This window comes from Magnolia sinica, chromosome 8, assembly GCF_029962835.1.
Source record: "Magnolia sinica isolate HGM2019 chromosome 8, MsV1, whole genome shotgun sequence".
NCBI lineage: Eukaryota > Viridiplantae > Streptophyta > Magnoliopsida > Magnoliales > Magnoliaceae > Magnolia > Magnolia sinica.
This window is the reverse complement of record NC_080580.1, coordinates 2,402,411-2,474,499: the sequence shown is the minus strand read 5'-3', so window position 1 is coordinate 2,474,499 and position 72,089 is coordinate 2,402,411. Positions and strand designations below refer to the sequence as shown.

At 41.5% G+C, this 72,089-nt stretch overlaps 1 protein-coding gene and 2 non-coding genes across 3 annotated transcripts; 2 read left to right on the top strand and 1 right to left on the bottom strand.

The window, feature by feature from the left end:
• The first annotated feature begins 8,496 nt into the window (after positions 1-8,496).
• Positions 8,497-8,603, top strand: LOC131254392 (small nucleolar RNA R71). Its single transcript, XR_009175508.1, has one exon. It is a non-coding gene; the product is annotated as a small nucleolar RNA R71 (small nucleolar RNA).
• Positions 8,604-39,055: 30,452 nt separating this feature from the next.
• Positions 39,056-41,535, top strand: LOC131253829 (uncharacterized). The gene is made up of 5 exons (XM_058254966.1): positions 39,056-39,499; positions 39,580-39,677; positions 39,824-39,895; positions 40,497-40,556; positions 41,216-41,535. The coding sequence occupies exons 2-5, from the start codon at positions 39,649-39,651 to the stop codon at positions 41,481-41,483; spliced, it is 429 nt and encodes a 142-aa protein (XP_058110949.1). The 5' UTR covers positions 39,056-39,499; positions 39,580-39,648; the 3' UTR covers positions 41,484-41,535.
• A 6,835-nt stretch (positions 41,536-48,370) lies between these two features.
• LOC131254475 (small nucleolar RNA R71) lies at positions 48,371-48,477 on the bottom strand. Its single transcript, XR_009175589.1, has one exon. It is a non-coding gene; the product is annotated as a small nucleolar RNA R71 (small nucleolar RNA).
• Between the last annotated feature and the right edge of the window lie 23,612 nt (positions 48,478-72,089).

Here is a 72,089-nt window from a genome sequence, read left to right as displayed (position 1 = left end):
TCCTTTAATAATTAAACCACAATCAAGTTTAATTCACAATTAAATAATTAAATCAACAAATAAAGTCTCCCATCTCAATACAAGCTTCACCTCTTAGCCCTAGCTAGGAGGATTAGCCCGTCATGATGTGGCTACAAAAATAAAGAGAAAAGAACCTTTTCCTTTCTATCTCTTTCCCTGCTCTACGTCCAGCCCAAAGCCTTTCTGCTCCCTATCTTCTCTGTTTCTCTTTCTCTCTCCCTGACGTCCAGCCAAAAGCCCCCCTCCTTCCTTCAATTACTGGGCCCTGTTCACTCCCCAAGTATAGGGTTGTGATGTAGTAATAAACTCGGTAAGACCGAGGTCGAATCCACAGGGACTGAAACTTGTACGTTTCCTGAAACTAGGTAGAAATAGAACTAGACTAAGAAGTGATCTAAACCAAATATAATTTAGGAAATAATTGTGGAATAATTATCTAAGACTTTAAGGAATTCAGAGGAAGGGAACTAGGGATTCAGAGGATCCACTTGTAGAGATCAGGGAGAACTTATAGTCCCATCTTCATGAAAATCAAGACTGAACTTCCTTTGATATAGTTTTTAAGAGATGAAAGGTGTATGAATTAGAATGGATTCCATCACCAAACCATGCCCAGGAGACAAAGTAAACAATAGAATTAAACTAATTTCCAACCAATCAACAATGTATGAAGATCAGGAAGGTACTGTCATCCTACCATGCCCATGGGACAATGATGAACAACAGGGCTTCCTGACTTCATAAATATAAAAAGAGAAAAGAAATATTCAAAGCCATTGCAAACCCATTGTAATTTCAGTCACAACGGACTATTAAAGACTAATAAAAATCCCTTAATTATACTCAAATCAATCTTAATTCAGTCTAAACAAAAGGCACAAACAGTAAAATCTCCCATCTCACTACAGGCTTCACCTCTTAGCCCTAGCTAAGAGGTTTAGCCACACATGAATGGGCTAAGTCTTATAAAATAAAAGAAATATCAAGGAAGAGAAGAAGAAGAAGAAGAAGAAGAAGAAGAAGAGGAAGAACCAAGAACGAGCACCTATCTTCACGTCCCTTCCAGCCTTCCCACGTTCAAAACCTTCCGCCAATCAAGCTCCAATCCCCGCTAAAAAAACAAGCTCGCCACCAGCCACGTCCCTGCTACTCTTCCACGTACAGCAGCAGCAGAACCTCACCGTTTCCACGTACAGCAGCAGCAGAACACTCTCCCAGAACGTGCTTCTCTCTCTCCCTTTTTCTCCCCTTTCTTCCGTCTTCTTATACAGGACTGTCGTCCGGGAGTCCTACCCGGAATAGGGTGCGAAGACACTCCTCTTTACGCAGCCAGGCGCGGCAGCAGCGTGCGCAGCAGCAGAAACGCAAAAGCATCTTGTGTTCGGACAGAGATTTCGAACGACTGATTGTCCAAAAGCAGAATTGGACTTCTTGGAGGTGGTCACGGCTCCCTGTTGATGAGAATGAACGATTCGGATTGCTGATCCGATCACCGTCCTGATCACGGAACGGCCCGGAAGTTCCGGCTGTGCGCAACAGGGCTTGCGGAAGTGGTCGGCGCTGATGCTTGGTGGGGTCCACTTTGACTAATCCTATGGAGAATCAAATCCATTATACTAGCTTCTGTATTCATGCCTGATCACGATTCCAAATTCGAAGTGAATCCGTGTGTCGGATGGGCCACACCATTAATCAATGTATCAGGAAAAATTTCTGCTACCGTCTTGATTGTCTGCATGGGAATCCTGGAATCTATTGGGTTTTGGTAGGCGCCCTCCCCTGGACAATCTGGTCGGTTTGGATCAGCCGTCCAATGAATGCAAGTGGGTCACTCACCCTCCCAGCGGACGGGCTGCGTAAGTGCACGAAGAAGGAAATTTCCTTCTTTCGAATTTCTACAGTCAAAGGCGGTTCGACCATCTTTGGTGTTGCCGTACACGGCTAGTGCACTTGTGCACTATGCACACACCACTCAAGGTGGGGTCCGATGTGATGTATATGAGAAATCCAATCCTTCCATCCGATCTGTTGTATCATTTTAACAGTTGGAACCAAAATCGAGGCATATCCAGCTTGCAGGTGGATATGAAAAATGAATTGTTGGCTGATTTGTCCGTTGGGCCACTTCCACAGAGATCTAGGAGCTGGGATTCGACGTGTACGGTTCATTTATGGTCCTCAGGCCATGTATAAAGTTTTGAGCCGAACAGATGGTGAAAACCCTGTGATCTTTCATTCTGACCGACTTTCAGGCCACTTGAGCTTCAGTTTCTTGGTTTTCTTGGATTTCTGGCGTCGATCTTGGTCCCCTGGAGTCCGTCCCTTGCCTTGGTGCTCCTGGAGCGTCAAATCCTTGCATTTACCACCCTTTTTCAGTCCATTCTCGCAAATACACTCTGCATCACAAACACAATTAAATCAGGCCATTAAGCGGTATCATGCGTGTAAATCTATGCAGCAACTGGGTCTGATATGCAATATTTGACCCTCAACACAACCCCCAACCAGCATTTTGCTAGTCCCGAGCAAAATATGCGAAAAGTAAGTTGAGAATTACAAAACAATTTATAAACTCGAGTGATTTTTACAGAGTAATCCAGATATGAGAATTTTTAGATTCATGACTGTTTGATATTACTTTCTCCTAGACTCAAGCGCACGGTAAACTTCATAATCAAGTTCAAAGTATTATTCCATTAATTAGAAAAAATTCTAACCATTGAGATCTATGAGCATACAGTATAATCTCAGCTTGTCAACATTAAGATTCTCCTCGATATTTAAGGATATCATTGGTTACAATTAAGAGAATTCACGATAACTCAACTTGGCTTACACATTATCTTTTTATTCTTTTAAATTTTTTTTTTTTTTTCCTTAGAAGTAACACCACGAAGAGAGATCAGATCCGCACCTATAGGGAGCAAACCTATGGTAAAGACTGTTTGTCCAATCCATTCAATTTTTCAAGTTGGTTCTTTTCATGTTTTAGTGATTACCAAGTTAATCCTGAAAAAAATATCGAACTGAAACCTTAATATGTAAACGAGATGTGTCCTGCGAATTCATGACTCTATCACTGTTTACAATTTCTAGTAATGGATTAACGATTCAAACTTAGCTGTGAAATTTAATAGATAACTGAATCCAAGAGTCATGAAGTACCAACATCACGCATCTTGAAATTCTAAGTGCCCTAGATGGCCGTCAAAATCACTTCGAATTTTTTTTTTAAATTTCCACAATTTTCACAACTTTTGCTCAAGACCAAGAAATACTGATTAGGAAACCTAATCTCCCACCCCCAACCAAAAATCTACATTGTCCTCAATGTAAAAGAAATAAACATGCAATGCACATAGGACAAAATAAGTAAATGAGAAGTGATAAGAAGATAATACCTGAAAAAATTAAGAGGCTTTCCATAGCTATTTACGTAAAAGGGGGTCAGTACAAGAGAGAAACCAACAACAGTAAAGACAGGATCCTACCTATACCACTTTCGCAGGTGCTCTCGATTGCATTTAGCATATGCAACAAGCCTTTAAACCCCTAGGTTACCCCTAGTGGACGAGTTATAGTCTCGTGAGGGTTTGCAGAAATGTTACCCACAAACATTGAACTAACTGATGATAAAAACAAAATGAAATGACGAGCTGGGTTGCCTCCCAGGAGCGCTAAGTTTACCGTCTTCAGCCAGACAAATAAGACAACTACCCTAGTCCTATGAAAACAGGAAACCTACCTATACCTCCATCAAACTAGGAGATTAATCCTGGTAAACAGGATCAGTCAGAGGCATGGACATGTCCTCTGAATCAAATTTTTCGACAAATGGTTTCAATCGATGTCCATTGACTTTGAACTCCTTGCCATTGTCGGGATCTCTTATCTCAACGGCCCCATGAGGAAAAACAGTAACAACAATGTAAGGGCCGGTCCAACGAGATCGAAGCTTACCCGGGAAGAGATGTAATCGAGAATTGTACAAAAGGACCTTCTGACCAGGCGTGAATGATTTTCGCAAAATGTGTTGGTCATGAAATGCTTTCATCTTGTCCTTGTAAATTCTCGAATTATCGTACGCATCATTCCGGATTTCTTCAAGTTCATTCAATTGAAGTTTGCGTAGCGAGCCAGCGTTGTCCAGATTGAAATTAAGATTTTTGATCGCCCAGTACGCTTTATGTTCCAGCTCCACAGGCAAGTGACAAGCCTTCCCATAGACAAGTCTAAAAGGAGACATTCCAATAGGGGTTTTAAAGGCAGTACGGTATGCCCATAAGGCATCGGTCAGTCGAATTGACCAATCCTTACGATCAGGGTTAACCGTTTTCTCCAAAATGTGTTTAATCTCCCTATTGGAAATCTCAGCTTGTCCACTTGTCTGTGGATGGTATGGGGTGCTCACCTTATGAGAGATACCGTATTTCTTCATTAAGCTCTCGAATGGTCTATTACAAAAGTGTGAGCCCCCATCACTAATGATGGCTCGAGGCGTTCCGAATCGAGAAAGGATGTTTTCTTTTAGGAATTTAATGACCGTGCGATGGTCATTCTTTCGACACGGAATCGCTTCGACCCATTTAGTGACATAATCCACGGCGAGCAAAACATATAAATTCCCAAACGATTGGGGGAATGGTACCATGAAATCGATGCCCCAGAATCAAATGCTTGATGATAAGGATGGGATTCAAAGGCATCATATTTCGACGGGACAATGCTCCCAATTTCGACAACGCTCACAAGCTTTGCAAAACTCATGAGTGTCCCTAAACATAGTGGGCCAAGATAAAAGCCACACTGCAGAATCTTGGCCGTGGTCTTTTTAGCGAGAAAAGTGACCACCACGAGGCCTCGAGTGAGAAGGAGATGAACGCTCGATGCTCATCGTCAGTACACATCTCCTTAGAATTTGGTCCGGGCAATATTTAAATAAATAAGGATCATCCCGAGAAAAGTTGCGCACCTCGGTGAAAAATTTCTTCTTATCTTGCGAGTCCACTGTGCCGGTATAGCACCCGTAGCAAGATAATTAGCAATATCGGCGAACCAAGGTGAATGGGAGACTCAAAAAGTTGTTCATCGGGGAACATGTCATTGATATGGGTCGCCTTAAGAGAAACAGAGGTATTAAGGCGAGAAAGGTGATCGGCCACTACGTTCTCTACTCCCTTTTTATCTTTAATTTCCAAATCAAATTCTTGGAGTAGAAGGATCCATCGTATCAAGTGGGGCTTAGAATCATTCTTAGAAAGAAGATACTTCAGTGCCGCATGATCTGTATAGACAATGATCTTGGATCCGATCAGGTAGGACCTAAATTTATCCAAGGCGAACACTACGGCTAAGAGTTCCTTTTCCGTAGTCGAGTAGTTCACTTGGGCAGGATTTAGAGTCCTACTCACGTAATGAATGACGTAGGGCTTCTTATCTTTTCTCTGGCCTAGGACCGCCCCAAGAGCATAATCAGAAGCGTCGCACATAAGCTCAAAAGGAAGGCTCCAGTCGGGTGGCTGCATGATAGGTGCAGTGGTTAACGTGCCCTTAAGCTTGGTGAAAGCTTCCTGACATTGCTCAGTCCACTCGTACGGAGCATCCTTTTGAAGAAGATTACATAAAGGACGAGAGAGAAGACTAAAGTCCTTTATGAATCGCCTGTAAAATCCTGCGTGTCCTAAGAAGGATCGCACGTCTCTGATGTTCTTGGGTGGAGGTAGGTTAGAGATAAGATCGATTTTTGCCTTATCTACCTCGATTCCTTTGGACGAGATGATATGCCCAAGGACAATTCCCTTCTGAACCATGAAATGACACTTCTCCCAATTAAGTACCAAGTTCTTTTCTTCACATCTTTTCAGCACACATTTAAGACTTTCCAAGCACTTGCTGAAAGATGGACCGTAAACAAAGAAATCGTCCATGAAGACCTCTAGATATTGCCCCACCATATCAGAAAAGATACTAAGCATACATCGCTGAAAGGTGGCAGGGGCATTACATAGTCCGAATGGCATCCTTCGATAGGCAAAGGTGCCGTAGGGACATGTAAATGTAGTCTTTTCCTGGTCTTCAGGGGCTATCTCTATCTGGTTGTAGCCTGAATACCCGTCAAGGAAACTGTAATAGGAATGACCAGCTAACCTTTCCAGGATCTGATCAATGAATGGTAAAGGAAAGTGGTCTTTCCTCGTGACGGTATTCAACTTCCTGTAGTCAATGCACATTCTCCAACCAGTAGTGACTCTAGTTGGTACGAGTTCATTATTAGCATTGGCTACGATGGTGATTCCGGACTTCTTAGGAACCACTTGAGTTGGACTCACCCATTGACTGTCAGATATAGGGTATATAATACCCACATCCAATAGTTTAAGAACCTCGGCCTTAACCACTTCCTTCATGTTTGGATTTAGTCTACGTTGTGGTTGCCGAGCGGTTTTTGCATTATCCTCAAGATATATGCGGTGAGTACAAATCGAGGGATCGATTCCCTTGAGGTCCGCTATCGTCCATCCTAGGGCTCCTTTATGCTCAATGAGAGTAGATATAAGCATACTCTCCTGTTCTTTCTCCAGGTGGGCAGAGATCACCACCGGGTATGTCTCATCTTGACCCAAATATGCATATTTCAAATCAGAGGGCAAAGGTTTTAGGTCAAGCTTCGGCGGCTTGAGGTTAGACGGTAGAGGCACTACATCAGTTTGTGGTAATTCTTCAAATTGTGGCCTCCATCGGTTAACTTCAAGTACCGGTGCAGTATCAAGCAAGGCGCACGTCTCCCTAATCATGTCATCATCAAAATCATGGGAGTGGGCCAGGCACGTCTCTAGATGGTCGGAGGATAAGGTCAGAGGTGTCGTATCTTCCACGAAAGAGTCAATCATGTTAATATCGTGGAAATCGTCATCATCCTCTGAGTTGCTGCCGTTATTGAAAAAGATGTTTGACTCCAATGTCAAATTTCCAAAAGACATAGTCATGATACCATTCCTGCAATTGATAATTGCATTTGACGTGGCAAGGAATGGGCGACCAAGAATGACGGGAATCTGAGTGCTCATGTTATTGATGGGTTCGGTGTCTAGGATGATAAAGTCTACAGGGTAGTAAAATCTATCAACTTGGACCAACACATCCTCAATTATCCCTCTTGGTACACGAACAGAGCGATCAGCAAGTTGTAGTGTGGTTAGGGTGGGTTTTAATTCACCCAAACCTAACTGTTTGTATACCGAGTAGGGAATCGATTGACGCCGCTCCTAAGTCAAGAAGTGCGTGATCAATTCGATGGTTCCCGATTACACATGATATGGTTGGGCTACCGGGATCCTTGAATTTCTGCGGCACGTCTTGCTTCAGGATGGCACTCACTTTCTCAGTCAAGAAGATTTTCTTTTGAATAATTTTCCGTCGCTTGGTCGTGCATAAGTCTTTTAGGAATTTGGCATATGAAGGTATCTGTTTAATGACATCAAGTAGAGGAATGTTGACTTTCACTTGTTTCAACACCTCTAGGATATCCTGAGAGTTAGAGAGAGGTTTTGGTGAAACCAACCGTTGGGGGAATGGAGCAACTGGCTTCTCTAGAAGTTCCGGTTCTACTTTTTGTGGGGCATCACTGGATCCATCATTGTTGTCCTCTTTTGGTTCTTGAGGCTTTTCGGGCCTAACCTAAGAGTTTTATCAATGATCTTCCCACTCCTAAGAGTGGTGATGGATTTAGCATGCCCCATCTGATTTGAAGAGCTGGGATCATTATTCTCGTACTGCGGTTTAGGATTGGGGAGAGGTTGTGCAGGAAGCATCCCCTTTTCTATAATCGTCATACGAGAATCTATCTTTTGCATAAAATCTGTGATTCCTCGCATTGCCTGAGCCAGCTCTTGTATGGGATTTTGAACCGGTTCCTCTTGAGGTTTCACTTGATTTGGATTTTGATTGAAGAAACCTGGAGGAGTCGCCGTTTGTCCATTTCTCCAACTAAAGTTTGGATGATTTTTCCAGCCAGGATTGTATGTGTTGGAGTTAGGTCCAGTAAAAGGTCTTTGATAATTATTTACGGCATTGGCTTGTTCATTCAACACTCCTCGAAAGGCAGGTATTGTAGGACAGTTTTCAGTTGTGTGAATGTTGCAATCACAGATACCGCAAACAATTTCATTGACCTTATCCTTCTTTCCTTCCATGGCCTCAACTTTCCTTATGAGCGTAGTCACTTTACACTTGAGATCATCCTCTTCTTTCAAGAGATATAATCCACCTTTCTCCTTTAATTGAGTCGGCCTAGACGTGGTGTTCGCCATTGGGTAATAGTCCCATGATTGTGTTTTTTCAGCGAGACTATCGAGGTAATCCCATACCTCGTCAACATCTTTGTTGATGAACTCTCCATTACACATTGTCTCGACCATTTGGCGCATGGAAGATGTCAGTCCATCATAGAAAAAATTTGTAATGCGCCACGTTTCAAATCCGTGTTGTGGGCATGAACTGACTAAATCTTTAAACCTTTCCCAACATTGGAAGAATGTTTCATCTTCCTTTTGGGCAAAGTTCATGATCGCTTTTCTGAGGGTAATCCTTTTATGATGTCGGAAGAATTTTTTTATGAATTCACTCTTCATGTCGTTCCATGTGCCAATTGATCTAGGACGCAGAGAAAGAAACCACGTATTAGCTTTCTCTTTAAACGAAAAAGGAAAGAGTTTCAGACTAAAAGTATCCTCGGATACATTAGGAAAACATAATGTAGCTATAATCTCATCGAACTCTTTCAAATGTAAATATGGACTTTCTGATTCAAGTCCATGGAATTTGGGAAGGAGTTGGATAACTCCTGGCTTGATGTCCATTTGTCCTGTATTTTCAGGAAAAATCATGCATGAGGGCATACTCACTCCCGCCGGTTGTAGATAATCTCGTAAAGTACGAGGCGGGGGTGCCTGTTGCACCTCATTCTCATCTTGGGTATCCTCCACCCTGGGTGGAAGTGGAGGAGGTTGGTCTTCAGCCATAACCTCAGTTAACTCAGGGGATTTCGAGCGGTGTCTAGTCCTGCGATGGATAGTCAACCCCTCAACCAATCCTCCTTCAGTCAAGAGACGTCGAGTGTCGTCACGGGCCCACTTGGGCATGAAAACACTCGCAGCCCTCAATTAAAAACTTAACCCTAAGAAAGGAAAAGAAAATCTAGCAAGAAAGAGAGAGTTGGAAAGGAATTACCAAATTGGAGTCCTAAGTTAAAAACCTGCAAAATAAAACAAAAATAAGTTAGATTCTAAAAAGAGAAGAATGATCCTTTAAAAGAAAAATAACAGTGAATTAATTTCTAAAAGAAGGTGGAAATTTCTAAAATAAATTAGGAAAGATCTAAACTAGAAAGTAAATTATTAAAAGAGAACTGCAAAATAGAAAGTAGGGAAGGAGCTTACCGAATTAGAAATTTCTATCTTAAAGGCCTACAAAATAGGAAGGTTAGTTTCTAAAGATTTCTAAAAATAAATTAAGAAACAAAATTAGATTCTAAAAGTGTCAGAATTAGAAAGTTACTAAAATAAAACAAAAATAGAAAGTTAATTTCTAAGAAGGGAAAGAAATAACCTAAATTCTAAAAATAAACTATTTCCTACAGAAGGGAGGATACTAGAATTAGAAAATTTCTAAAATTTAAACCCTAATTCTAAAAATATGAAAAAGTAGAGAGATTAGGAAGGAATTACCAATTTAGAAACTTATGTCCAGATCCTATAAAACAGGAAACAAGTTAAGTTCTAAAAATAAAATAAAATAAAATAAAAACTTCTATCCTAAAGTAAGTAAAATCCTAATCCTAACTTAGTTCTAAAACTAATTAATTTCAGAAAAACGTAACCGTCAGTCCCCGGCAACGGCGCCAAAAACTTGTTCACTCCCCAAGTATAGGGTTATGATGTAGTAATAAACTCGGTAAGACCGAGGTCGAATCCACAGGGACTGAAACTTGTACGTTTCCTGAAACTAGGTAGAAATAGAACTAGACTAAGAAGTGATCTAAACCAAATATAATTTAGGAAATAATTGTGAAATAATTATCTAAGACTTTAAGGAATTCAGAGGAAGGGAACTAGGGATTCAGAGGATCCACTTGTAGAGATCAGGGAGATCTTATGCCTGCATCAAGGATTATGGAAATCAAACTGAACTTACTTGATTTGGTTTTCAAGAGATGAAAGGTGTATGAATTAGAATGGATTCCATCACCAAACCATGCCCAGGAGACAAAGTAAACAATAGAATTAAACTAATTTCCAACCAATCAACAATGTATGAAGATCAGGAAGGTACTGTCATCCTACCATGCCCATGGGACAATGATGAACAACAGGGCTTCCTGACTTCATAAATATAAAAAGAGGAAAGAAATATTCAAAGCCATTGCAAACCCATTGTAATTTCAGTCACAACGGACTATTAAAGACTAATAAAAATCCCTTAATTATACTCAAATCAATCTTAATTCAGTCTAAACAAAAGGCACAAACAGTAAAATCTCCCATCTAACTACAGGCTTCACCTCTTAGCCCTAGCTAAGAGGTTTAGCCACACATGAATGGGCTAAGTCTTATAAAATAAAAGAAATATCAAGGAAGAGAAGAAGAAGAAGAAGAAGAAGAAGAAGAAGAAGAGGAAGAACCAAGAACGAGCACCTGTCTTCACGTCCCTTCCAGCCTTCCCACGTTCAAAACCTTCCGCCAATCAAGCTCCAATCCCCGCTAAAAAAATAAGCTCGCCACCAGCCACGTCCCTGCTACTCTTCCACGTACAGCAGCAGCAGAACCTCACCGTTTCCACGTACAGCAGCAGCAGAACCTCCTCCAGCCTCCTTTCTTCCGTCCTCTTATACAGGACTGTCGTCCGGGAGTCCTAACCGGAATAGGGTGCGAAGACACTCCTCTTTACGCAGCCAGGCGCGGCAGCAGCGTGCGCAGCAGCAGAAACGCAAAAGCATCTTGTGTTCGGACAGAGATTTCGAACGACTGATTGTCCAAAAGCAGAATTGGACTTCTTGGAGGTGGTCACGGCTCCCTGTTGATGAGAATGAACGATTCGGATTGCTGATCCGATCACCGTCCTGATCACGGAACGGCCCGGAAGTTCCGGCTGTGCGCAACAGGGCTTGCGGAAGTGGTCGGCGCTGATGCTTGGTGGGGTCCACTTTGACTAATCCTATGGAGAATCAAATCCATTATACTAGCTTCTGTATTCATGCCTGATCACGATTCCAAATTCGAAGTGAATCCGTGTGTCGGATGGGCCACACCATTAATCAATGTATCAGGAAAAATTTCTACTACCGTCTTGATTGTCTGCATGGGAATCCTGGAATCTATTGGGTTTTGGTAGGCGCCCTCCCCTGGACAATCTGGTCGGTTTGGATCAGCCGTCCAATGAATGCAAGTGGGTCACTCACCCTCCCAGCGGACGGGCTGCGTAAGTGCACGAAGAAGGAAATTTCCTTCTTTCGAATTTCTACAGTCAAAGGCGGTTCGACCATCTTTGGTGTTGCCGTACACGGCTAGTGCACTTGTGCACTATGCACACACCACTCAAGGTGGGGTCCGATGTGATGTATATGAGAAATCCAATCCTTCCATCCGATCTGTTGTATCATTTTAACAGTTGGAACCAAAATCGAGGCATATCCAGCTTGCAGGTGGATATGAAAAATGAATTGTTGGCTGATTTGTCCGTTGGGCCACTTCCACAGAGATCCAGGAGCTGGGATTCGACGTGTACGGTTCATTTATGGTCCTCAGGCCATGTATAAAGTTTTGAGCCGAACAGATGGTGAAACCCTGTGATCTTTCATTCTGACCGACTTTCAGGCAACTTGAGCTTCAGTTTCTTGGTTTTCTTGGATTTCTGGCGTCAATCTTGGTCCCCTGGAGTCCGTCCCTTGCCTTGGTGCTCCTGGAGCGTCAAATCCTTGCATTTACCACCCTTTTTCAGTCCATTCTCGCAAATACACTCTGCATCACAAACACAATTAAATCAGGCCATTAAGCGGTATCATGCGTGTAAACCTGTGCTCATATTACAGCAGTAAAACCACCTTCCTCTCCCACGGCCTCCAAACTGTTACAGCAGCAAAAACACCTCCCGTTACACCAGAAAAATCCCTTCAATCGTCCCAAAACGAGAGCTGCCCGGTTCCTCTTTCTGTTTTCCCTTATATCCTGGTCCCCTGCGAATCAAAGACTTCATGCCCAAGTCTGAGTTGTTGCGTAGGGAGAGAAGGATAGCTATTTACGCAGCCGCGTTCGCGTTCGCAGTGAAAACGCAAAATATCTTGCGTTTGGGTTGTATTTATGGCGCGATATCAAACTATCCGTCATTTCTGAGATCTTGGCTAGAATATTGGCCTTCCTGTGGACACATTGGACGGTATGGATCACTCAAATTATTGATGACCGTGGCCCACTATCCCCCGCAAATCCCGGACTCAACCGGACGCGGAAACAGGGCCTGCGCACGCTGGCTCGCTGTCGAAGTTGGTGGGGCCCACATAGATTTTGTTTTGGGAAATCCACTCCGTCCACTGTATTCTGCTCGAAAAACCAGCCGGAAATCACTGTTTTTGGATCCAAATCGGTGTGGTTCATGGAAGAAATCAGCTGCAATAGTTGTAGGGCAGTCCATTTGTGACCATTGAAACCAACACGTGTGCGTGCATGAGTGCATAAAGTCAACATGGGTTTGGCTAAATCGAGCCCCTCTGCATGATGGACGGCTCGGATTGAGCATTTGGACCATGATGATGGCCCACTGAGATCATCCGCAGTCTCTGTTTCATGACAGAAACAGAGTTCTGTGTTGCCGTGCACTCTTAGTGCAAAAAGTGTATTATGTACACTGTATGATTATTATGAGAAATCCACACCATCTATCTTGTTCCCCATTTCATTTGAGCCGCGGGGGCCGAAGTTAAAGCGTATCTGGACAGCGGGTGGGCCCCAAATCAGGATTTTATAGACTAATCTGTTAGTTCAGCCACTTTCACGAGGATCCAATGGCTGAAATTTGACGTGTACGGTTAGTTTTTGGTCCTCGAGCCATGTATAAAGTTTCGAGTCAAACGGATGATGAAAACCCAGTGATCTTGCATTCTGGCTGACTTTCAGGCCGCTTGAGTTTCAGTTTCTCAATTTTCGCGGATCCCTGGCGTGTAATTCCGTCGATCTTGGTCCCTTGGAGTCCGTCCCTTGCCTTGGTGCATTCTGAACGTTAAATCTGTGCTTTTAGCATCCTTTTTCAGTTCATGCTCGTAAATATACCTTGCATCACAAACACGATTAAACTGGTGCATTAAATAGTATTATGTCCATAAATTCAGGTAATAATTGGGTCTGATATGCAATATTTGACCCTCAACACACGACTTGGTCCAAGCAGGCCTCTACAGTGGCCACTGTAATATAAGGGTTTTTTTTTTTTTTTTTTCCATGTTGTCTATCCATTTGTTTTTTCAAATCAATTTAGAGTATGAGCCTAAAAATGAGGCATATCCAAGGTTTAAGTAGATCACACAGTGAGAACATTAAATACTTTTTGGGAGTCACAGAAGTTTTGATAGAGTTGATTTTGTTTTTTCCCTTCATCATGCTTATGTGATCCCTTGAACATGCTGGATGGCAGATAAGCATCACGATGGGCCCTAAGAAGGTTTCAATGGTGTGCATCATTATTACTACTGCTTACCATGGTGTTGTTCTATAGACATCTCACCCCAGTAAACTGTACATGCGCCTATCTTAAAGTTGAATATAAGACTCGAGAGCTTAGAACCCTTAAAAGGCCTATCCAATCAACATAAAACCCAAATATGTAATAAGGCCCAGGTCCCACAAAGCCACTGAATTCCATGTAAAAAAATTAGGAGGTAAATCCCACCTGGTGGTATAAAGATATTGCCACCCATGGCTATTTGACAACTTGAGGACACTACATATGATCACGAGATTGATGTAAGTCGCTACATAGGCAAAAGTACATATTGGTGGCAATGATATTGCCGCCCGAAGCCATTTCAACAAGCCTAAGTGTACACCGGGTCACTTAAGAGTTATTGAGCTCAAAAATGTAAAAATTGTGTTAAGGAAACAATAATATTACCACCCAAATATTTGCAAATATGAGAAGATCCCAGGATCTCTCCCAAGATCTCCCAGTATGGTTGGAAAGAGAAGTCAGTGGTGTAATAATATTGTTATCCAAGGGTAAAACGACTATTTACCTCCTTAAAAGGTGAAATTAATTGTTTTACCACTTATGAAAGCAAAATCATGATGACATGTGTCCCCCAGCATATCATTTCACATGGCGTATTTGCTCTCCAAATTACGACTAATTATCAGAAAATCAAGCAAACTTCTATAAATAGAGTCTCACCTTTCTCAGAAAGAGATACAACAACAACAACATGAGAAGAATCACAACAAGACATAAGAGAGTTAGAGTTAAAGTGAGGGTAGAGTAAGAGTATAGCAAAGAAAAGAGTGAAAGTGAGCAACATCCATCCAAACCCTCCAACCTAGTCCATTCTAGCGTCCAAGCCATCTTTACAGTTTGGGATCGATGAAGTAGGGTTAGAAATTGGTATCTTTGATCATCTCCTTTTATGAGGAGTGTCTTAGCTATTCTTTTCTCCACGTACATGGGCAGCAACCCGACCGTCTATTTCCTTTGTCCTGGTCCACTTAAGCCTTAGATCTGCCTCCTTTTTAGTTCATGCCCTAAAATGATTTATTAAAATAGATAAATGGCATGGATAAAATATATATGTCAAGGTGGGCTCCACAAAGCCTTGCTAGAGCCGGGCATCGAGTCGAGTCGGACCGGATTGGGTCCAAATTGACTCGGTTCGAAATTTCCATGGACTAGCCCGAACTCGATCCAATCCGGGACCGAGTCCGGGTCATCTGACTCGATCTGATCCGGTGCACTACTGGTCTGATCCGAATCGAGTTCGACTTGGTCTGGGAAACCAAGTTGGATCGGATTGGATACGGTTCGGATCGGTCCTTCTGTTTTTTTTTTTTTTAATGGAACCTACGGACTACGGTATCTACCTAATCGAGGTGAACAGTGATGATGGCCAATGGGTGTCGAGCTGCTAGTGGTCAGATCGAGATGGGTGGGTCCATGTGGCGCTGCTCATTCAGGTAGAGAAAGAGAGGGATCGGGGCTTCAAGGAGCGAGAGATGTGGGGAGTGAAAGGGACGCGAATTTCCTGCAAAAGCCTTTTGCAGGAAGTTCTTACGCTTGAAACTTAGGTGGGGCCCACCATGATGTTTTTCAGGAATCCACCACGTCCATCCATTTCTTGAGCTAATTTTAGGAGATGATACTAAAAGTGAGCAGGATCCAAGACTCAAGTGGGCTAGTGCTAAAGGAATAGGCATTCAGGGAAATTCTAACCATTGAAACCTCCTTGGGTTCGACAGTGGTGTTTACATGCCATCCATACCGTTAATAATGTCATTAGGACTACGATGAACCAAAAAAATATATATATATATATATATATTAGCATGATTCAAAACTTTTATGGCCCCACGAACATTTCAACTGTGGAAGTTCAATTACAACGTTTTCAGCCCACTTGAGCATTGGATATGGTCAATTTTTGGCCTCATATCTTAAAATGAACTCACAAAAAGAATGAACATGGAAGATTTCTCACAAACATCATAGTGGGCCCCACATGGGTTCCTAGCGCATGAACTTCCTGCGAAGGAAATCCACATCCGAGGTGGTTTTGCTTTTCAAGTATTTCGTGCCTATGGCGCGCGGTATATGAAAATATTTAAAACGAGAGCACAGGGAGTTATTTGATGCTCTGGCAGAGTATGTACCTTAATACACAGGCACTCAATGCTGGATCGAGATGGGTGGGGCCATGTGGCGCTGCTCATTCAGGTAGAGAAAGAGAGGGATCGGGGCTTCGAGGAGCGAGAGATGTGGGGAGTGAAAGGGACGCGAATTTCCTGTAAAAGCCTTTTACAGGAAGTTCTTACGCTCGAAACTTAGGTGGGGCCCACCGTGATGTTTTTCAGGAATCCACCACGTCCATCCATTTCTTGAGCTAATTTTAGGAGATGATACTAAAAGTGAGCAGGATCCAAGACTCAAGTGGGCTAGTGCTAAAGGAATAGGCATTCAGGGAAATTCTAACCATTAAAACCTCCTTGGGTTCGACAGTGATGTTTACATGCCATCCATACCGTTAATAATGTCGTTAGGACTAGGATGAACTGAAAAAAAAAAAAAATATTAGCATGATTCAAAACTTTTATGGCCCCACGAACATTTCAACTGTGGACGTTCAATTACAACGTTTTCAGCCCACTTGAGCATTGGATATGGTCAATTTTTGGCCTCATATCTTAAAATGAACTCACAAAAAGAATGAACATGGAAGATTTCTCACAAACATCATAGTGGGCCCCACATGGGTTCCTAGCGCATGAACTTCCTGCGAAGGAAATCCACATCCGAGGTGGTTTTGCTTTTCAAGTATTTCGTGCCTATGGCGCGCGGTATATGAAAATATTTAAAACGAGAGCACAGGGAATTATTTGATGCTCTGGTAGAGTATGTACCTTAATACACAGGCACTCAGTGCTGGATAGGGTAAAAATAAAAAGTTAAAAACTATATATACTTAGAGTAAAAATATTTAAAAAATATTTAAACAATGATAGATCCGGATCAGATCGGATCTATTCGGTTCAGATTTCGGTTTGAATCGGTCCGGATTGACCACGATCCGAACTCGATCCGATGAACGTTCGGATCTGACTGATCCTACTCAATTCGCACTGATCCAAGCCTTCGATTCAGTTTGGATTGGGTCGGTTTGTGCCCAGCTCTAGCCTTTACCAAGACTGCCCTACTTTAGCTAGGTGCTAGTGGGGGTAGCACCCAATCTGCATCCTTGACCTTAATGACGTCAAGTCATGACTGTGGGTCCCAACTTTTTGTATATGTTGTATATCCACACCGTCTATTCATTTTAAGAACTCGTTTTAGTACATGGTCCCAAAAATGAAGTACATCCAGATCCTAGGTGAATCACATCATATGAAATAGTGATAATTGACCATTAAAAACTTCTTGTGGGCTGCAAAAGTTATGGATCAAGTTGTTATTTATATTTTCCCTTCATCTAAATCTGTTTGACTTTGTCAAAAGTTTAGATGTCAAATAAGCATTACAATGAGAGTTAAAAAGTTTTAATGGTGTGTGTTTAATGACTATTGTTTTCTATGGTGTGGCCTACTTAGATTGGATTCCGCTTCATTTTTGAGACCATTCCCTATACTCAGCTAGAAGAACTGATGGACACGTGAATATACAATACTGTGAATACCCCACCCCAACAATGGTGTGCCTTATATTAAATTATGTGAGATGATTTGTGAGCTTAGGAACCTCTCAGGAATACAGCTAAACTAATCGAAATTATAATAAGGCCCATGGGCTCTACTGGGCCTATAGGATTTATAAGTAAGCAGTATAAACCATTGACTAGGACGGCCTATGTCACCCCTAGGCCATCTACAATAGATAATCGCCCATCGGGGATTTACAACAGGTGTGGGTGCCAATAGGGCCATCAACCGGGCCCATTTCAGCAAAAAACATTCAATTAACAGGGCCCTAAAAGTCATTATGACCAAAAGTGTAAAACCTATGAATGGGCAACGATGTAATTGAAGTTGCCAACCCCAAGGCAAAATGACTATTTGAAACTTTCAATGGTGAAATTACTTGTTTTATCAATTTTCAAAGTGAATCTATGATGTGACATGGCCTCCAATCATTCATATAACACCATGCGGCAATGTTTGCCCTCCAAGTTAGTACAATTTACTGAATTATCAAGGCCAACCTCTGTAAATAGAGGCCCACCCCTTTCATTTGAGATAACTAGGAACACTTGAGAGCATATAGGGTATACTTGAACCTGCTATGCTTTAGAAGTAGAGAGTGATTAATGAGTGTAGAGAGTGATTAAAGCAATTGTGTGAGTAAGTGATGCAGAACGTGTCACAGATACATTCCTAGCATGGTTGGACCAAAAGAAGGTGGAGCGTAAATTGATCGTAACTTTTGATTCGGCTATCATTACGGCTCACTAGACTGAGTATCAAGAACCAAAGCAACACGGGAACTCAAGGACGAGTTCTTTTGAAGTGGAGGGGACTGATGTAGAGTGGGTTGAGGAAATTTTCATATCCAAGATGGATCAGAGAAGGCCCGATCAGAGGAAGAAGTCATCAAGAACGTCAGAACATTAAAACAAGCATATCTCGCAAACTGGAATGAGTTACTCGACATACCATATATGATTTTGGGGTGGGACGAGCTACTTTAGCCAACCAACCCAACTTTGCCAAGTTTCTCATGCCAAATTTGCAAGATTCCATCATATATGTCGGCCGTCGAATTCCATGTTTAGTTCTGTTTTTACTATAAATAATAAGTTTTAGTTTAAGTATAACTCTTTATCTATTGGGCTTTAGGAGTTGCGGTACATGAAAAGCGTTTAGAAAAATTAGGAGAATAACCTGGTTAAGCCACATAGGAAACTTACTATAAATAAAAAATTTACTATTTATAGTATGTTACGAATCTTAGGGAGTTTTAGTTATAGTTTAATTCTTAAATTTCTTCTTAGTCTTGGTATCCCTATTTAAAGGGTTGTAAACTCGTTTATTTCAGCTATCAATCAATTATTCAACAAGTTTCTTTCATATATCTTAGAATTATTTCTATTTTTCCTCGTGGATTCGAGAGGTCTCTGTGAGGAGTCTAGAGAAGCTCCATGGATTCGGAGTAGTTATCCTTGAGGAAGACGGTGATCGACCTTATCACGTTTAGCCCTACATTAGTAAGAGTGTAGCTTAGAGAGGTCCACTACCATCCCATCCATCGATCTAAAGCCAAACTTACATCCAAGCCATCTCAACCATCTAAGGCTAGTGGAGTAAGTTCAAGAGCTAAGATCAATGGTCATCTCTTCTAGGAGGAGTGCTTTATCTCTCTTTTCCTTTTTCTCACATCTCTATGTGCATCGGTGGCAATCTAGTTATCCCCTCTAATTTTTATTTTTTTATTTTTATTTATTTTTTATATTTTGTATATTACTTCACTCATACCCCTCTCTCATAGTTTGGATGATCTTTGGTTGTATGCTCTACACCTTGTTGAGTTTTTAGATCATGGTGCATTAGAAGCCAAGTTTACTTGAACTATCTTTTTTTTCCTTTGATCATCCACATATCGCATTTGCTTATCCTTGCTAGTAATAATCATCTCCTTAAGTTCACCTCAGGCTTAGACATTGTGATCTCCCTAGTAACAATCATCGTAAATTGTTGTGATTAATGAAATCAGTGGAATCTTTCCACTTTCTTAATACACACACACACACACACACACACACACACATATATATATATAGCATCATCTATGCATTGTTGACGTAGGGGAGGACGTGTAAAGGTCGAGCACCGTCTTCCTCAAGGATAACTACTTCGAATCCACGAAGCTTCTCTGGACTCCTCACAGACTTCTCGAATCCATGAGGAAAAACAAGAGAAATAGGAATAATTCTAAAGAAATTCGTAATTTGATTGATAGATGAAATAAACGAGTTTACACCTCTTTAAATAAGGATGCTAAGCTATGGAAGAAGTTTTAGAATCAAACTACAACTAAAACTCCTAGAAATCGAGACTTACTATAAATAGTAAACTTACTATTTATAAAAGGTCGTGATGTCTACTGGTTTTTAGCCAAAAATAGTAAGTGTCCGATTTGGCCGCCCCATGAAGTTCCCCAAACTTTTCTAAGCACTTTTCGTGTTGGACACAACTCATGAAGCCCAACTCACGAAGAGTTACAGTTAGACTAAAACTTACTATTTATAGTAAAAATGAACATAAAACAGGGAAATGACCGTTGATCTGATGGTATTTCATAAATTCGGCTTGTACAACCCCACATAGTGGGGTTGGGTGGGTAAAGTAGCTCGTCCTACCCAAAATCATATATTTTATGTCTGATAACTCATTCCAATTTGTGAGATACGTCTGTTTTAAGTTCTAACAGTCCGGATCATCTCTGTCTCCGATCGGGCTTCTTCTAGTCCATCTTTGCCATGAAACTATCCGCGACCCGATCTACATCAATTGTATTTGCATTTCTTTTCCTTCTTCATACCTACTATTCATTCCATATATACCTTAGGTTGAGACAATGTGATATCCTTGGTAGTGATTTGAAAGAGTTATAGCTCATTAGCTTATTTGTAACTACGTCAATAATTTGACTAGTCTATTAATGTAAGACTTTCTAAAATCTCAAAAATTCCTAGAAAAAATCTAGATATTATAAAGTAGAGATTATGTGCAAGAGTGGATGGTTGAGGGTGCCTAACCCCTTCCCTCATGGTTATGGCTATCGGCATTGTTGACGGCTTTAAACCGTTAATAAGTAACGCCATTGCCCCCTTTTATGATGGCCATTTTGACGGCTAAAAGCTATTGGGAAAAATCCATCGGCGTTGCCTTATTATTTAGTAGTGTGGAGAAAAAAAGAAGAAGAAGAATTGTTGGGTTAAGATATGACATGTTCTCCCAACCCCCCTGTTTTTTTTTTTCCTATAGACTTCTTTCCATATTAGATGAAGATGGAATGACTAAATTGATGTGGAGATAGAGGAAGAAGAGATTTGAGGCGTAGTCCACTGTGTGCAACTGGATTGATAAAGGTATGATTGGCCACCAACTTTGCCAACTAATCTGAGATGGAAGAGGCTCATCCTCTTGAGTGTGTGGTTGTAAGCACGCCATCTATTTCCTTGTTTCAACTTTTTGATCCAGTCTATTGTGTCTCACTGTAAAGATAATGATCTGGCCATCCATGATGCAGGGATGAACGTGATGAGGTCGATCACCATATTCCTCAAGGATAACTACTACAAATCCACGGAGTTTTTCTGTACTCCTCACAGAGACTTCTCGAATCCACGAGGAAAAATAGAAATAATTCTAAAATATATAAAAGAAACTTGTTGAGTGATTGATAAATAAGTCTACAACCCTTTAAATAGGAATACCAAGATATGGAAGAAGTTTAGGAATTAAACTATATATAACTAAAACTCTCTAAAATTCGTAACTTACTATAAATAGTAAATTTCTATTTATAGTTAAGGCACATTATTTTCGTAATTTTTCTAAACACTTTTCATGTTAGACACAACTCCTAAAGCCCAATGGATGATGAGTTATAATCAAACTTAAACTTATTAAAAATAGTAAAAACGGAAATAAACATGGAAATCGACCATCGATATGATGGAATCTCACAAATTCGGCATGGGCAACCCGGCTTAGCCGGGTTGGTTGGCTAAAGTAGCTCGTCCTACCCCAAAATCATATATGGTACATCAAGTTCATAACTCATTCCAATTTACGAGATATGCTTGTTTTAAGGTTTTGACGATCTTGATGACTTCCGCCTCCAATCGGCTCTTCTCTATCCATCTTGAACATTAAAATGTCTATGGGCTGCTCTACATCAATCTAATTGTACAATTTGTGGCCCAACAATTTGTTGAAATAAATTAGTTGAATATTTTAATTAGTAAAATGTAAATATTGGTGTTGAATCTATGAAGTGATTAAGGCTGGCAATGGGCCAAACCTGGCCCAAGCAAAATCAATATTTTGTATAGGCCTGAGCCAACCCCAAGCTTGCTCATTGTGGATCCATTGTCAGCTATTTAAACTATTGATTGGATTGAAACTCGGTGCGGTGACAAGTGACCTGAAGTTTAATTTTGGTTCTGCAATATTCCCTATGATGCATGGCAGGTTGTTGCCCAATCGAGACTGCTTGTGATGTTAAAGGCCGGTTCCTAGCTTATGCACGCTTTGTATTGGTGTGACTCTTGCTGTCGGTAAATGGATCACTTGATGACAATATCCATAGTGGCAGGTGCTGTGGGGTCCATCATGATTTATGTGTTTTATTTCTATGCTGTTCATCTATTTTGCCATCCCATGTTAGGGCATGAGCCCAAAAATGAAGCAAATTCAAAGCTCAGGGAATGAAACCACGTGAAACAATGGGGATTAAACTCCCAACTTCTTAGGGTCCACAAAAGTTTTAGATCAAGCTGATATTGTGTTTTCCCCTCGTTCAGATATGTGGCCTTATGGGGAGGTTGGATATCAAATAAGCATTACAATGGACCTTAGTAAGGTTTCAACAGTAAGCATAACTGCTTCCTTTGATGTGGTCCACTTGAAGATCTGCTTGATTTTGGAATCATGCCCTAAAATGATCTGGCAAAACGGATGGACTGATTGAACATAAAAATACAAATCAACGTAAGGCCCCACAGTGCTCTGAATCCGCTTCCCTGATGGTAATGAACTGTCAGATTGGCCTTCCAAGTGGCACGCAATCCGAAACAATAGGTGGATCCAGAAGTTCTCTCAGGACTTAATTTTTCAGTGGCAGGAGGAGACAAGGCATCGGTTTTAACATTGGATGAAAACGGGGAGAAACTAAGAAACAGAAGGCTAGCCATTTAGCCAACATCCAATGAGAAAATTCTTCTCTAATAGGGCTGTCAGTTGAAGAAAATTGTGGATCCATTCATATGTGCCATGTGCATGGTGGTATGGCTCATCAGCTTTCTCAGTATACTCGCATGCCGCCTTTTGCGTTGGATGGAGATGGAATTGACTTTTCGACGCGAGTCTTTTGCGTTGGATGGAGATGGGAGTGACTTTTGGATGCCGATTGCGTCCTACCCCCGTCTCTAGCCACGAACGAATAAATCTGTGTGTCGGATCACCGCCATGTTTCTGTTTATCCATGCAGTCCATCCCATTTTTCAGATCATTTTAAGGTATGAGTACAATAATGAGGCAGATCCAACACTCAAGTGGACCACACCATAGATGACTCTTGCATTTAATGCAACTTGTGCATTTGATGCAACCCAGGCTTATTATTTGCTGTGGTCTACTTGAGCGTTGGATCTACCTCATTTTTGTGCACATACCTTAAAATGATATAGGAGAAGGGATGGACGGCATGGATAAACAGATACCTCGTGGTGGGCCCACCCAGAGAGCTGCATGCCCATTCATGGCTAGTGATGTCGGTTTCATGACCTAAAATGAGCGGGCATAATCAATAGCGTATGATAAAAACACATACATCATGGTGGGGCCACAGTGCTTTAACACCAACCAGATGGTTGGCGTTGGGTCAGTAGCCAAACCACTTCCCTGGACAGCGTCCCATGGGTAGTGCGGTACTCTGGACTTTTCTGCATGGACGTGACTTCTTCCTGCTAACTGGTTAACTGTACACGTGCTATATATATATATATATATATATATGGCAAAAGGTACTATGCGCTCGACCTCACGATAAGCTCCCGTGAGGTCGAGCTGTGTGGGCCCCACCGTGATGCGTGTCGACCATCAACACTGTGCATTTGATGGGTCCCCTCTAAATTATGGGATATCCCAAAAATCATCCGTATACGGAACTCAGGTGGGCCATACCATCTAAAATCATGTGAAGGCACCATTAAAACATATAAAACCACTTGGTGGGGTCCACCTGAGTTTTGAATGCTGTTGAAACTTGGTCTGAACCCTCATACAAGTGGGACACACATAATGGATGGGCTGGATTTGCAAACCACATCTCGGTGGGCCCAAAAAATGATTATGAATGTTTTAATGGTGCACGGCCCCTCCCCACTTCTGTATGTGGTGTGGCCCACAAAAGTCACGGATTGACTTGATTTTTGAGACCTAGGCCCACGATGGAATGGTGCATCTAATTGATGGGGTAGATGTTTGAAACGCATCACAATGGGGCCCACACAGCTCGACCTCACGGGACATTAAAATTAGCTGGAGCGCATAGTACCTTTTCCATATATATATATATATATATATATATATATATATATATATATGTATATATATATATATATATATATATATATATATATATATGTGCCTGTGTGAGTTTTTTCGCCTGTAAATACCACCTTCTACCCACCATCTTTTCTTAACGCCCCCAAACATACTTTCCAAAACTAAACCATCTCACAAGGATACACTATTTGCAGAGAAAAATACCCTTGCATTTACAGTGGCACCGTGGAACTTTGTCTTGTCCACAGTGGCACTATACAATACCAGAAAAAGGGCCAAATGCCGTAGCTAAAGACGTATGGCTACGGATTATAATATCCTTTATTTAAAGGGTTGTAATATCGTTTATTTGCATCTACCAATTAATTTATGAATTTTCTAGAATTTATTTCTATCTTCTTTATTTTTTCTCGCGGATTCGAAAAGTCTCTATGGATTTGGAGTAGTTATGTGGAAGACGAGGTTTTCGACCTCATCATGTTCAGGCTTGCATCACCTACCCTAGTATGGATGGTTAACGTATCAAAAATCATGTCTGCTAGACAATCACATGTGTTTGATCTATGGCCTCTATACAGACTGGAAACAATAGTGCATGGTCAAATATAGAGTGGGATGCACTCTACAGAAAAAAAAATAAAATAATAGATAGGATTGTCTTATGAATTTTATATTTAAAATCTGAGCCATCCGATTCTGTTGCCAGAATAGATGGATCCATTTAATTCATCACCCTGACATGCGTCTTCCATATAATAATAAGAATCAAACTTTTAATAGTATATTAATGGGTGGATTGTTAATGGTAGTGGTTGGATTGCGAAGTTTCACAGAAAGAAATATATCGGTGCCACGTCCTACATCATCCACCCTATGCAACCATTTTCTCTAATCATTTTAAGATACAAGCCCAAAAATGAAGCAGATTCGACACCGGGTTCAGACACAATCTAGAGGAGCCACAAGATTATGTTTCTGTTATTAGTAGCCTTTCCCAACTCATCATAGGTTGAGAAATGGACCCTTGTTTGTAAATATAGAGGATCCACTCAATATTTCTAATGGAACTCCCACCTACAAGCCTAATAGCATTTTGGTCACTTCTTGTCCACCATTATTTTCTCTTCCATGAACTTTCTAATATGGTTGGGTGAGGAGACGGAGAATCTAGCTACGTTCTTCAAACAACACGAATTCCATCTTGAAGAGCTTACATGGAAAGCTATGGTTGGAAAATGAGAATGCCGACTCCACATGAAGGTCCCCACACGCCAACCACTTCAATGCCACCCATTTCTTTTCGGTTTTGGTTGGCTAGTTGGTTCAGGAAATTTCCTTAGACAGTACTGCAGTCATTATAAATTACCATATTGCCGTTTTGATCGTGTTCTCTATCGGAGAAAAAAATCTACGCGACAAATCAAAGGGAGGTGACATCTTTGATCAAAAGCGCGTTGGTGATAGGACTTGAAAATAGAAATTATGAGATCCTTGACTGACTGACGATAAGATTTCGGGCAAAAGTCTTTCGGAAGAAGTTTCTGTGCTGGGAAGCTAGTTAGGCCCCTCTCCGGTGTTTGTGAGAAATGTACTCCGTACATCCATTTTAACGGCTCATTTTTTAACATGTGACAAAAAAATCAAGTAAATCCAAGACTCAATTGGCCACACAAGAGGAAACAGTGAGGATTGAATAACTACCATTGACCCATTCGTACGGCCACAGTGGCTTTGTACCAGGCTAAGGTTTTCAGCTCATCCCAGTGAGAATGACCTCATAAACGGTTTGGATGGCATGTAACATTAACCTGGACCGCCTAAAGGTTTCACAAGTAGGCATTTGATTCCCATTTTTCCTTCTCGTGTGACTTCTTTGAGTTTTGGGTGTGATTCCCATTTAATTCATCACCGTGACATGCGTCTTCCATATAATAATAAGAATCACACTTTTAATAGTATATTAATGGGTGGATCGTTATGGACAGATCATAGCTGGGGAATTGTAGCCACTCATTCAACGGGACTTGGAAAACATATACTAGACGTGGAATTGTAGCTATCTAACAAGACTTCCATAAAGTTCATTGACCACAAGGCTAATCCGCGTCCTCTCTTTAACGATGCAGATTAGCTACTGATAGGTTGACCAGCGAGACTCGCTACTGAGGTGACGTCACTGAGTTATATGGGCCCCACCATTATATATGTGTTGCTTGTATCCATTCTATCTTCCATTTGAAAAGATCATTTTAGGACATGAGCCAAAGAATGAGGAAGCTTGAGTGGACCCCGCCAAAGAAAACAGTGGAGAGAGTGACGCCCACTGTTAAAACCTTCCCGGGTCCACCATGATGTTTATTTGAGATCCAACCTGTTCATGAGTTGGAAACACACCCACAGGCTAAAGTAGCTGGTTTCAAAATCACCGTATTTGTATATGATAGGTGTTGGGGACAAAAAATACAAGTCCGCAGACTCGGACTTAATGCCTCGGGTCACCAAAAGATGTGTCAAATCCGAGGCATGATTCGCTAAACCGAGACAAAAGTTGAGTCGATTCGGACGAGTCGTCAGCATCTCGGGCATGCGTCGGGCGGACCTCCTTATCGGATCGACCTTCACAAGATCAAGTCACATTCCGGATGTCTTGGGATAAGATCCCCGACCCCGAAGCTCACGGGATCAGATGAAGGCTTGAGATGGGCACGATCCTGTCTCCGCGATACCAGGAGAAGATCCCGCACACAATATCAGGAAGAGAATCCTCGTGCGGTTAAATGCTCCAGCAGCTATAAAAGAGGGACCCCCTCACCTTGAGAGGTACGGAAAAATTTCTTTCTCAAAACCCTTCAATACACTTAGACCCAGAATCCAGGCCTGACTTTGGCATCGGAGGGTCCCCTGCTCAAGCCAGGGTCTCCTTTGTCCTCTTTCTGTGCAGGCACACGAAGATCTCGGAGGACGAATCAAACACTTGCATCAACAGCTTGGCGCCGTCTGTGGGAAGGACACAAGAAAGCAATCTCGTATCACTATATTGATTTCAATGGTAATGACTAGAAGGACGGTCCCAGAGGAAGATTTGAATGAGATTGAAGGACCGGTGGGTCCATGTAACGCCCCGCGGCCCAGAACCCACCTAACAACCGCCAACGAGGAGCGACCCGGACAAGCAACAATCAGCGGGATCGCGACGATGGACGGTTGGATAAGGAGGTTCAAGAAATCCGGTCTGATATGAATATGATGAAGCAGATGCTGGAACGAATGTATCAGCAACAAATGCAGCCGCTCCCGCATCCTCAAGGGGAGACGGCACGTGCGCCAACTACGGCGGTTGATCCTCAACCTTCCGCGCCGCAGTCTGTCCGCCCAAGCCAACCCCAAGGCGGATCAGAACCATCTCCAGCGCAGTCAGCCAACGCTTCCCTGCCCCCGACTGATCTTCGGCACGAAATAGAGCGAAGAAGGCGCAATCGCCCTTCCATGGAAGGCACGGCAGAAAGCCGCGAACCTTGGAAAGCCGACATTCAAAATTTCAAAAAAGAAGTGCGGGAAGAGATGGCAAAAGAGATGGCGGACATAAAGCACGGCCGGAATGTATATTCAACCGGGTCCGAAGCGAAAGCGTCCCCCTTTGTGGACTCGGTACTAAAGGCCCGATTGCCCGAGAGGTTTCGATTACCTCAAATCACTCCTTTCACCGGCAAGACCGACCCGACCGAGCATATCGAGTGCTTCAGAACCTATATGGAACTTCACGATGCCTCGGATGCAGTAATGTGTCGGGCCTTTTCTCTTACATTGACTGATGTAGCTCGACTGTGGTTCAAACAGCTGAAACCAAAGTCCATCAGTTCATTCGTTGAGTTGAGCGACGCCTTCCTCACCAACTTCATCGGCGGAAAGAAGAAATTGAAGCCCCCTTCACATCTGAATAGCGTAGTTCAGAAGCAGGGAGAGCTATTGAAAGATTACATCAAGCGTTTTAATTTCGAATCCCTTCAAGTTCGAAAACATTCGGAAGAAACGGCCCTCAATGCGCTCATGCAAGGAGTTAGGGATAAGCCATTCCTGGCATCTCTAGACAAAACTCCGCCCGATACTCTGGCAGAGTTTATGGCACGATCCGATAAATATGCCAACGCCGAGGAAGCGCGAATCCTGCGTGAAACTAAAACCTTGGCCAAAGAGTCGGCCAAAAAAGAAGCCGACTCGGCCAGAGGGAGGAAACGCAAAGAGGATCAAGCGCGTGACGAGCGAAGGTCAGGAAAACGGTCGGATCGAAGATTTTCCACATATACTCCCCTGAATAAGACTCGGGAAGAGGTACTGATGGAAATAAAAAACGAAGGCTTTGTTAGCTGGCCCAGTAAGCTCAGGAGTAATCCTAATCGGCGGGACAAGGATAAGTACTGCCATTATCACCGCGATCACGGGCATAACACAAGTGATTGCCGTCACTTAAAAGAAGAGATCGAACGACTCATAAAAGACGGCCGACTCAGAGAACATATGGTCAAAGCGGGGGCATCCGTGGCGGCCCGACCGAGAGTCAGCCTATGGAAGAAATCCGGACGATTATCGGCGGTCCACAATGTGGGGGCGACTCAAACAACGCGCGAAGGAATCATGCACGAAAACTTAGTCAGCCTCAGTCCGAGCTCATGATTATAGATCGGCCATCAAAGGAAAAGAAAAGAGAAAGATATTGCATATCGTTCACTGAGGAAGACGCCCGAGGTATCCATCACCCCCACGATGATGCGTTGATCGTCTCCTTGGCGATCGCTAACCGAAAGGTGTTCCGAATACTCGTCGATACAGGATCATCTGCAGACGTATTGTTTACTGGGGCGTTCGACAAAATGGGGATCGAACGATCCGCGTTACGCCCGGTTCGGACCCCATTGATCGGTTTTTCCGGAGGACAAGTACTGCCCGAGGGGACTGTCTCATTACCACTCACTGCTGGCAATGCCCCACATCAGACGACGATGATGGTTGACTTCCTGGTCGTCGATCAACCCTCGGTATACAACGCGATACTCGGCCGACCTTCATTGAGTCTCCTCCAGGCTGTGGTATCCACATACCATCTTACAATGAAATTCCCGACCGAGTCAGGAGTCGGAATTGTCAAAGGAGACCAGCAAGACGCGAGGCGATGTTATATGATAGCTGTAAAAGGAGCCGCCGACAAGAATCCGACCAACATTTTAACGATCGAATCATTGGACCCTCGGGGCGAGAATTATGAACGAGGACAGCCGGTCGAAGATCTTGTCTCGATCCCCTTAGTCGAAACAGATGGATCCAAGACAGTACGAATTGGCTCATCTCTGCAGTCCCCTTTGAGAGAAAAGCTGATAGCCCTGCTCCGAAGGTACGCCGACGTATTTGCCTGGAGTCATGAAGATATGCGAGGGATCGACCCCTCCGTAGTGACTCACCGACTTAACGTCGATCCGTCATATCGACCGATCCGACAGAAGCGACGACCGCTCGGCCCTGAACGATACGCCATCATTGAAAAAGAGGTCAACAAACTACTCCAGGCTAATTTCATAGAAGAAATACACTATCCAGAGTGGGTCGCGAATGTCGTGCTTGTAAAGAAATCCAACGGGAAGTGGCGAGTCTGTATTGACTATACCGACTTAAATAAAGCCTGCCCCAAGGATAGCTTTCCGCTTCCGAGGATAGACCAGCTAGTAGATAGTACAGCCGGACATGAGCTCCTTAGCTTCATGGATGCATATTCAGGATATAATCAAATTGTAATGCATCAAACAGATAAATCAAAAACTACCTTTGTCACCGACAAAGGCCTTTATTGTTACCGAGTGATGCCATTTGGTCTGAAGAATGCCGGCGCAACTTATCAAAGGTTAGTTAACAAAATCTTTGCTCGGCTTATAGGCCGAACCATGGAAGTATACATCGACGACATGCTCGTCAAAAGCATACACGCGGCAGATCATGTGAATAATTTGGAAGAAATGTTTCTAATCCTACGGAAGTTCCGGATGAAGCTAAATCCAAGTAAATGTGCTTTTGGAGTAGGCTCCGGAAAATTTCTCGGTTTCTTGGTCAGTCAGCGAGGAATAGAGGCAAACCCTGAGAAGATAAAGGCTCTGATTGATATGGAATCCCCCAAAACCATTAAGGACGTCCAAAGGTTGACCGGACGAGTCGCAGCACTTAATCGGTTCCTGTCCAGAGCAACGGATAAATGTCTCCCTTTCTTCAAACAATTGAAAGGAAGACAAGCGATGGGTTGGACGGAAGAGTGTGAAGCAGCATTCCAGCAATTAAAATCATATCTCGGTTCTGCACCTCTCTTATCAAAACCCGAACCGGGGGAGTCGTTGCTCCTCTACCTAGCAGTATCCGAGGCAGCAGTTAGTTCGGCTTTGATACGAGAATCCGAGGGAAAGCAACTGCTTGGAAAGCGTTATTGCCAGCAGAAACGAGATACCCAAGCTTGGAAAAAGTGGCCTTGGCTTTAATAACTTCCTCTCGGCGACTTAGGCCGTATTTCCATGCCCACACCATCATTGTAATGACCGACCTTCCGCTTCGCCAGAAACCAGAAGCTTCCGGCCGACTCACCAAATGGGCTATCGAGCTGAGTGAGTTTGATATTCAATACCGACCAAAGGCAGCAATCAAAGGGCAAGCCGTAGCTGATTTTATCGCCGAGGGAACGTCTTCAACCGAACTTTCAGTAAATGATACACCGAAGGACGGTGCAGTTCCGACCTCAACCGCTCCCCCTTGCCCTATTCCGTGGAATCTGTATGTCGACGGTTCTTCCAACTCGAAGGCCAGTGGGGCTGGGGTTGTGCTGGAAACCCCCGATCATACCTATATACAGTATGCCTTACGACTTGGATTCCAAGCGTCGAACAATACGGCGGAATATGAAGCGTTGTTACTCGGCCTCCGACTCGCCGCTAGCATGGAGGTCACGCACCTAAGTGTTTTCAGCGACTCTCAGTTGGTTGTTAACCAAGTTACCGGTGTATACCAGACACGGAAAGACCGGCTAAGGGCTTACATGGAGAAAGCGAAAGAACTTATCAACGGATTTCAATTCTGTCGTGTGACTCGGATCCCTCGCACGGAAAACAGCAAAGCCGATTTGCTAGCGAAGCTCGCCTCGGACAAAGAAGACGAAATACCCAGGTCCGTCCCTGTCGAATACGTTGACAAGCCAAGCATAGATGAACCAATTAGCGAGGCCGTCAATACAATCGACTCGGAACCTTCCTGGATTGATCCAATCCGCCAATACCTTGACGAAGGAAAGTTGCCCGAGGATCGTGCCGAGGCTCGACGAATTAAGATTCGAGCCTCCCGTTATACCATATTCAACGGAACCCTCTACAAGAAAGGTTACTACGCCCCGTTGCTGCGGTGCCTCAAACCCAGCGAGGCAAACTATGTGTTACGGGAAATTCATGAAGGAATCTGCGGAAACCACTCTGGAGGGCGATCCCTCGCCTACAAGGTCCTACGACAGGGATACTACTGGCCCACTATCCAACACGACGCTCGCGAGCTCGTTCAAAAATGCGACAGATGCCAACGGTTCGCGGCAATTCCGAGGCAAGCACCCGAAGCACTAACGCCGATGACTGGTCCCTGGCCTTTCGCACAGTGGGGCGTCGACATCATAGGACCGCTCCCTATGGGAAAAGGTCAGACCAAGTTTGCTGTGGTAGCGGTTGACTATTTCACGAAGTGGGCCGAGGCAGAACCATTAGCTAAAATAACCGAGCAGAAGATCACCGAATTTGTATGGAAAAACATTATCTGCCGATTCGGGGTACCCCGTACCATCGTTACAGACAATGGAAGGCAATTTGATAATAGAAGCTTTCGCGGGATGTGCGACAACCTCGGAATCAGAAACGTTTACTCTTCGCCTCATCATCCTCAAACCAACGGACAAGTTGAAGCGGTTAATAAGATTATCAAGCAACATCTTCGGACCAAGCTTGGCCGGGCCAAAGGAGCATGGGCCGAAGAGCTCCCGAAAATTCTTTGGGCCTACCGAACCACCGCTCGAACAGCCACAGGGGAGACTCCGTTTTCACTAGCTTATGGCTCGGAAGCCGTCACTCCCGTTGAAATCGGATTACCTTCGGCTCGAATCACCACATTCAATGCAGAAGCAAACGAAGAACTCCTTGCACTCGGACTCGACCTTCTGGACGAACAAAGAGAAGTGGCACGGCTGCGCACGGAGGCGCGGCAATGACAAGTGGCTCGGTTCTACAATACCCGAGTTAGGATTAGAAGATTTCGAATGAGAGATATGGTTCTTCGGAAAGTGTTTTCTAACACCAAGGAATTTGGGTCGGGTACACTGGGACCCAATTGGGAAGGACCCTACATCGTCTCGGGCACCATTAGACCGGGAACGTATCAGCTGGAAGACCTAAACGGACAGCCGTTGCCTCACCCTTGGAACGCTGAACACCTCAAAGTCTACTATCCCTAGTTCTATATTCAACGATTAAAGACTCTGAACTAAGAAAGGATAAAGCCAAGTCAAATAAGTAAAGATAGGCATTTCTCTTTCATTCATCAAAACATATGTAAGTACAAAGCAAGCGAATACATCAAAGCAAATATATATATATATGTCCAAGGGCCCCGGTAACGGTCCTCATGCACCGGCCTCGTCCCCAACAGTATCTTCAGCAGTGGCGTCCGGGTTCTCGGATCCCGAGGCTGCTCCACCCTCGATTTCTGAAAGGTCAAGGTCAGGGAAGGATTTCTTTATGTCCTTGACGCATTCCAGATATCCGCTTTGGAACAAGCGGTCCCTTTCATCCTCGAACTCCGCCGACTCGAGGAATGCTTGGACGGCTTGGTCCCTAGCCTTCTCGGCCTCCCGAGTCTTCTCGACGGCCTGCTGAATGTGCTCCGCCGCCTCAAGCTTAGCCCGAGCTAAGTCATCCGCGCACGAAGCATGGACTGCCAGAACTCGCTGATTCTCTTCTTCAGCTTTGGAGAGTAAAGCCAGTGCCTGAGCGACCTCTGCCTTCGCTTCGTCCAGGGCTCTTCTGGTGCTAGCCGCCTCTGCCCTCGCATCTTCGGCAGCTTTCCGGGCAAGGGCCGCCTCGCCTGTCAGGACGCCGACCCGGATCTCGGCCTCCTCGCGTCGACCTACGGCCTCAGACAGAAGAGCCTGCAGCCGATGAGTTGAGGATAGCTCCTTGCTGGCCTTGATTAAGCAAGGAGCGAGTTCAAAAAGCATCCTGGCAGCGTGGCTGACGGTCTGCGACGACGGGGCGTTGTAGAGTTTCACGAACTCTCTTTCACACCCGTGGGCCAGGGCCCAAGGAACCATCCCCGACACCACTTGCTGCAGGACTGACGGCCCCTCCTGGTTCGTCTCCTCCCCTCGGGAGGACGCGGTCCTCGTCTCTCCCTCCCCCCTGGAGGACGCGGCCCCGGTCTCTTCCTCCCGACTCGGAACATCCGTCTCAACGCGTGCCGAGTCAGGTGCCGCCTGAGGCTCCGAAGCAGCAATCGCCGTCTCTTCCGCCCTTTCGTCCGGGTCGGGAATCACGACGACGGAAGGGGCAGAAGAGCTCGCTGGCTCTTTCTCCTTCCGCAGCACCCTTTGCCTCTTCGGCGGCCGAGGCTCCGAAAGAAGAACTGACCGCGGAGGAGCCTTCAACTTCGTGACTGGCCTAAGGGCAGGACGAGCTCCAGTCATCTCCGGTTCGAGGACAATCCTGAGGTTGGGACGAGCTTCAGCAGATCTGTAATAAAAACAGAGAATAAGTTATGGCGAAGTAAGTCGGGGAAATTCGGAATACTCAGAAGATACGTTTTCAATTACCTGTGACTTCCGAGTCCAGACCTGCAAGATGAAGGCGTTCTGGCTGTAGAAGCACCTTCCAAGACTTGTCCCTCGGATCCAACGACCTCAACTCTTTGATCCGAGCCGAGGCACGGTGCCGAGCTTCGGCCGCTTCTTCGGAATATCTCCCAGACACAAGCTCGTCAGACTCAGAATATTACAAAAACAAAAAAGGGGGCGAGAGGGAGAGAAGACCCAAGTCACTGCTCTTTGGAACGCCCGAGGGACACGAGCCTCGCAGGACCCGGACTCTCCGTCTCCCACCGACCACATGCCCAAAACCAACGCTCTCTCCAGTGTTTGTTGGAAGTGGGAGGGTCGGTTATCATGGAACCGCCTCCGCCTCGCCAAGCAGCGAAGACGTAGAAGCCGGGATAGTTCGGATTTACTCGCACTTGATACAGGTGGAGAAATTCATCGACTGTAAGCGGTGGTGCTCCATCTCAGCCCACAACACCGCACATCCGAGTAAGTTCCTCCACCCATTCGGGACTATCTGCCCGGCAATCTGTATGCGAGACAAAACTCCCTGGACGATGGCCTGAAGGGGCAGATGCAAGCCGCATTGCATCGACACTTGGTAAATCGCGATCGCCGGCAGGAGGGTGATCCGGCAAGTCATTCGGACGGGGAGATAGGTGATGACCGACTCGGGAATATGATACCCGACTCGGATTCTGTCTAAGTCCGTCTCGCCAAGATCGAGGGAACCGGACCGCTTAAATCTTCCCCCGATCCTTCTTCTTCAGACTCGGCCTGCGCCGATTCACCAACAGGAGCAGGATCAGGGGTTCCTTCGGCGATTAAAATTTCATCTTCTTCCTCCTCATCTTCCTCCACGTCCCTTGGCAAGTTAGGCCTTCCCGGGCGGGTTAATAGAGACGACCCGCCCCGAGAAGGAACGACGGAAGCAGGGCGCTCCGCCGGAGCTTCGGTGACTCTCTCCGGTAGACAAGCAGCGTTGGCGTCCACTGCTATCTCCGTCAGTAAGGAAGGCGATTCCGCAACGTTCCAAAAACGTTGCGCTTCGCCTTCGTCTCCGGAAGCTCCCCCCTGGGGACTTTGAGAACTCCTATCCGCCATTATTACCTAATAAAGAGGAAGGAGAAACTCACCGGAGGGAGAAAGGAAAACAGAAATGGCGGAAAGAGGCACCAACGGTTAAGAGAGAGGAAAGGAAGGAGATGAAAGGCTATGCAAACCCCAAAGAAAATGCGAAGCGGGAATGGCAAGAGCAGTAAAAGTTTAAAGTGCGGGACCCCTGACGTTATATAAGATCGCCATACGGCGGAGACAATTAATAGGGAAATGATTCGACGCCTGCATCGATTCCCTCACTCGACACGTGGCGCACGACGACTGGCCACAATGATGTCTTTGCTACGTGTCCGACCCTCATTGGCGGGGTGTGCGATTTGACGGCTGACGGCGCATGCGATGTCAGAAGCTGAACCGTCCCCCATCAAAGGCCTCACGGAATGCATTTAATGACTACGACTCATCTCGGACTAAGTTATGAACCGACTCAAAACTCGCTACTCCTCAGTGTCACATGAAACACACGGAGTAAGGGGATTTACTGTTGGGGACAAAAAATACAAGTCCGCAGACTCGGACTTAATGCCTCGGATCACCAAAGGATGTGTCAAATCCGAGGCATGGTTCGCTAAACCGAGACAAAGGTTGAGTCGGTTCGGACGAGTCGTCAGCATCTCGGGCATGCGTCGGGCGGACCTCCTTATCGGATCGACCTTCACAAGATCAAGCCACATTCCGGATGTCTTGGGATAAGATCCCTGACCCCGAAGCTCACGGGATCAGATGAAGGCTTGAGATGGGCACGATCCTGTCTCCGTGATACCAGGAGAAGATCCCGCGCACAATATCAGGAAGAGAATCCTCGTGCGGTTAAATGCCCCAGCAGCTATAAAAGAGGGACCCCCTCACCTTGAGAGGTACGAAAAAATTCCTTCTAAAAACCTTTCAATACATTCAGACCCCGAGTCCAGGCCTGACTTTGGCATCGGAGGGTCCCCTGCTCGAGCCAGGGTCTCCTTTGTCCTCTTTCTGTGCAGGCATATAAGGGTCTGGAGGACGAACCAGACATCTGCATCAATAGACATTCAATTTTCACTGTTTGTTGTGGTGGAGTCCACTCAAACTTTGGATCCTTCGGCTCATGCCCTAAAATGATCTCTCTAAAATGGATGGACAGTGTGGTTACTCTCTTCAAGGGCTTTCATGGATAGGCCCACCATATTAACTTCATCAGTAAATTCAGCAAGATGCGGGTAAGGAGGCCAACGGCAAGGATCAGAACCGCATCTTAACAATTAACTGTCTCTTTCATGGAATAAAAGCTTAGCATCTTTCATCCAATGGCCTTCCGTTGAAATCAATTGACGATAGGGTTAGCATCATCCGGATGGGATCCCTGTCGTAAAAAGGGGTTTTCATGGGCTCACCAGATTGGCTACATCAATTATTTAAGATGTACGTTAGGTGGCCAATCACATCCACACAACTAGCACGTGTGGCTTCCATGAGATAGATATTAAAGAGAAAAACTTTCATTGCTGACAGAGTGTGAAGGATGACTCTTTGGGACTTCTAAATTACTTAGATATTTGATGGTTAACGTATAAGTAATACAAATTAATTACCCAAATTGGGTATTAGAGTTTGGATGTATCATGAACCAAGAAAATTAAAAATTAAAAATAAAAAAGAACACGATCAAAAAATCACTTATTTAATTATCTAAATGTCAGATTTATAGTTTGGATGTATCATGAACTCAAAAAGAAAAAATAAAATGCTTAAGAAAGTAGGCCTTTAGCCTCAATTTTTTAGCCTCGGTTGAAAAAATGGAGGCTAAATGTGTTTTTTAGCCTCAATTGGTAAGGAACTGAGGCTAAAAGTTCATTTTTTGCCTTAGTTGCTTTGGAACTGAGGCTAAAAGTCTACTTTTTAGCCTCAGTTACATAGTAATCGAGGCGAAAAGTCTACTTTTTAGCCTCAATTGCATAGGAACCGAGGCGAAAGGTCTACTTTTTAGCCTCAGTTGCATAGGAACCGAGGCGAAAGGTCTACTTTTTAGCCTCAGTTGCATAGGAACCGAGGCGAAAGGTCTAATTTTTAGCCTCAGTTGCATAGGAACCGAGGCGAAAAGTGTAATTTGTAGCCTCAGTTGCATAGGAACCGAGGTGAAAAATCTACTTTTTAGCCTCAGTTGCATAGGAACCGAGGCGAAAAGTCTACTTTTTAGCCACAGTTGCATGGGAACCGAGGTGAAAGGTCTACTTTTTCGCCTCAATTGCATAGGAACCGAGGCGAAAGGTCTACTTTTTAACCTCAGTTGCATAGGAACCGAGGCGAAAGGTCTAATTTTTAGCCTCAGTTGCATAGGAACCGAGGCGAAAAATCTACTTTTTAGCCTCAGTTGCATAGGAACCGAGGTGAAAAGTCTACCTTTTAGCCTCAGTTGCATAGGAACCGAGGCGAAAAGTCTACATTTTAGCCTCATTTGCATAGGAACCAAGGTGAAAAGTCTACTTTTTAGCCTTAATTACATGGGAACCGAGGCCAAAAGTCTACTTTATAGCCTAGAACCAATGCCAAAAGTCTACATTTAAGAATATTAAAAAAAAATTTGAGAATATTGAAAGAATTAATAATTTTTAAATTTTTTGACAATTGTGAAAAAATTGAGAATTTTGGAAAAAAATTGAGAATTTTGAAAAAAAATATATTGAGAGTTTTGAAAAAGATTTGAATTTTGAATTTTTTAAGAATTAAGAATTTTTTAAAATTTTGAGAACTTTTAAAAAATTAAGAAATTTTTTTTTTTAAATTAAGAATAAAAAAAATGATAATTATGAAAAAGTATGATTTTTTTAAATTGAGAATTTTAAAAAATTAAGAATTTAAAAAAAAAAATAAGAATTTTGAATTTGAGAATCTTGAAAAAAAAAATTGGAAATCTCTTTAAAATTGAGAAATTTCAAATAATTGAAAATTCTGAAAAAAAAAAAAATGATAAAATTGGACTTTTTAGCCCCGGTTGCATAGGAACCGAGGCCAAATTTCTGGCTTTTAGCCTCGGTTGCCTAAGGAACTGAGGCTAAAATTCTATTTCTGAAATATAAATTCGACAGGCAGGCATGGATGGACGGTGTAGATTTCCCACAATCATGGTGATGGGCCCCACCCAGCATCCTTACGTAGGAACCCAATCCGCGCCCCTTAAACAGTCCTCTCACACCATTCCTTTCCAACCGAAACCCAACCCTACCCTAGCTCCTCTCTCTCCCTCTCTCTCTCTCTCTCTCTCTCTCTCTCTCTCTCTCCCTCTCTCTCTTCTCCGAGATTTCCGTCTCCAAAGAAGGAGAAAAGCTCCTCCTCCATCTTCGGTTCTTGTCTTCATCGGATCTCTCTCCATCTCTCTCTCCGATTGTTAGATCCTTGAAATACAGTGAGCTTTTTTCCAAATATTCTCCACTTAGGGTTTATTTTTTCAAATTTTTTTCTCAATTTTTGGTGCTTAATCTATTTTAATCTGAATCCAGCTTATATCTCTTGATTCTGAGAGATTTCGTTGGATTTTGATCCGGTTCTTGCGGATAGATCTGTTTTCCTTTCGGATCCCATTGTTTGGAGCTTTACTTTTTTATTTTTGTTTTTGAAATGACTGTGTGTTTTTTTATATTTGATTCTAGGTCATGATTTGGATTCTTTGTTTTAGAGTCTGAAATATGTGGAATTTTTTATCTGGTGGTGGCCTTTGTGTGATTTCATATCTTAGTTCTTTATTCTCGTCATTCTCTACCATTTCATACCATAGTTGTTTATTCTCTTCATTCTCTGTTATTGATTATGTATCTAAAAACATTGTAATTAATTGTAGTCGATCCAGAATTTAGCTTCATCTGTTAGCTTTACTAGAATATGTTGTTAAGATCTGCCTTTTTATATACTGTTGCCAAGAGACTGTTTGACTGGAAAATTTCAGCTGCAAACTGTCACTCTTTAAGAATCTGGAGCAAACTTACGGGAATTAGGCATTTTTTACTGATGGATTTTATAAGGGTGATTGGATATTATTAGTGCTTTACATACTCACCTGATTTTGCACAATGCTGCATATGGAGGTGCTTTTTGGCCAGGGTGCATGTGGTGCTAGCTAATCTCTAGCCATCCAAAAACTACATTGCGGTCCACTGGATGGACTGGGAAATTGCTAGGTTTGGCCGAGTATGGATTGAGGGGTCTCTCTTGCAGGTATGTTGTGGTTTCTTTAAAGCTTCTCTATGTTTTCACAATGCAAAATTCTGCTTATGATTGTATGAGATGGGAGCTTGTTCTATAGATTTATAATAGATGCTGTATTATCTTTCAAAAGAATGTGGTCCCGACCCAATTGAGGAAGTTATGCCCAAAGTGTAGTTAGCATAGTGTCCCAGTGGGAATCAGAAGTTTAACTGGCAATGGTATCATCTCTCCTTGATAGGGGCAATAGTAATGGATAGATGATTGAAAGGAGAAATAAAGTCAACCATATAGGGTACATTCAATTTATTTGGGTGCATTTTCAGTTAAATTGATACCTTTTTTTTTAAAAAAATTATTTTTCCTTTTCTTCAGATACTGAATCTGCTAAGGCATCTAGAAGACAGCTGAAAGAGACAATCTACTCAGTGCTGTTTGATATGAATGTTCTTGCTGTTTGTGCCATCAATCCGGTAGGAGCAGTATCTGAAGAATTGTGCAGAGTGTATAAGCACTTTATTTGTCTGTGTGTCTGTAAGATCAGGTTGCTTGTTTTGAAAACCAGTTACTTCCATTTTCTGTTTTTTTAAGACTGAGAATTTATTCCTCATTGTGGCAGGCATACACAAACAAGCTGTAGAACAAGTTTTCACGTTTGGAAGAAGAGAATGAAAGGCTCAAGATGTAGAAGGTCGGCATTTCATCTCTCCTTGGGAATTTTTATTTTTATTTTTTTCTAAATGGGATTGCAGGACCATGCAGGGTTGGTTGTATCTAAGTTTTGGTCGGATATTGCCTGAGAATTAGATCGTGTTTGTTTTCCTTTCGGTTACATATTAAGGCATCTTATGTTAAAAAAGCTAGGATTCAGTGGCCTTATTGTTGTTTTTTGTTTGTTTTTCATTAGTTTCTCATAGCAAGTTGTGATTTTGGTTCGTTTCCTTTTGCTCTTGAAATGCTAGGAATTTACTTAGCATTTAGAAACTGCGGGCTGCTGCTTGTTTATTTTTCTTTGTTAGATAGACTTGGATAGACTTGGTAGAAGAGAAGTATCTTGTCCCAGCTTCTTAGGGTCTGCTTTAAGGATCTTTTTTTTCTTGGTTGCAAAAATTCCTATCTAGGACCCTATCTTGTGTGAGTGAAAATGCCATCTTGTCCATTATCACCACCTCTATCATGGTCCTGTTAGAGTATCTAAGGTAAATTAATGGAATCTTGTGAATATGAATGAATTGAATGAATCATATTTATCATCTACATTATGACTGTTGAGTTTTTTTTTATTTCTTCAGGTTTTGGATGCTTCCTGGTACATGCCTGACGAGCAGCAAAATCCACTTCAAGAATATCAGGTGATGACTTTTGGTTGCTTTTTCTTTCTAAACTTTTTCATACTTGGGTGTGTTTTTCTTACTGGTTTTCTTTTATAAGGCCAATTTTTGTTTCCTCTGTTGCTTATGATTTGCAATACCTGCCAGCAAGCAATTGAGTAGGGGTTGTATTGTGGTGCTTGTAAGCCTTGTAGCACCATATAGTTTGATACAATGACAATTTATTAATGTGATTGAAGTTCCAATTGAAGGCAATTCATTAAGAAAAAAGGAAATGAAAAAAGAAGGAAAAGAGAAGAAAAGTTCCAACTGCAAGCTTGCCAAGTTTTTTTTTTTTTTGATAATGTCGGTATAATGATATTTGATTAGCAAGTATATTTTACAATATTTACTGGACATGTCTATAGTAACCACCATATATTATCCTGCTGCATATTGAAGCATGTGTTACAGATAGCTAGCTATGTTTACACATAGCTATGTTTACACATAAAAAACTGAGCCGTCTACTTTTGTATTTGAGCATGCGGTGTACGTGTTAGCAATCAATCAAATTCCATCTGCAAGCAGTTTTTTTATTTTTTTATTTACTGTGACACTTTCCCAACTATAGAGGTGACTTGTGAAGCTGATTGTCCTTTTATTTTCTTGTTTATCATGGGCCTTGATTGTTTATAAAGGTTCAAGTCTTCAACAAATAGAGGGCCTGGTTCTGCAACACTCTACGGCTCCAAGCAGTATAATCTCAATGCTGTGCGACTTACCGAATCAGCTATGCTTCTCAGCCCATTGCAGGGAAACTTCCCAGGGAGGAATTTGGGCTCATTGCAAGAAAAGAAAAGGGCCTACATCACACATAGTGGACACGTGATCGTGGCCAGTGAGGTTGGTGTTGTAGACATCTGCCAGAAGATGTGGCTAGGAAAGGAAGACATGATCGGTCCATAAGGGGACCTTACTGAAACAGTTCACGTGGAAGGCTAGGAAAGGAAGACATTTATAGTTTAAATAGACCATTAATTGTTTTGTTGATATTGTGCTAATTGTTGTCTTGATGAATGTTAAATGGGTGAAATATGCACAAGCTCAATCATTTGTTGTCATTTGTTGATTATGATATTGTTAGCTTTGGTTGATAGAGAAATGAGGTCAAAAACCGAATTTAGCCTCAGTTGATGCCAAAAGAGGCTAAATCCATCTTTAGTCTCGGTTTTGCCTCAATTACCTAAACCGAGATTACAGCTCTCATGGCTAAAGGCTTTAGCCTCGGTTGTTGAGAACCGAGGTTAAAAATAGTTTTAGCTTCGGTTAGAGGCAATTGAGGCTAAATTTGGATTTAGTCTCAGTTGGAAACAATGGAGGCTAAAATTTTGCTTTAGCCTCATTTCGAGAAAATTGAGGCTATAAAAGTCATTTTAGCCTCGGTTGCTAAAACTGAGGCTAAAGCTTTTAGCCACGGGGGTTTCAACCTCGGTTTGGATAACTGAGGCATGATTATCTAAATATCAGATTTATAGTTTGGATGTATCATGAACTCAAAAAGAAAAAAAAAAATGCTTATTTGATTATCTAAATAAAGGAGCAATCTAAGGGAGCAACAAAATTATGTTTATGTTATTAGTAGATACACTCCACAGAAAAAATAAAATAATAGATAGGATTGTCTTTTGAATTTTATATATAAAATCTGAGCCATCCGATTCTGTTGCCAGAATATATGGATCCATATAATTCATCACCCTGACGTGCGTCTTCCATATAATAATAAGAATCACACTTTTAATAGTATATTAATGGGTAGATCGTTAATGGTAGTGGTTGGATTGCGAAGTTTCATGGAAAGAAATATATCGGTGCCACGTTCTACATCATCCACCCTATGCATCCATTTTCTCTAATCATTTTAAGATACAAGCCCAAAAATGAAGCAGATCCAACACCGGGTTCAGACACAATCTAGAGGAGCTACAAGATTATGTTTATGTTATTAGTAGCCTTTCCCAACTCATCATAGAGAAATGGACCCTTGTCTGTAAATATAGAGGATCCACTTAATATTTCTAATGGAACTCCCACCTAAGAGCCTAATAGCATTTTGGTCACTTCTTGTCCACCATTATTAATTCTTACTTCCATGAACTTTCTAATATGGTTGGGCAAGGAGACGGAGAATCTACGTTCTTCAAGCAACACGAATTCCATCTTGAAGAGCTTACATGGCAAGCTATGGTTGGAAATTGAGAACGTGGACTTCACCTGAAGGTCCCACAATTTCTTTTGGGTTTTGGTTGGCTCGTTGGTTCAGGAAATTTCTTTAGATAGTATTGCAGACATTAAATTACCATATTGCCCTTTTGATTGTGTTCTCTCGGAGCAAAGATCTGAGCGACAAATCAAAGGGAGGTGACATCTTTGTTCAAAAGCGCGTTGGTGATAGGACTTGAAAATAGGAATTATGAGATCCGTTACTTGAATGAGGATATCCACAGTATGCTCGGATTTCCGGCCAAAGTTTTTCGTATGAAGTTTCTGTTCTGGGAGCTAGTTAGGGCCCTCTCCGGTATTTGTGAGAAATCTACCCCGTACATCCATTTTAACGGCTCGTTTTTGAACACGTGACAAAAAATTAGGTGGATCCAAAACTCAATTGGGCCACATTATAAGAGGAAGTAGTGAGGATTGAACGACTACCATTGACCCATTGAAATGGCCACAGTGGTTGTGTATCAGGCTAAGTTTTTAGGTTTTCAGTTCATCCCAGTGAGAATGACCTCATGAACGGTTTGGATGGCATATAACATTAATGTGGACCTCATAATGGTTTCAACAACAGGCATTTGATTCCCACTTTTACTTCTCGTGTGGCCTCTTTGAGTTTTGGGTTCATCTCAATTTTTTTGTATGATGACTTAAAATGAGATGGAAAAATGGATGGACTGGGTGAATTTATCAAAAACATCACAGTAGGCCCCACCTAGCTTCCCAACACATGAACTTACTGTGAAAGGTTTTTGGCACCTCCCATTATCATCTATACTGTTTGAACAGTCTTACACTATTATTAGTCAGTGAGAAATTTCAGACCAGAATAAAATAGCTGTGGATAGACTTTTATCATTTTATTTTCTCGGTAAGAATAGCCCACACCAATTTTTTTTTTCCCTCTGTTTCTGTGTGTATGTCCGCAGTCGGAGAGTTAGGATCCCCATCCCAAAAACATCCGAAACAATAGGTGGATCCAGAATCTCTCTGGACATAATTTTTCAGTGGCCGGAGGAGATAAGGCATGGTTTTCACATTGGATGAAAACGGGGAGCAACTAAGAAACGGAAGTCTAGCCATTTAGTCAACATCCAATGAGAAAATTGCGAGGCCCTCGGTTGAAGAAAATTGTGGATCCATTCATGTGTGTCATGTGCATGAATGGAGATGTGAGTGACTTTTGGATGCGAGTCTTTTGCGTCCTACCTGTCCATAGCCACAAACGGGTAATTCTGCGGGCAGGCTTACCTTGATGTATCTGTTTATCCATGTCGTCCATCTCTTTTTTCAGTTCATTTTAACATGTGAGGACAAAAATGAGGCAGATTCAATGCTCAGTTAGACCACACCATAGATGACTCTTGCATTTAATGTAACTTGTGCATTTGCCGCAACCAGGCTTATTATTTGTTGTGGTCTACTTTAGTCATATCCAAAGCTAAAGTGGATCATACCGTAGAAAACAGTGGGAATAATGAATTCCATAGTTGAAACCATTGTGGCCCCAAAGTGAAGTTTATTTGTCATCCAATCTGTTTATAAGATTATAAAGATATGAACCTGAAGGGAAAACACAAATATAAACTTGATCTAAAACTTCTTTGGCCCCCAAGAATTTTTCTACTGTAGACGCTCAATTCACATTGTTTCATGTAGTGTGGTCCATTTAAGCTTTGGATATGCTTCATATTTAGATCAAGTACTAAAATTATCTGGTAAAATGGACAAACGGAAGGGATAAAATACATAAATCATGGAGAACCTTATAGAGTTTACTCAGTACACAATCCGCTTCCACGAGTTGTATGGTAAGGGTTAGAGAGCAACCTGTTATTAACCCTTTATATTGTAAGCCGTGAACTGACAGAGGTCATAATATGTTTTCCAAAGCACTCAAATCCTCTGTATATGTAGGACATGCATCGGTCACATTCATAACACACATGGACCGAATATTGCATATCAGACCCTAATTAGTGCATGATTTTACGTACATGATAATGCTTAATGGAATATTTTAATTATATTTTTGTTACAGGATGAAATCAGGAGCGTTGATGGAAAAAGAGTACTACAAGCATGGATTTGATGTTCCAAAGTCACCAGAGCAAGGGACGCACTCCAGAGAACTAAGACTGAAGAATTCACATGCCAGGGACCCGAGGAAATCAAGCCGTTCACGTTAAAAAGGCCCGAAAATGGTCCAGAATGCAAGATCACATGGTTCCCGCCATCCGATTGACTCGAAACTTCATGCATAGCCTGGAGGCCATAAATAAACCGTACATATTAAATTTCAACCATTGGATATCTCGAGAAGTGGGCCAACGGACACATCAGCCCATTAATCTCCAATTTTAGGCCCACCTACAATCTGGATATACTTCAAAGTTGACTTAGACGGTTTAAATAAGATGAGCAATAGGATGGACGGATTGGATTTCTCGAAAGCATCACAGTGGACCCCACCTTGTGTGACATGTGCATGGTGCACATGTGCACTGCCCGTGCACCGAACGAGCCTGCGTCGGTCAGCAGCGCTGACCCGAAACTACCGTTCCCGGCTTCGCAGAAACAGAAACAGGGACTTGCGGTCCCCTGTTGTGGGCCACCATCACGGCTCGTAGGTCCAATCTGGACCATCTATTAGATCATAAAGGCCCATATTACCATCGCCTAGGAGGCGTTATTTCAGATGGCAGTAGAGATCGGTTTTTAACCGTTTAAGAACAGAATAGATGGCAAGAAGTAAAATCACGTGGGCCGCATCAGCAGACAGTGAAAATAGTTCATTCTCGATTGAAATTCCGTCCTGCATCCAATGGACGGATTGGATTTACCAAAATAACGGGAGAATGGGTCCGACCAGCATCACAGCGGACCGGATTCGCATACCCTGTTTACGCACGCCGGACGCTGTCCGACTTTTGCAGCAGTTGTGGCCCACCTCTACGGTTCGTATGAACAATCCAAGCCGTCCATCATGTAGACAACTTGAAACCGTCCTAAGGGACGATGTTTATATGGTATCTGAGCAAGGAAAGATGTGTGGGTTTTGCATCTGAACTCGGCTGCGAAAAGGGATCCGCACGTGGCTGTTGCTGCGACAGCATTTCTACCGTCATTCCAGCAAGTCTCTCCACCGCCTACACTGCTATAAGAAAGAGGAAAGAAGGCTCGTTTAAGGGGAGAAGAGGGAGAAAAGGATCGAGGTTTTGAGGGGAATCTAAGGAAGAAGTTTGTTTTGGAGATAAGAGAGAAAGAGAGAAGATAGGAGTGTGTGGCTGGACGTGGATCTGAGAACAGAGAGAGAGAGAGAGGGTGGCTGACAGATCCAGGGCAGATCCAGGGAGAGCTTGAAGAAAGTAAAAGAGAGAAAGCAAGAGGGAAGAGAGGATGGAGTTTTTCTTTTATAAATATTATTTTTCCGTCTTCCTACTTGATTCCATGAGTTGCTAATCTTTTAGCTAGGGCTGAGATGAAGCCCCTAATTTGAATGACTCTTGTAAGTGTTGATTTCATCTGAATTTGATTGGTTTGTTTCTTTCTCTACTGTGCTTAACTGAAATATCTGTACTCCTCCATTCTAAGAGCTCAACCAAAGTCTAGTTATGGACGTTGTTTGGATTACTATTCTAGGTGCTTGTGTCTGACCATGAACAGGTTCCTATAGAGGAAGAAACAGGAATCTACATCTCTTCATGCCTGACCATGGATGGAAAGATGTGATCCATATGCTTTAAGGAATTATACATTCTGTGTGCCCGACCAAGGACATAGAGTGCGCTTTGTTTATTTTTTTGATATCAATCTGAATTAGGGTAAATCAACAGGTAAAACAAGGTTTATGATAGTTAGGGGTGGATTCGAAAGTCCTAGTCTTCTCCTTGATTGAATTTTCCTCATTATTCTCGGTTATTTTTCCATTGATTTTTATTTAGTTTACTTAATTACTATCGCAAATATTTGTTGGATTAGTTAAGAAGAGTCTTTAATTTTGAATTGTGACGACCAGTCCTCGTGGGAACGATCTCGTAATACGTACCATATCTACATCTGATTCGTATACTTGCGAGTTTAAAATCATTTAAATCAGGTTGATTTAAATAAAACATGCGAAAAATAATTTTAGAAATAAAAGACAATTCCTGAGAACCCGAGTGACTTGTGAATAGAACGTCGAGGCGCGAGAATCTTAAGATTCATGAACGGTGCACAGAAATTTTTTTCTTTCTGGAATCAAGCTCACGATAAACTTCATAATCAATTTCAAAATATTAATCCATTAATTAGAATATTCTAAACATTGAGTTCTACGAGCGTATAGTGTAATCTCGGCTTACTATCATTAAGAGATCCAATTGTCAATTTCATGATATCATTAGTATTTAAATCAGGTTGGTTTAAAAAAAACATTAAGTTTTTGGCGCCGTTGCCGGGGATTGTTTCGGTCCAATTGGATTTAGGATTCTCTCTTATCATAATTCATAGTCTTAGGTTTTTACTAACTTAAGCTAAATTTTTTTTTAGAAACTAACCTATTTCCTATTTTGTAGGGTCCTGACATAAACTGCTAATTTGGTAATCTCTTTCTAAATTCTCTACTTTTTCTAATTTCTATTTTTAGAATTAGGGTTTTATTTTTTTTTTAAAATTTTCTATTTTTAGGCTTTCTTTTTTAGAAATTTTCTATTTTTAGATTTTGATTCTTCTTTCAAGTAACTTTCTATTTTCTAGTTTTAGAAATTTTTTTCCCTTTTTAGAAACTAACTTAGCTTTTATTTCTAAGATTAGAAACTTTCGTTTTTAGAAATTAACCATTGCTTAGGATTTTTCTAGCATTATTTTAGGAAATTCAATTTATTTTTTTGTTATGTCTACAGGAATTGAGGAAGGAAGCTGCTAAATAAGATTGTCTTCAAAAGGAGGAGCTCTCAAATCTTCAGACATTCATCATCGCCTTTTTCGGGTTCTTCCTTCCAATTCTCGTTTACATAGCTTTCTCTTATTTTTATGAATTCATAACTTTTATTTTTAGTTCTATTCATCTTAGGTTGCATCTTAGTTTAGTTTTCTTTCTTATATTGATAACATAGTTTATGCTAGGACGTAGATCTCTGAACATAGAACTAGTACCTTTCGATCCTGAAATAGAAAGAACCTTTCGTAGAAGATTTAGAAACATCCTATTTGAAATGGCGGAAGAGAATGGAACTAAAGCTCTTAGAGATTATTCAGCTCCTGTCCAATTCAATGCGCCTTCATGTATAGTGTTGCCTGCCACCACGGCAGCACACTTTGAACTTAAACCTGGGGTCATACAATTGTTGCCCTCCTTTTATGGTTCAGATAAGGAGGATCCATATCATCATGTGAAAGAATTCTTAGACATTTGCTCCACCTTTAAGTTCCAAAACTTTTCAGACGATTCGATCCGTTTGCGCCTTTTTCCTTTTTCTTTGAAGGATAAGGCAAAAGCATGGTTGAATTCTCTAGGAGTTAGATCTATCACTACATGGGACCAACTGTCTAAGAAGTTCTTAAACAAGTTCTTCCCGGTTCACAAAACTAATGCTCTCCGTAGAGAAATTACGAATTTCACACAAAAAGAGGGTGAGCACTTTCATGAATGTTGGGAAAGATGGAAGGACTTACTTCTTAAATGTCTACACCATGGTTTTGAAAAGTGGCAATAGGTTCAATACTTTTATGACGGTCTGACACCCCAAAACCGTCGTATGGTTGATGTGGACAAAAATTAGCATAGTTCAACTGATCGACAGATCTAATCAACATGTTGAAATTCCACCAGAAATTCCTGATTGGTTGTTGGATAATTTCTGCTAGTTTCAACAGGTCGAAAGATCATGTTGACATGTCGAAATTCACAAAAAAATAAAAAAATAAAAAAATAAAAAAAAATTAGTCTTTAGACATTTTTGAGCTTGTTCGACCGATCTACTCAACCGGTTAACAACTTGTCGACATTTGACGGAAATTTACATGTTTTTTAAAATTTGTTTCCTTATTTGATTATGCTTTTTTTTTTTTTTTTTGACATTATGTTTTAGAGTTTGTTTATGATTATTTAAGCATGTTAAATTGATGTAGAGCGGGTCGTGGATAGTTTCATGGCTAAGATGGATCAGAAAAGGCCCGGTCGATGACAGAAGTGATCCGGACCGTCAGACCTTAAATTGGGCGTATCTCGCAATCCGGAATGAGTTACCTGACGTAAAATATATGATTTTGGGGTAGAACGAGCTACTTTAGCCAACCAACCCGCTACACCGGGTTGCGCAGCCCTGGAATTGTGAAAAACCACTGGATCGATGGTCGTTTCCCTATTTTAATTTTATTTTTACTATAAAATGTAAGTCTGAGTTTGATTATAACTCTTCATCCGTCGGGCTTTAGGAGTTGCGCCCAACGTGAAAAGAGCTTAGAATAATTAGGAGAATGGTTTGGTGAGGCCAAATAGGACACTTACTATTTTTGGCCGAAAACCTTACGCACTAATAGACATCACGACCGTCTATAAATAGTAAGTTTACTATTTACAGTAAGTCGCGGATTCTAGGAGTTTTAGTTGTAGTTTGATTCTGATTTCTTTCCCATTGCTTGGTACCCTTATTTAAAGGGTTGTGAACTCGTTTTTATGGATCAATTAATCAATTTCGAATTTATTAGAATTTATTTCTATTTTCTGCTTTCTTTCCTCGTGGATTCGAGAAGTCTCTGTGAGGAGTCCAGAGAAGCTCCGTGGATTCGAAGTAGTTATCCTCATTATGTTTATCTCTGCGTCAATTGGTATCAAAGTGAGGATTCCCCTCGGGCTGATGGCAAACAATGAAGGTATGAATCAAAATCCTGTGGACGGTGATCCAGGGATTCGTTATCTTTCGGAAAGAATGAAAGCTTTCCACAGGGAGAGTCAGTTGACTATGTAAGGACTGCAGGCAACTCTCGACCATCTTGTGGATGGGCTACTTCCGCCCCGAGCCCTAGCGGTGCTCCACCACCTTTGGTTGCTCCACTACCTTTGGTTGCTCCACCACCCATGGTTACCCATACGACGCAACCCCGATTTTCGTAGAGCACTACCAGGTAAACCGTAGGGCTATGCCACATGATTCAAGTTCTAGTGACAAAGACCTTAATGAGGGTTTTGCTGACGACCAATCCATGGAGGTGATCATCTAGATCATGCTAAAAGAGACTATCGAGGTAAGGTGAACTTCCTAATTTTAATGGTTTATTACATATATAAGATTTTCTCGATTGGCTAGTCAAGAAGAGAAATATTTTGATTATATGGACGTGCTAGATCATAAAAGGGTAAAATTAATAGTGTTTAAATTAAAATCGGTGCTTCGCATGGTGGGAATAATTATAACTCTCACGAGCCCGCGAACAAGGCGCCCATCTCATCATGGCCATGGATGAGGCGTCTTCTTCGATCACAATTTCTCCTCGGTGATTATGAGCAGATATTATTCCAACAGTTCCATTATTGCCGACAAGGAAATCGAACAGTCAGTACTGAAGAGTTCCAACGGTTGGCTACACGAAATGATCTGTTAGAATCGAGTCACAGAAGGTGGCACGATTTTTGGGTGGGTTGCGACTGACAATTCAGGACTGAGTTCAGATATACCCGGTCGGGACCGTGGATGAAACAGTTCAATTAGCAGGTAGGGCAGAAATACAACTTGCAAGAGTTCCTGCTCGGCCCTATCTTTCAACTCGACCCCCCATGACGGGTCCCACGCAGGATCCAGTGTTGGCACGAGGAAAAGATTCAGTAGGAGAACGTCATCAACCTCTTACAACCATAAACCGTGATACGGGGAGCGGGTCCTCCAGACATCAACGTGCAGCACCTATAACAACGGGTCCGAGTAGGATTCCAAATCCTTATGCTCGGCCAAGGTCGAACAATTGTTACCACTGTGGCCAACTAGGCCACTTATTAAACACTTGTCCTCAACGTCCCGCATCACACTTGACTATAAACGAAGGGGGCACTGAAGATAAGGCCACAGAAGAAGACCATGGCTTTGATGAACATGAATAAACCACTGAATAAATAGCAGGCGGCGATGAAGTGACAGGCGAGGATCGTGACGATTTTCTAGTTGTGAAGCGATTACTATATGCCCCACGAAAGGAATTACATCCACAGCGACACAATATATTTCGTACTCGGTGCACTGTCAACGGAAAGGTCTGTGATGTGATCATAGACAGTGGTAGTAGCGAGAACATCGTCTCAAGAGTGATGGTGGACAAGTTGCAGCTACCAACGACGAAGCATCCTTCCCCGTACTCAATTGGCTGGATAAAAAAGGTGAATGAGACCAAGGTAACTAAACAATGCACTATCTCGTTTTCAATTGGTAAAAATTATAAGGATCAAATACTTTGTGATGTGGTCGACATGGAAGCTTGTCATATGCTACTCGGTCGACTCTGACAGTCGGACCGTGATGCGACCCATCGGGGACGAGATAATGTTTACATATTCGTCAAGAATAGTCGAAAAATAATCTTTACCCTTATGGCACCAGAGAACCACCTTGAAGCTTCTAAAGTGGTGGGGAGTTCCCTCTTGACCATTCGAGATTTCATGTAGGAATCCAAGGAAACCGGCGAGGTATACGCCGTAGTGGTGAAGGGTGAGGAAGAGGAACCATCAAACATTCCTCCAAGTTTAAGACTATTGCTAAACGAATTCAAAGAAATCTGGCGTGAGGATCTACCTGATGGATTGCCCCCCATGAGGGACATCCAACATCACATAGACCTTGTCCCTGAGGCTAGCCTGCCCAACCGCCCTCATTATCGGATGAGTCCGAAGGAGTGTGAGATACTTCAGAGGCAAGTAAAGGAATTGATCCGTAAGGGTCTCTTGAGAGAGAGCATGAGCCCATGTGTCGTACCAGCATTATTAACGCCAAAAAAAGATGGAAGTTGGCTCATATGTGTCGACAGTCGAGCAATCAACAAAATTACCATCAAGTATCGGTTCCCAATACCACGGTTAGACGACATGCTCGATATGGTAGAAGGGGCCAAGGTGTTCTCTAAACTAGACCTAAGGTCGGGTACCATCAGATTCGTATCCGACTCGGTGATGAGTAGAAAATGACATTTAAGACCAAGGAAGGGTTGTATGAGTGGCTGGTCATACCCTTTAGCCTATCAAACGCACCAAGTACTTTTATGCGTTTGATGAATCAAGTTCTAAAACCGTTTACTGCCCGATTTATGGTAGTATATTTTGATGATATATTGATATATAGTAAGGATTAGGTGGAGCACTGGAAACATCTCAGGAAGGTGCTGCAAGTCCTATAAATTAACAAGTTGTACCTCAACTTGAAGAAGTGTAGTTTTTTAACTGACTGCCTGTTGTTTCTAGGATTTGTTATAATGCCCACATGCATTCGTGTGGACGATGAAAATGTACGAGCTATTAGGGAATGGCCGATTCCGACAAACATTCATGAGGTAAGGAGTTTTCATGGGTTGACGACTTTCTATCGTCGATTTGTGCGATATTTTAGCACCATAATCGCACCTATAACAGAATGCATGAAAAAAAGACCGTTCCAGTGGACTGATAAAGATGACAAGAGCTTTCATGAGATTAAGCATTGTTTGTCTAAAACACCGGTCTTGGTGCTTCCTAATTTCGACAAATTGTTTGAGGTTGAGTGTGATGCTTCGTATGTCGGAATTGGGAGAGTATTATGACAGGAAGACAGGTTGGTAGCTTTCTACAGCGAGAAGCTCAGCGAAGCCTGAAAGAAGTGGTCGACTTATGAGCTTGAGTTGTACGTAGTTGTTCAGGCACTGCGACATTGGCGGCATTATCTGATTCAAAGAGAGTTTGTTTTGTACACTGACCATCAAGCATTAAAGTTTATTAATAGTCAGACTAACGTAAATCGTGTGCATGATAGATGAGTTATATTTTTACAGGAATTCACGTTCGTTCTGAAACACAAGTCAGGGCAGCAGAGCAAGGTGGCTGATGCACTTAGTTATCGTGCATCATTAGTTGTTACGATGAGCAACAAGGTGGTCGGCTTCGATTGTCTCAAGGCGCTGTATGCTGAGAATAAGGACTTGAAAGATTCTTGGGTGAAGTGCCAAAAAGGTCACCCTAGTGACCTTCATATACAGGATGATTTTCTCTTCAAAGGGAATCGATTGTGCATCTCTCAAAGTTATCTGAGGGAGCAGATTATTCAGGAGCTACATGAAGGTGGCCTCGGTGGACACCTTGGGCGAGATAAAACTCGATCTCTTGTGGAAGAGTGGTATTATTATACGAAATTAGTACGTGAGGTGGGAAAAGCCGTACAACGTTGTCATGTTTGTCAGACCTCTAAAGGGCAATCTCAGAATACGGGCCTCTACACCCCGTTACCTGTGCTTGACGGTCCTTAGGAGGATTTATCAATGAACTTCGTGTTTGGTCTCCCACGAACACAACGTGGTATAGATTCAGTGTTCGTGGTGGTAGATCGTTTCTCCAAGATAACACACTTTATCCCATGCAAGAAGACCCTCGATGTAACACACATGGCGAATCTATTCTTCAGGGAGGTCGTACGGCTATACGTGGTCCCCAAGACCATTACTTCTGATCGTGACACGAAGCTCATTAGCCACTTTTGGAGGACTTTGTGGACTCGATTCAATACACGACTTCAATTCAGCAATGCTTACCACCCACAGACTGATAGGCAAATCGAAGTTGTGAATTGCACGTTGGGAAACCTCCTTCGCTGTATTTCAGGAGAAAAAGAAAGTAGTGGGATTTGACCTTATCTCAAGCAGAGTTTGCATTCAACAACATGGTGAACCGCTCGACAGGGAAATCACCATTCCAGATTATCTATGGACGAGTGCCTCGCCACACGCTTGACTTGATCCCTCTGCCTAAGTACCCAGGCACGAGCATTGCAGCAGAACATATGGTAAACAAGATCATGGGCATCCATGCGGAAGTGCAAACCAAGCTACATGCCTTGAATGAAAAGTATAAGCAACAAGCGGACAAGCACCAGCGATAAAAAGTGTTCGAGGTGGGCGACCGCACTATGTTCCATCTGCGCAAAGAGAGATTTCCGACTGGGACGTATAACAAGTTAAAAAATAAGAAGATTGGACCCGTCTCAATCATTCGAAAGATCAATGACAATGCTTATGTTGTTGATCTTCAAGAGGACATGGCGATCTCACGGACTTTCAAAGTCGCGGACCTGACCGAGTATCATGAACTAGCGCAGGATGAGAACTCGAAGACGAGTTCTTTTGAAGTGGAGGGGACTGATGTAGAGCGGGTCGTGGACAGTTTCATGGCTAAGATGGATCAAAAAAGGCCCGGTCGACGACAGAAGTGATCTGAACCGTCGGACCTTAAATTGAGCGTATCGTAATCCGAAATGAGTTACCTGACGTAAAATATATGATTTTGGAGTAGAATGAGCTACTTTAGCCAACCAACCCTGCTATGCTGGGTTGCGTAGCCCGGAATTGCGAAAAACCCCTACATTGATGGTCATTTCCCTGTTTTAATTTCATTTTTACTACAAATAGTAAATATTAGTTTGATTATAACTCTTCATCCGTCGGGCTTTAGGAGTTGCGCCCAACGTGAAAAGAGCTTAGAATAATTAGGAGAACGGTTTGGTGAGGTCAAATAGGATACTTACTATTTTTGGCCGAAAACCTTGCGCACTAAAAGACATCACGACCGTCTATAAATAGTAAGTTTACTATTTATAATAAGTCACGGATTCTAGGAGTTTTAGTTGTAGGTTGATTCTAATTTCTTTCTCATTGCTTGGTACCCCTATTTAAAGGGTTGTGAACTTGTTTTTATGGATCAATTAATCAATTTCGAATTTATTAGAATTTATTTCTATTTTCTGCTTTCTTTCCTCGTAGATTCGAGAAGTCTCTGTGAAGAGTCCAGAGAAGCTCCGTAGATTCGGAGTAGTTATCCTCATCACGTTCATCCCTGCGTCATAAACTCATTTTTTTTAAGACAATCAATTATTCAATCAATAAACTTCTTAGAAAATTTATATTTTCTCTTATAAATATGTGAAACTTTTTATGAATTTATGAGTGCTTTGTAGATTGAAGATATTTATTGATTGAGGAAGACAGTGATCGACTTCATCACGTCCTCCCTGCATCATTTGCAAAAGTGATACCCGATGAGTCCACAATATTCAAATTACGCTTAGCTGAGCCTACATACTTTTGTGCAGCATCCCGTTCAACTATGGGGTTAAATCCCTTGTATTGAGATTTTACTATGCATTCAAAAAATTTAAACCCTTTAAAAGCTGAAGTGTACATTCAACAAGTGCGGACCACCTTTAAGGTCATGTCTATTTTACATATATGACTCAATTGTTCTTGGACTGGTCATTTCATTGGTTTTTTTTTTTTTTTGGATTGATAGGAAGTGGATCGCTTCCCACCCGCCTGTCTCTAGCCAAGAACGGTGAGATCTGTGCGGGGCCTACCGTGATGTGATGTATTTGTTTATCCACACTGTCCATCCCTTTTTTCAGATCATTTTAAATTATGAGCACAAAAATAGATAGATCTAAACTACACTACATGTGACTCTTGCATTTAATGGAACCAAAGATGACTTGCATTTAATGCAACCCAAGCTTACTATTTGGTGTGGTTTTCTTGAACTATGGATCTAGGTAAAACAGGGCGCCGATAAACCTCTCTCTCTCTCTCTCTCTCTCTCTCTCTCTCTCTCTCTCTCTATATATATATATATATATATATATATATATATATGAACGGCGTGGATAAACAAATACATTACGGTAGGTCCCACACAGATCTGTCCATTCCTCGCTAGAGATGGGGTAAGTACGGGATCCGCTTCGGGATTGACATACTAGGATCTCATGTGTATAAATCAAACCAATTATGGTGTATACAATTGTCTCATGTACTCTGCATGATATTATAAGGCTTCAGTGGATATCTAGATCCACCACCGACCGATGGCATATCTCAGACTGTGGGGCCATATTGTTGGTGTATTTGAATTAAACCCACACTGTCCATCTGTTTTTCCAGATCATTAATAAAATGAACCGGCGAAAAATTTAGCATATTCAAATGTCGGGCAAAACGCAACACAGGAGATAGTGATGATATGATTGAACGTCCACCTTTTAAAACTTCGTAAGGGCTACAAGAATGTTTATTTACCATCAAACTTATTGAAGGGACCACACAAATATCAGCTTGATTCAAAAAATTTATGGCTCCCAAGAAATTTTTAATAGTAGTTGCTTAATCACAACGGTTCTTGTGGTGTGGTAAACCTGAGATTTTTATCTTTTGTGGTCCTGGGTTAATACTAAATTATTAGGAGAAATGGATACATGGCGTTGATATAAGACATACATCAAGATCGGCCACAAAGGAATCCCAACTCTTTCAAAGATTATCTACATATTTTTTTTTAACCGAACCGACGGCCTGGATCGGTGAGGATCGGGTTAGTCATTTCAGATCCGAATGGTTTTCGGATCTGGCTCGGATCATGGTCAATCCGGACAGATCCGATCCGAAACCCGATCCGAATGAACCCGACCCGATCAGATCCGACCCGATCCGGAGCCTGGGGAGGATTTTAATAGAGGATATCCAATCATTATTGTTTTCCTATGGTGTGGTCCACCTGAGATTTTTACCCCTCTAATATTTTTTATCAAACCTTAAAATGATCCGTAAAAATGGATGAACAGCATCGATGAAAGACATACATCATGGTGGGGCTCACAAATCACAAACACAGCGAGTAGCCCATCCATTTTCGTCAGCACCACTAACGTTATTTTATGGCACAGATGACTTCAGTATGCTTTAATGTCATTGAGTAAACTCAGTGGGGCCTACCATAAATGTGTTTGGGTTATCCACGTTGTACATCCATTTTTCCAGCTAATTTTAGTGGTTGAGCTGAAAATTGAAGAATGGACAAAGCTCAAGTGGACCACACCACAGGAAACGGTGGAAATAATGACTTCCACCGTTGAAACCTTGGTAGGCCCCACGGTGATGTTTATTTGTCATCCAACCTGTTCATAAGATCACAAAGGCATGGATGAAAGGATAACACAAATAAAAGATTGACCCAAAACTACTGTGGCCCCTAAGAAATTTTCAACGGTATAATTTCAATTCACACTGTTTCTAGTGGTGTGGCCCACTTGACATTTAGATACATATTTTTTTTGGTCTCAATTACTCAAATTATCTTTTAAAATGGATGGATGGAGTGGATAAAATAATTAAATCATGGTGGACCCCACAAAGGCTGGCGTTGGTAAGCAGTCCACGTCCAGCTCCCAGCTCCCAGTACAAGCATTAGCCACCACCACCAGCTGTGCCGTAGGCTGTAGCCTAGGCCAGCTGGCTGTGGCATGCCAAGACGAGCGGACGCTCCTCGAGCTGCGAGTTGTACGAATGGTTCAAAGGAGATCAAGTTATATGGGCCCACAGTGATGTATTTATTACATCTACACTGTTCATATATGTTTAGAGATCATGTATTAGCATTAGTAAAAAAATAAATAATATCCAAGGATTATCTGGACCACACCACAAATAGCAGCAAAGAATAATTTTCACTGTTAAATCATTCGTGTGGTCCACTTGATAGTTAGATCTGCCTTATTTTTCGTCACAAGCCTTACGACAAGCTTGCCAAATGGATGAACGGTTTGGATATAACACCTACCCCATCATCAGATGTACAAATCTCGTCAATGTGAATACACAATTCACCCGTCGAATGCACCCGAACGTGCTTGCGTGAAAAGCAAGCAAACAGTTTAACTTTAAAAGTTAAATAAAACTTGATGCACGGAGATTAGAAGTTCCTACAGAGTCATGTGGGTCCCACCTTTATGTATATATTTCATCTAAGCCGTTTATTCATTTTGAAATATTATTTTAGTCATTGAGCACAAAAATGAGATATATTAAAGGTTAATTTAGACCACACTATATAAAACAATTTGATTTAATTTATATTATTCGAATCGTACCTAATCTGATCCGGTTGATTTTCTTGACCGAGGCGGACTCGGTTCGGGTAAAGCCAACTAGGCATCGGGTCTGTCCGAATCAGGTGACCCAAATCCGGTCTTAGAGCGGGTCGAGTTCGGATCTGTCCATTGAAAATTCAGATCTGATAGGATTATACCTAATCCGATCCGATCAGGACCGATGGATATAAGACATACATCAAGATCGGCCACAAAGGAATCCCAACTCTTTCAAAGATTATCTACATATTTTTTAAAGACCAAAATGCCCCCACTTTCATGTATAGGTGTTTCTATTAGATCCCACCTCATATGTGGTGACTCCATTTGTGACCGTTAATCTACATGCCTTCATGGTTTTCAAGTTTTTCATGGAGACCGATTGCGTGGTCACCCAACACCACCGACCTTCATGGTGGCAGGCTTATGCGAAGCCACCAAGTTTCGGGTAAGCTGGTATTTGTATTTTCAATTCAGCTCAGTGTCACTTTATGAACAAGTTAGATGCTATGGACCCTTAGAAGGGTTTGGCAAAAGGATAGACAGCGTGGATAAAACACATCCACCACGGTGGACTCAAGTATCCGGCCAACGCGGAGGTTGGTGGTCACAGGCTAACCACATGCCCATCTGACGTAGAGCAAGTCACGGACAGTTTCATGGCCAAGATGGTTCAGAAATGGCCCAATCAGAAGCGGAAGTGATCCGGACTGTCAGGACTTAAAACAGACGTATCTCGCAAACCGGAAATGGCTATCGGGTGTACTATATATGATTTTAAGGTAGGACGAGCTACTTTAGCCACCCAACCCCACTATGCTGGGTTGCCCACGCTAAATTTACGAAATACCACTAGATCGATGGTCGAAATCCCATTTTATTTTTGTTTTTACTATTTATAGTAAGTTTTAGTTTGAGTATAACTCCTCATCCGTTGGGTTGTTGGAGTTGCGCCCAACGTGAAAAATGCTTAAAAGTTAGGAGAATGTCATGTTTTGACCAAATAGGACACTTACTGTTTTTGGCCAAAAATCATGCGCAATTTATAGACATCACGACCGTCTATAAATAGTAAGTTTACTATTTATAGTAAGTCAGGATTTCTAAGAATTTTAGTTTTAATTTGATTATGAAACTTCTCTCATGACTTAGTATCTCTATTTAAAGGGTTGTAAACGCAGTTATTTCAGTCATCAATCAAATTAAATATTTTATAGAATTTATTTCTATTTTGCTTCTTTTTTCCTCGTGGATTCGAGAAATCATGTAAGGAGCCCAGATATGCTCCATGGATCCGGAGTAGTTATCCTTGAGGAAGACGGTGATCAACCTCATCACGTTGATCCCTGCGTCACCATAAAGTCCATTACTGTCAGACATGGCTTTCGTGGATCCCATTTTATGGGTCCACCTCTTATATCAACGTTGTCCAATTTGTTTCTTTAGATCATTTTATAGTAGGAGCCCAAAAATACAATAAACCCGAATCTCAAGTGGACCACACCATAGGAAACAATGATGATTGAACACCCACCATTAAAAACTTCTTGGGTCCAATGGAATATTTATTTTCTATGTAACCAATTGATAAGGTCACAAAGACGTGGATGAAAGGACCACACAAATATCAGCTTGATCCAAAACTTCCTAGGAAGTTTTAATGGTCAATAACCACTGTTTCTTGTGGCGTGGTCCACCTGATATTTGAATCTGATGTGTTTTTAAGTTAATACCCTAAAATGATCTCTCTATATGAATGGACAACGTGGATATAAGAAACATACATCACAGTGAGTCATATTCAGGCATCCACCTATGTAAGCCATCTCCATTATTGACAAGGACTACATGCCCCATTAGATTTAAAAACCATGTGTTACGCAACCACCTTTGGAAAAATGGTGGTGACTCGTTGACAATTGGGTCAACCACTTGGACGGACTGGGGAATGAATTTTCCACATTGGCCTTGATTCTTGGTATATAGGATTGTTTTTCTCCCCATGACTTAGAATCCTTGCTCACTTAATTGATGGCAGCTCATGTTTATCTCTTAAACGGGCCCAGTCCCAACATTAACGTGTCTGCTACGGAGCATGGTTACAGAATTCTATGCCGTGCATCGTCGGTGCTGTCAGTTTCAAGTCGATTCATTGGGTTGCACATGCCTCAGAAGAATATTAAAACTATAGGTCCAAGGAGTGAACTTGCCCATGTAAATGAGTTTGAGAAAAATGAACAAGAAGTTGCGGAATTCTAAAGGTAGGGATTGGTCAATGTAGGCAGAACTTAATCCAATGACCTAGAACTTGCATATGTTTACCACATTTAGATATGTTGAAAATTAATTTTAAATAAAATAATTATGTCGACTCATGTATTTAAAAAGCTTAGGAATATGAAAAGATAACTTTATACATGAGGATATAAAAAAATTATAGAAAAAATGTATACTCATAATTAATATTTTACTTATTATAATAAATAGGTTGTTTATAAGTATAAGTGAAGGTAAATTAGAAAAGAGAAAGTGTAGGATTAGCATTTGACATTTGTTGTGAAAGTGGTGACAAGTATATTTCAATAAAGTATAACTTGATGAGGTCACTTTATGGAGAGGGTTGGAATGCCAATTCAGAATTCTCTATGCATTAAAAAATTTCAACAAAAAATTTCAATACATAGAACTATAGCCTGTAATATGTTTACCCATGTAATCTGATTAACTGTCATCCACTTAATACAAAGGATTTTACACCTTTCGCTCCATTTAGTATTTAGGTGGGCCACACAGAGAAAAGTGTAAATCATAATTAAAACCTCTAAATTCACTTTGTGTAGACCACCTGAGTTTTGGTTTAGGCTGATTTTAGGGATATCTCCTCAATCTGGAAGGGCTAACACGATGAATTACCATGGGATAAGCTTAATTCTATCTCCCATTTGTAATACAGTGCTACATTGACCGGATATACCCACCATTTGAAATTATTAAGAATAACACGTGTCATATCTAAACTGTTCATTTGTTTTGTAACCTCATTTTATGGCATGGGGCTAAAAATGAGGCAAATCCAAAACTCATGTGGCCCTAGAGAAGTTTTCAACGGTAAGTATTCAATCCCCACTGCTTTCTATGGTGGGGTCCACTTGAGCTTTAGATCTACCTGATTTTTTGGCCCATGCTCTAAAATGATCTCGAAAAATGGGTGGACAGTGTGGATATAGCCCACACATCATGGTGGGACCTACACAACTTGCTAACATTGAGTGGAATTGGCACAGGACCCAATGCAATTCCATCTTATCTAATTCCAAGCTTTTCCATTCTTCCCAAACATGGAGTGGAATTGGCAATGGACCAAATGCAATTCCATCCCACCTAATCCCTTTTAATACCATGTGAGAAAGGGATGGGATTCAAAAAACATAATTATTACCATTAGCAGGGATTGTCCCCTGTTGCCATGGGATAAGATTAATGCCATGCTTTGTTGATAATATGGTGGTACATTGAATGGATATACCCACCATCATTTAAAATTATTGAGAATAACACACATGTGTTATATCTAAACTGTTCATTTGTTTTGTAACCTCATTTTATGGCATGGGCCTAAAAATGAGGTAGATCCAAAACTTATGTGGCCCCAAAGAAGTTTTCAACGGTAAGTATTCAATCCCCGTTGCTTTCTATGGTGGGGTCCACTTGAGCTTTAGATTTATCAGATTTTTGGCCCATGCTCTAAAATAATCTTGAAAAATGGGTGGACGGTGTGGATATAGCCCACACATCATGGTGGGACCTACACAACTTGCTAACATTGAGTGAAATTGGCATGGGACCAATGCAATTCCATCTAATCTAATTCCAAGCTTTTCCATTCTTCCCAAACATGGAGTGGAATTGGCACAGGACCAGATGAATCCCATCCCACCTAATCCCTTCTAATCCCTCCGCCCAAATACGCCCTAAATGTATTTCCTTTCTTATACCCTACCTCAGCCCACAAATGGAAAGGTTATTACTGTCTTACAAAGGAGCTTTCTGGGGGCATAGTGTTTCCATAGTGGGGAGCAGCAGATTAATGGCCTAGGTTACTGGAACGTGGGCTCCACTTGTCAGATTTAAAAAAGCAGGAAATTCCTGCGCTGGGATGCTAGTAGGTGGAACCCACCGTGTGTTTGTGAAAAATTCATAAGAACAAAAATGGGCCGATCCAAAACTGAGTGTAATACACGAGAGAAAACAGTAGAGATTCACTGACCACCATTGAAACATTCATACGGTCTGACGATATAACGGTGGACTCGGAGGTCGCTGGTCACATGCTAACCGCGTGCTCGTCTAAAGTCCTTTACTGTCAGACATGGCTTCCGTAGATCCCATATTAATATTGGTCCACCTCTTATACCGACGTCATCCATCTGTTCCTTCATATCATTTGATGATAGGAGCTCAAAAATACTGTAAATTCAAATCTCAAGTGGACCACACCACAGGAAACATTGGTGATTGAAGCCCACTATTAAAAACTTATTGGGTCCACTGGAATACTTATTTTCCATCTAACCCGTTGGTAAGGTCATAAAGACGTACACAAATATCAGCTAGGTCCAAAACTTTTGTGGATCTTATAGGAAGTTTTTAATGGTCAATCACCACTGTTTCCTGTGGTGTGGTCCACTTGAGATTTGAATCTGCTGTGTTTTTATATGTATAATCTAAAACGATCTCTCTACATGGATGGACGGCATGGATATAAGAAACATGCATCAGAGTGAGTAACATTCAGGGATCCACTGATATAAGCCGTGTCCACTATGGACAAGGACTACATGAAACATCAGACTCAAAAACCTTGCGTTACGCAACAACCCTTGGAACAATGGTGGTGACTCATTGACAACTGGGTTGACCATTTGGACAAACTGAATTTCTCTTGAAACGTGAACATGATACAGACCACTCATATTCATAGAATTTTCTACATTGGCCCTGATTATTGGTAGATGGGATTATTTTTCTCCCCGTGACTTAGAATTTTTCAATCTGAAATCTAAAGCCTGAATCGGAAATCTGAAGTAAAAAAAAAAACTTGTTTGATAATTATGGCTGAAGTCTAAAAATTAAGTACTAAATCTGAAACAAATTGTTTGTTAACAAACATCTTAAATGTGTGAAATATGTTAATTTAACACATTTGCCCCTATCTCTCATCTGGAAATGTTTTACATTATAAAGAAATTATTTTTCATTAAATGAAAATAAAATCATTATATTTAATTCAAATAAACTAAAATACTTAATAAAAAAAACTAAAATATCATCATAAGGCCCTCAATTCTTCTTAGCGGGAAGATTGTCACTATGTATTGTATAGGATTGAACACCAGTAGCAACAAAACCTTCAAATAAGGCCCACCTTATATTTATATTTTATCCAAACCGTTTATAAGGTCATTCCCAATTGGATGAAGTGAAAACATATTGATCCAAAACCCGTGGCCTATTTAAGTTTATTTTCCATCCAATATGTTCATAAGGTCACAAATACCTAGAGCTGGGCAAAATAGACCCGATCCGGTGGATCTGATCCGATCAGACCCGATCCGACGGTCTGAATCAGTGCTGATCGGGTAGCCCCATCCAGATCCGGAATCTTTTCGAGTTGAATTCGGATTAGCCCTGATCCGACTCGACCTGACCCGAAAACCGATCCGAATAGATCCGAACAGATCCGATTCGGAGTAGTTCTTTTTATACTTCTACCTTTTCCTGTGGTATGGTTCGCTTGAGCTTTGGATATACATCAATTTCAGGTTCAACCACTAAAATGATATGCAAAAATGAATGGACGGCGTGGATACATCACATGCATTCAAGGTGGGCTCCAACTGAGATTGTTGTGTCCAATAGCAAAATGATTTGCTGTGTACCGCACACTTCACACAGCTACTACATTGTTGGCTTTCAACCTAGGTGTAGGTATATGTCGTGCCAACACGATGCTACTCTATTCAAAGGAGATCAACGTTATATGGCCCCATAGTGATGTTTTTATTATATCTACACCGTTCACATATATTTACAGATTAATTTAGAGCATTATACAAAAAAAGGCAACCCAAAAAGGGTTTCAATGGTAAACGTCTAATATTCACTGCTTCGTTCAGTGTGGCCCACTTAATAGTTAGATCTATCTTATTTTTCATCTCAAGCCATAAAATAAGCTCAAAAAATGGATGGACGGTTTTGATATAACACATGTACCATGATCAAACCCACCTAACTTACTAACGTGACGTCAATACCGTGTACTACCAACACACGGGACAGTCCCACTGATGTCATTCACAGCTGTAAATAGCTGTAACTTTTAAATGTCGAGCGTTGTACGAATGGTTTAAACGAATTCAACATGGGCCCCACAATGATGTATTTATTATATCCATACCGTTTAGCCGTTTTTCATGATCATTTTAGAGCATTCGGTAAAAAAATGAATCCTATCTAAAGCTCAAATGGACCACACTGAAAATAACAACGAGGATAATGATTTTCACCATTAAAAAATCTTATCAGTATCGTACCTAATCCGATCTGACTCGGTTTCCCTGGCCAAGTCAGACTTGGTTTGGGTTAGGCCAACAAGGTGTCGGATCTGATCGGATGGCATGTCCCAGATCCAGCCCCAGATCGAAACGAGTTCGGGTCAGCGTATTTAGATCTCAGACAGAATCGGGTTAGGCACAATCCGATCCGACTCGGTCCGATGCCCACCTCTACAAATACCTGTATGAAGAGGAAAATAAAAAATAAAATCATATTGATCTAAAACTTCTGTGACCCCAAAAAGGGTTTCAATGGTAGACATTCAATCCCCCACAGCTTTTTGCGGCTTATTTTTCGTTGTAAGCTTTAATACGAGCTCGCCAAATGGATGGATAGTTTAGATATAGCACATACCTCATGATGGGACCCACAGAACTTGCTGACGTAAATACAATAGCTATATAGGTACACGAACCAATCCGCATCCTACTTGGACGTGGATTAGCTACTGACAGGTTGAATAACGAGATTCGCTATTGAAGTGACGTCATCAAGTTCCATGGGCCCACTATGTTGTATGTGGGCCCACTATGATGTATGTGCTTTATCTACACTGTCCATCTATGTGGAGATTTAATTTTAGAGCATGAGTTAAAGAATGAGGGATTCAAATATGTAGTTGACCCCACCATAAAAAACAGTGGCAATATTGATGCCTACCGCTAAAACCTTCCTAAGGCTCACCGTGAATTTGATTTGAAATCCAACTTGTTCACAAGTTAACACAGACATGAAAGAAGGGAAAAAACAAATATCAGCTTGATCAAAAACTTTTGTGGCCTATTTAAGTTTTTAATGGTGGGCGTCACTCTCCCCACTATTTTCTGTGGTGAGGTCCACTGGAGCTTTGGATTTGACTCATTCTTTGGATCTCTACCTAAAATTATATTTCCAAATGGATGGACGACATGGATACAAAACATAAATCATGATAGGCCCACATAACTTGGTGACGTAACTTCAGTAGTGAGTCTCGCTACTCAACCTGTCAGTATCCAATCCACGTCCGCAAAAACAGACTGGCTACTCCCCTGCCACCAGCTAATGGCTGATGGTCGGTGCTCTGTGGGCCCCACCATGATATATGTGTTTCATCAATGCCATCCATCTATTTTTCTAGATCATTTTATGGTATGAGACCAAAAATGATGTATATCCCAATCTCAAGTGGACCACATTACAGAAAGCAGTGTTGAATGAACGTCAACCATTAAAAACTTTTTGAGGGCCATAAAAGTTTTGGATCAAGCTAATCTTTGTTTTTCCTTCATATGGGTATGTATGATCTAATCAATAGATTGGATGTCAAATAAATAATACATTGGGCCTTAGGAGAATTTTAATGGTGGATATCCAATCACTATTGTTTTCCATTCGTATGGTCCACCTGAGATTTATATTCCTCTCATTTTTGGTATCAAGCCCTAAAATGATCTTTAAAAATGGATGAAACACATACATCATGGTGGAGCATAAAGAAGTTTCACAGGTTAAAAGTTGATTTTGTATTGCGCAAACCATTTAAAGAAAAAATATTGTTGTAGTAACTTGAAAATGGGTAATTTCGGAAGCAAAACTTTTTGCTTAATGAAAAATTCATAGGGCGCATCCCGCATTCACCATGAAGTCAGACTGCTATCACGGAAAGAATTAAGTGAAAAACCACTTAGCGCTTTCTTCTTCCGCGTTAATGATGCAATAACAAACACCACTAAACGCGGAACATTTTCCCAATTCTGCGTAAAGTGCAAAAATTTAGTGTTAACAAACAGGCCCTTAGAATTTTGCTCATTGAATTGATGGCAGTTCATGTTTGTCTCATAAACCACCTCATGATACACACCACTCATAGTCACTTATTTTACTACTAAATGAAAGGCTAGCCATTTGTATCATAGCCTGAAGCCCACAATAGGGTGATCTGTTCCATCCACCTTGTCGGTCAGCTCACCGTGGGCTAAAAACGTTCTAACTTGGGCAGTGTCCGCTTCAACAGTGGGTGCCATTGTCACCATTATTTTCTATTATGCGGCCCATACGAGCTCCGGGATCAAGCTGATATTTGGGCCCTAACCCTAAAATGACACGGATAAAAAGATGGGCATCATGGATTATACACATGCATCAATGTGGGTCCATATGGGTCGTGGTTGTCATGGGTTGTAGTTGTTATGTTATATGGGTCGTGGTTGTCATGTTATATAGGTCATGGTTGTCACATATTCACTTCCTTTACTACCAAATGAAAGGCTAGCCATTTGTACCATAGCCTAAGGCTCACAATGGGGTGATCCGTTCCCTCCACCTTGTCGACCAGCTCGTCGTGGGTCCAAAAAGTCCTAACTTGGGCAATGTCCACTTCTAACAAACATCAAAGTGAGCTTGGAAAGTTTCAATAGTGGGTGTGCTGTCACCATTATTTTCTATTATATGACCCACACGAGTTCTGGATTCGGATGATATTTGGATTTTAGCCCTAAAATGACACGGCAAAAAGGATGGGCAGCATGGATTGTACACATGCATCAATGTGGGCCCATATGGGTTGTGGTTGTCATGGGTCATAGTTGTCATGTCATATGGGTCGTGGTTGTCACATGTTCACTTTCTTTACTACCAAATGAAAGGATAACCATTGGTACCATAGCCTAACACTTACAATGGGGTGATCCATTCCATCCACCTTGTTGGCCAACTCGCCATGGGTCTAAAAAGTCCTGACTTAGGCAGTGTCCACTTCTAACAAACATCACAGTGAGCTTGAAAAGTTTCAACAGTGGGTGCCATTGTTACCATTATTTTCTATTATGTAGCCCACATGAGCTCCGGATCAGGCTGATATTTGGGCCCCTGCCCTAAAATCACACGACAAAAAGGATGGGCCGTATAGATTATATACATACATTAATGTGGGCCCCATGAGTTAGGCCTTGCCCACGCTCTAAAAGGCTTCCATCCATGTCACTTTCTTGGATTGAAACAACACGTAACTTCTTTCGCACTCTAAACGGTACAACTAATGATGCAAGGACAAAGGCATTTTGGTTCAAAAAAATTTCCAAAGCTTGTCAGAAGGCCACCTTCGAAATATTTGAAAGGTCGAATCCCTTTAGAGAATTTGATCAAATGAAGAGGCCAATACGGAAAAGAAAATTAAAAAAGAAAAAGAAGAAGAGAAAAAAAATAAAATAAGGGAGTGTTGATCCTCTATTTTGTGGAAATAGTGAGCAATTGATTTCACCTTTACTATTGGTCTACGTCACTGTAAGTGCCATGTTGCCAATTTTTTTAAATATATTAAAATCAATTACATTTCAGAAAAAGTCTTAACGGAAACGTTAGACGGTTTCCATTTGGAAATCGGATTGCCTACTTACTACAGTAGGCTCTTATCGTACTGAGTAAACTCAGTTGGGCCCACCTTGTATGAATGTGGTCTATCCACGCCGTCCATCCATTTTTCCATCTAATTCAAGGGGTTGAGCCCAAAATTAAAGTATATCCAAATATCAAGTGGATCATACCACAGTAAATAGTGGGAATTTCCACCGTTGAAACCTTATTAGGCCCCACAGTGATGTTTATTTGTCATCCAACCTGATCATAAGATCATACGGACATGGATGAAGGGAAAACATAAATAAAAGCTTGATCCAAAACTTTTGTAGCCCCCAAGAAATTTTCAACGGTAAACGTTTAATTCAACTATTTCCTATGGTGTGGCCCATTTGAACATTGTATATGCTTCAGGGCATGAGTCTAAAAATAGATAGATCGATATCTCAAGTGGACCACACCATAGGAAAAGTGGTGATTGAACACATACCATTATAAACTTCGTAGAGCCCAATGTCATGTTTATTTTCCATCCAGCTAATTGATAACGTCACAAAGACATGGATGAATAGAAAATACAAATATCAGCTTGATCCAAAACTTTTGTAGGCCCTAATAAGTTTTAAATTATCCAATCATCCATGTTTCTTGTGGTGTGGTCCACCTGAGATTTGGATCTTCCTCAATTTTGTGTTCATGAACTACAATGATTTGTAAAAATGGATGGACGACGTGGATAAAATCCATACATCATGGTGGAGCCAATAGAGCTAATTTTACAATAACACACAGTACCGTCGTTGATGGTATATGCTACTAGTGTCTCATTTGCAAAGCCAATTGTATGAGCAAATAGTCAGTGGCTCAGGTGGGCCATACTGTGATGTTTTTTGGAAAATCAACCTATACCACAAGGTGCGTCACCCCATTTTAGGCCACAGGCCAAAAACAATCAGTTTTATCTATAACTTAAGTTGACCACATGATTGTAAATAGTGTATAGACAATCTTCACCTTCCAAATTGTTTCCATTAGTCTGGCCCAAGTGATTCATGTATCGATATGATTTTTGGCAAAATGTTTTTTTTTTTTAATAATCTAGTTGTTGAAGTGAATTTTGATGTAAGTATAATGTTTGACCTTATAAAATAAAGAGTGGACATCTTTCTCTTAACTATTTCCTTTAATGCATATCTCTAGACTCAATATGAGACTTAATAGTCAATGGTTATAGTAGATATTAAATAAACATCGCAGTGGACCCCGAAAAAATCAAGAGTCATGCCCCATACAATATATATATATAGTTTCAAATTTTTAGCGGGGCCCACCATGATGTGTATACAAAATCCATTCTGATAATTAGATGTGTAATCATTTAGGCCCGAATCTAAAAAAATTAGGTTAACACGAGATTCATGTGAGTCACACCAAAAAAAATATTTGGAAGAGAGACATCCATCTTTGAAATTTATAAGAGCCACCATGATGATTATATAAAATAGACATATTAGTTTATCTAATGGAACCCATCATTTTGTCTAATAGAACCCTATCACTTTGTTAAATGAGCCTGTCACTTTGTCTATCGAAATCCCGTCATTTTATTTGACAAGCCGCTACTTTATTTAGTGAAATCTTGTTTCTTTACACAGTAACATCGTCACTTTGTTTAGTGGAACCAAGTCACTTTATTCAAAAACTCGTCATTTTATCAAGTAAAACCCTATCAATTTTTCTGGTAACCCCATCACTTTATCTAGTAGAACATTGTCACTTTATCTAATGAAACCCCGTTACTTTGTCTAATAATTACGTCACTTTGTCTAGTAGAACCTTGTCACTTTGTCTAGCACCCATTTCACTTTATCTAGTAAAATCATGTCACTTTGTCTAGCAACCTCGTCACTCTCTGTCTAGTAAAACCTCGTCACTTGATATAGTAGAACTTTGTCACTTTGTCCTACTACATGGTCTCTTTGTTTAGTAAAACCCCATCACCTTGTCCAGCAACCCAATCACTTTGTCTAGTGAACCTCATCACTTCGTCCAACAGCCTTATCATTTTGTCCAACAACCTCATCACTTTGTCTAGTGGAACCCAGTCACTTTGTCTTCCAGCCTTGTCACTTCGTTTAGTAATACCAGGTCACTTTATCTAACAACCCATCACTTTTTCCAACAATCTGTAACTTTGTTTAATGGAACCTTATTTGCTTTATCTCATTTAACGTTATTACTTTGTTTAGTAGAATCATGTTGCTTTGTCGGGCAACCTCGTCACTTTGTTTAGTATAACTCTGTTACTTCGTCTAATAACCCTGTCGCTTTGTCCAATGAACCCCATCACTTTGTTTAATGACTAAGAAAAAATTATCGGCAATGGATGGTCTATATTTTTGGTGGCCCCACATCATTTAAGGCCCACGTTGAATTATGCACTATATAATGTAGGGTCTACATTAAAGGTTGCCCTCACATAAATAGAGGTTAAGGCTCCAAATCATAGATGCTGTATTGCTAACTAGTAAAATGTGCTAAGTAAATTCTGTGGGGAAGTAGATTATATCTTGCCCCCAAATATACCATATTCCCTCTAGGCAGGGGCTATGTTGGGCCCACCGTAATGCATAGGTTTTATCCATGCCGCCCATTCAATTTTTTCAAATCATTTTAGAGTTTTAACCCAAAATTAGGTAGATATGAAGCTCAAATGGGCTACACTAGAAGAAGTAGTATCACCATTACTTCTTCTACTGTGGCCCAAGGAGTTTGGAAGAAGAAGAAAGGAAAAAAAAAGCTGAGAAGAGGAGAGGAGAGAAGATGAAAGGGATTTCAAATCTACTGAGTCAACGTAGTCATCCATTTTGGCGCTGAATTTCCAGCGTTGTTGTTGGATTGTTTAGGCTAAAGCATTTTAATCTGGAAGAGGAAGGAAGAAAAATGAACAAGGAGAGATGTCGATCTTAAAGTGCGAACATCCAACTCTAACAACATTGAGAGATAATTCAACTCTAAGGTGAGGATCATACTTCAAGCTTTCGTACATCTTAATAGCAAGCTTTGTTTATTCATCTTTGTTCATTACCCCAATTTGAGTGGGACCCATCGAATTGTATACAATGAATATCTATGCCATGTATCCATTTTGCAGCTCATTTTACAGCGTAGGACAAAAAGTGAAGCACATCCAATTCTCAAGTTAACCACACTACAAGAAACCATAGTCATTGATTATTAAAACCTTTTTGTGGGGCACAAATGGTTTTAGATCAAGCTTATATTTGTGTTTTTCCTTCGTCCGAGTTGTGTGACCTTATCAACAACATATGGGTTGACAACTAAACATTATAGTGGACAATGGAGTTTCCAATTGTCGGCATTCAATGACCACTATTTCCTGTGGTGTGATCCACCTCAGAGTTGTATTTGCTTCATTTTTTGTACAATTCTCTAAAATAATATGAGAAAATGGATGAATTGGGTAGATATACAACACATAGATCAAGGTGGGCCCACGGTGAGGATCCTACGGACATCACTCATCCTGGGTAGCAGCTAATATTCCTTGCTAATCATGCAGATTTTGTAAATATTATATATATATATATATATATATATATATATATATATATATATATATATATATATATATATATATATATATATATATATATATATTGTCGTGAACTTGGAATCTAAAATCTGCAAATGTAATTTGTACTTATATTAGCTACCGACAGGAAGTTGAGTAGATAGACTCGCTACTGAAGTGACGTTACCAAGTTATGTGCCACCCACCACGATGTATGTGTTGTATCCACACTGTCCATCCATTTGGACAGATCATTTTAGGGTCCACTGTTGAAGCCTTCCTACGGTCCACTGTGGTTTTTATTTGAGATCCAACTTGCTCGTAAGTTAACACAGATATTAAAGAAGGGAAAACACAAATTGATCGAGAACTTTTGTGACCCTTAAAAGTTTTTAATAGTAGGCGTGACTCTCTCCACTGTTTTCTGAGATGGGGTCTACTCGAGTTTTGGATCTGATTCATTCTTTGGCTCATGCTCTAAAATGATCTCTCCAAATAAATGGACGGTGTGGATACAAGACATACATTATGGTGGGACCCACGTAGCCAGGTGACATGACTTTAATAACCAGTCGCGTCACCTTAGTAGCGCGAGCCGCGGTACTCAACCTGTGCGCTTAATCCCCACGT

Coding starts and splice junctions, on each gene's coding strand:
- LOC131253829 (XM_058254966.1), top strand. CDS start 39,649: ATGTTCTTGCTGTTTGTGCCATCAATCCG. Junction 39,678..39,823: donor CTGTTTGTGCCATCAATCCG/GTAGGAGCAGTA, acceptor TCATTGTGGCAG/GCATACACAAACAAGCTGTA. Junction 39,896..40,496: donor AAAGGCTCAAGATGTAGAAG/GTCGGCATTTCA, acceptor TTATTTCTTCAG/GTTTTGGATGCTTCCTGGTA.